The following is a 72089-nucleotide window of genomic DNA, read 5'->3' as shown; positions in this document are numbered from 1 at the left end:
TGGGGACTGGGGACACTGCTAGCTAGCCAGCTAGCCCCAGAATAGCAGCACTGTAGAAACTATCACACTCAACGGAACGACTTGATTAGTGTAGTGTCAACAACGCAGCCACTGCCAGCTAGCCTACAAAGTCAACAACGCAGCCACTGCCAGCTAGCCTACTTCAGCAGTACTGTATCATTTTAATCATTTTAGTCAATAAGATTCTTGCTACGTAAGCCTAACTTTCTGAACATTCGAGACGTGTAGTCCACTTGTCATTCCAATCTCCTTTGCATTAGCGTAGCCTCTTCTGTAGCCTGTCAACTATGTGTCTGTCTATCCCTGTTCTCTCCTCTCTGCACAGACCATACAAACGCTCCACACCGCGTGGCCGCGGCCACCCTAATCTGGTGGTCCCAGCGCGCACGACCCACGTGGAGTTCCAGGTCTCCGGTAGCCTCTGGAACTGCCGATCTGCGGCCAACAAGGCAGAGTTCATCTCAGCCTATGCCTCCTCCAGTCCCTCGACTTCTTGGCACTGACGGAAACATGGATCACCACAGATAACACTGCTACTCCTACTGCTCTCTCTTCGTCCGCCCACGTGTTCTCGCACACCCCGAGAGCTTCTGGTCAGCGGGGTGGTGGCACCGGGATCCTCATCTCTCCCAAGTGGTCATTCTCTCTTCTCCCTTACCCATCTGTCTATCGCCTCCTTTGAATTCCATGCTGTCACAGTTACCAGCCCTTTCAAGCTTAACATCCTTATCATTTATCGCCCTCCAGGTTCCTCGGAGAGTTCATCAATGAGCTTGATGCCTTGATAAGCTCCTTTCCTGAGGACGGCTCACCTCTCACAGTTCTGGGCGACTTTAACCTCCCCACGTCTACCTTTGACTCATTCCTCTCTGCCTCCTTCTTTCCACTCCTCTCCTCTTTTGACCTCACCCTCTCACCTCTCCCCCTACTCACAAGGCAGGCAATACGCCGACCTCATCTTTACTAGATGCTGTTCTTCCACTAACCTCATTGCAACTCCCCTCCAAGTCTCCGACCACTACCTTGTATCCTTTTCCCTCTCGCTCTCATCCAACACTTCCCACACTGCCCCTACTGGATGGTATCGCGCCGTCCCAACCTTCGCTCTCTCTCCCCCCGCTACTCTCTCCTCTTCCATCCTATCATCTCTTCCCTCTGCTCAAACCTTCTCCAACCTATCTCCTGATTCTGCCTCCTCAACCCTCCTCTCCTCCCTTTCTGCATCCTTTGACTCTCTATGTCCCCTATCCTCCAGGCCGGCTCGGTCCTCCCCTCCCGCTCCGTGGCTCGACGACTCATTGCGAGCTCACAGAACAGGGCTCCGGGCAGCCGAGCAGAAATGGAGGAAAACTCGCCTCCCTGCGGACCTGGCATCCTTTCACTCCCTCCTCTCTACATTTTCCTCTTCTGTCTCTGCTGCTAAAGCCACTTTCTACCACTCTAAATTCCAAGCATCTGCCTCTAACCCTAGGAAGCTCTTTGCCACCTTCTCCTCCCTCCTGAATCCTCCTCCCCTCCCCCCTCCTCCCTCTCTGCAGATGACTTCGTCAACCATTTTGAAAAGAAGGTCGACGACATCCGATCCTCGTTTGCTAAGTCAAACGACACCGCTGGTTCTGCTCACACTGCCCTACCCTGTGCTCTGACCTCTTTCTCCCTCTCTCCAGATGAAATCTCGCGTCTTGTGACGGCCGGCCGCCCAACAACCTGCCCGCTTGACCCTATCCCCTCCTCTCTTCTCCAGACCATTTCCGGAGACCTTCTCCCTTACCTCACCTCGCTCATCAACTCATCCCTGACCGCTGGCTACGTCCCTTCCGTCTTCAAGAGTGCGAGAGTTGCACCCTTCTGAAAAACCTACACTCGATCCCTCCGATGTCAACAACTACAGACCAGTATCCCTTCTTTCTTTTCTCTCCAAAACTCTTGAACGTGCCGTCCTTGGCCAGCTCTCCCGCTATCTCTCTCAGAATGACCTTCTTGATCCAAATCAGTCAGGTTTCAAGACTAGTCATTCAACTGAGACTGCTCTTCTCTGTATCACGGAGGCGCTCCGCACTGCTAAAGCTAACTCTCTCTCCTCTGCTCTCATCCTTCTAGACCTATCGACTGCCTTCGATACTGTGAACCATCAGATCCTCCTCTCCACCCTCTCCGAGTTGGGCATCTCGGCGCGGCCCACGCTTGGATTGCGTCCTACCTGACAGGTCGCTCCTACCAGGTGGCGTGGCGAGAATCTGTCTCCTCACCACGTGCTCTCACCACTGGTGTCCCCAGGGCTCTGTTCTAGGCCCTCTCCTATTCTCGCTATACACCAAGTCACTTGGCTCTGTCATAACCTCACATGGTCTCTCCTATCATTGCTATGCAGACGACACACAATTAATCTTCTCCTTTCCCCCTTCTGATGACCAGGTGGCGAATCGCATCTCTGCATGTCTGGCAGACATATCAGTGTGGATGACGGATCACCACCTCAAGCTGAACCTCGGCAAGACGGAGCTGCTCTTCCTCCCGGGGAAGGACTGCCCGTTCCATGATCTCGCCATCACTGTTGACAACTCCATTGTGTCCTCCTCCCAGAGCGCTAAGAACCTTGGCGTGATCCTGGACAACACCCTGTCGTTCTAAAAAAACATCAAGGCGGTGGCCCGTTCCTGTAGGTTCATGCTCTACAACATCCGCAGAGTACGACCCTGCCTCACACAGGAAGCGGCGCAGGTCCTAATCCAGGCACTTGTCATCTCCCGTCTGGATTACTGCAACTCGCTGTTGGCTGGGCTCCCTGCCTGTGCCATTAAACCCCTACAACTCATCCAGAACGCCGCAGCCCGTCTGGTGTTCAACCTTCCCAAGTTCTCTCACGTCACCCCGCTCCTCCGCTCTCTCCACTGGCTTCCAGTTGAAGCTCGCATCCGCTACAAGACCATGGTGCTTGCCTACGGAGCTGTGAGGGGAACGGCACCTCAGTACCTCCAGGCTCTGATCAGGCCCTACACCCAAACAAGGGCACTGCGTTCATCCACCTCTGGCCTGCTCGCCTCCCTACCACTGAGGAAGTACAGTTCCCGCTCAGCCCAGTCAAAACTGTTCGCTGCTCTGGCCCCCCAATGGTGGAACAAACTCCCTCACGACGCCAGGACAGCGGAGTCAATCACCACCTTCCGGAGACACCTGAAACCCCACCTCTTTAACCTCTTGCGTCTAGTTGGGACGCTTGCGTCCCAACTAGAGCTCTGGAAATGCAAATGTGCTACGCTAAATGCTAATAGTATTAGTTAAAACTCAAAAGTTCATTAAAATACACATGCAGGGTATCAAATTAAAGCTACACTCGTTGTGAATCCAGGCAACAAGTCAGATTTTTAAAATGCTTTTCGGCGACAGCATGAGAAGCTATTATCTGATAGCATGCACCAATACACTACAACAGAAAAGCACAGCAGGGGACGTAAACAAAATAATTAGCATTTCGGCGTTACACAAACCGCACAATAAAATAGAAAACAGTCATTACCTTTCACCATCTTCTTTGTTGGCACTCCTAGATGTCCCATAAACACTATTGGGTCTTTATTTCGATTAAATCGGGCCATATAAAGCCAAGATATCGTTATATGTAGACTGTGTGATAAACGAAAAAAACAGCGATTTCACAACGTAACGTCATTTTTTAAAATTCAAAAAGTAGATAAAGTAGTAGATAAACTTTCACAAAACACTTCGAAATACGTTTGTAATGCTACTTTAGGTATTAGTAAACGTTAATAAGCGATAAAAATCATCCGTAGGCGATGTACATATCATTAGCTGTCGTCTTGGAAAAAATTTCAGGAGAGAGCTCTTCCGGAATGATCTGGGCGGAGACCGGAGGTAAGTCGTGCCCCTCTTTCGGTTCAACCAAGAATCAAAGAGGATTCAATTCACAAGACTCTAGACAACATGGGGATGCTGTGGGAGTTGAATGCTCGGTCTTATCTAATTCGGCTCACTGTTAACAATTGCTTGAAGTGGCGCAAGGATATTTATTTCCATTTTCTGTGATCAGGTTTTCCTGCGCTTTCCGATGTAACGCACGTTATGTAATAGCCACAGTCGTGATTTAACCAGTTTTAAAAACGTCCGAGGGTTTCCTATCCACACATTCTAACCATATGAAGGTACTATATTCCTGGCATGAGTAGCAGGGCGCTGAAATGTTGCGCGATTTTTAACAAAATGTTCAAAAAAGTAGAGGGTCGACTGAAGAGGTTAAGGAATACCTAGGATAGGATAAAGTAATCCTTCTCACCCCCCCCCCCCTTAAAAGGTTTAGATGCACTATTGTAAGTGGCTGTTCCACTGGATGTCATAAGGTGAATGCACCAATTTGTTTGTCGCTCTGGATAAGAGCATCTGCTAAATGACTTAAATGTAAATGTAAATGTTAAATGGGACAGCAAGGAGTCATCATGTCAGGTAGTCCTGGGGCATGGTCCTAGGGCTCAGGTCCTCCGAGAGAGAGAAAGAAAGAGAGAAGGAGAGAATTAGAGAACGCACACTTAGATTCACACAGGACACCGAATAGGACAGGAGAAGTACTCCAGATATAACAAACTGACCCTAGCCCCCGACACATAAACTACTGCAGGATAAATACTGGAGGCTGAGACAGGAGGGATGCCCTGTGTTGAGGTTCAGCTTCCTGTGGCAACAGGACGTGGCTTATGACCTCATCATGGTCCTTCATTCTCTTCCTGCGGGTACACGAAAAAACTGTCCGTGTCCTACTTGAATTTGGAGTTCAGAAATTCAAGTAGTGTAACGTGTGCACTGGGAGTCGGGAAGCAAGTTTAGAGAGTAAATATATTTAATGAATGAACGAAACATAATGCAAAACAACACGAACATCGCACAGACATGAAACTGAAACAGAAACAATAACGCCTGGGGAAGGAACCAAAGAGTGACATAAATAGGGCAGGTTATCAAGGAGTTGATGGAGTCCAGGTGAGTGTCATGAGGCACTGATGCGCGTAACGATGGTGACAGGTGTGCGCAATAATCAGCAGCCTGGTGACCTAAAGGCCGGCGAGGGAGCGCCCGTGAGAGTACCCCCTCCCTGATGCAGGGCTACAGCCGTAGGACGCCGACCAAAATGACGATCCCTGTGATCAGGAGTGGACCGGTCACCTCTGCTGAGGTGTGGGAACCTGTCGATCCGGCTGAGGCGTGGGAGCATGGCGACCTAGAGCGGCAGAGAGAGAGCAAACATGGTAGTACCCCCTCCCTGGTGCGCGGGTCCAGCTGCAGGACGCCAACCAAAAGGACGATCCCGGTGATCAGGAGCGAACCAGTCGCCTCCGATGAGGCTCAGAAACCTGATGAACCGGCTGAGGCGTGAGAGCCTGACGAGCCAGCTGAAACTCCCCGGTTGCTTCGGCCGAGGCACGGGAACCTGTTTACCCAGCTGATGCATGGGAGCCTGTCGAGCCAGCTGAGACATGGGAGTCCGACGAACCGGTAGCTGGTTAAATAAAGGTATAAACTTACACAAATGCTTGTCTAGCTTTGGCTGTAAAAGCATATTTTGAAAATCTGAGATGACATGGTGATTAACAAAAGGCTAAGCTGTGCCTCAATATATTTCACTTGTGATTTTCATGAATAGGAATATTTTCTAGGAATATTTATGTCCGTTGCGTTATGCTAATTCGTGTCAGTCGATGATTACGCTCCCGCACCCAGGATGAGGTTAAATAAATGTGAAATAAAATACAAAATAAAAACTTTTTTTTTAGAATGTAATAATAATTTGAATATCAATGCATTGGCAAGGCCTAAAATATTCATTATTCTTAAAGAGGTAATGGCCTACTTTTTTGTTGTACTTTTACCCCTTTTTTGTGACATCCAATTGGTAGTTACAGTCTTGTCGCATCGCTGCAACTCCCCTACGGACTCGGGAGAGGCGAAGGTCGAGAGCCATGCATCCTCTGAAACATGACCCTGCCAAACCGCACTGCTTCTTGACACACTGCTCACTTAACCCGGAAGCCGGCCGCACCAATGTGTCAGAGGAAACACCGTCCAGCTGGTGACAGAAGTCAACTTGCAGGTGCCCGGCCCTCCACAAGGAGTCGCTAGAGCATTATGGGACAAGGAAATCCCGGCCGGGTTAACCCTTACCTAACCCGGACGATGCTGGACCAATTGTGAGCCGCCTCATGGGTCTCCCGGTCACAGCTGGCTGTGACACAGCCTGGGATTGATCCCAGGTCTGTAGTGATGCCTCAAGCACCTTGGCATTCCAATTTGACAAAGTATGTGGCAGTCTAGCTATCTACATAAAGTTCACACTACTGTACTTTACTCATGTTTTGGTTAATGTTGTTCTTCATCTTATGCATTTTCAGGATCTACGTAAAGGATTGTAAGCTGGAGGGGCAGCTGTCACCTGCATGGGTGAGAAAGAAGTGGAAAACCATAAGCAAAAGTACACGGTACGCTACTGTATGTTATCTTCACATTTAATGCTGTACTGTGCTTGGTTAACCTCTTAAGTCGACCCTCTACTTTTTTGAACATTCTGTTAAAAATCGCGCAACATTTCAGCGCCCTGCTACTCATGCCAGGAATATAGTATATGCATTTGCTTAGTCTGTGTGGATAGAAAACACTCAGACGTTTAAAAAACTGGTTAAATCACTGCTGTGGCTTTACCAGACCGGCATTTACATCGAAAAGCACAGGAAAAACTGATCACTGAAAATGGGAAAATATATCCATGCGCTACTTGAACCCATTGATAAAGGTGAACCACAATTAATTGACTGAGGTTGCAGTACCTACAGCTTCCACACGGTGTCTAGAGTCTTGTCATTTCCCTTCGAGTTTTTTCTTGGTCAGACACATGCAGGGCACCGTATCTCCTTTGGTCTAGGACCGGATATTTTCGTTGAGTTTCTAGCCGGACATTTTTCCAGACGGACAGCTAATGATCTTTACATCGCCTCCTGATGAATTTTATCGCTTATTAACGTTTACTAATACCTAAAGTTGCATTACAAACGTATTTCGAAGTGTTTTGTGAAAGTTTATCGTCGACTTTTTGAATTTTAAAAAATGACGTTACGTTTTGAAACAATGTTTTTTTCGTTTATCACACAGTCTACATATAACGATATCTAGGCTTTATATGGACCGATTTAATCGAAATAAAGACCCAAATAGTGTTTATGGGACATCTAGGAGTGCCAACAAAGAAGATGGTGAAAGGTAATGAATGTTTTCTATTTTATTGTGCGGTTTGTGTTATGCCGAAATGCTAATTATTTTGTTTACGTCCCCTGTGGGTCTTTTGGGGTGTTGCATGCTATCAGATAATAGCTTCTCATGCTTTCGCCGAAAAGCATTTTAACCTGTTGCTTCTATCCGGGACGCTTGCGTCCCAACTAGAGCTCTGGAAATGCAAATGCGCTACGCTAAATGCTAATAGTATTAGTTAAAACTCAAAAGTTCATTAAAATACACATGCAGGGTATCGAATTAAAGCTACACTCGTTGTGAATCCAGGCAACAAGTCAGATTTTTAAAATGCTTTTCGGCGAAAGCATGAGAAGCTATTATCTGATAGCATGCAACACCCCAAAAGGCCCACAGGGGACGTAAACAAAATAATTAGCATTTCGGCGTTACACAAACCGCACAATAAAATAGAAAACATTCATTACCTTTCACCATCTTCTTTGTTGGCACTCCTAGATGTCCCATAAACACTATTTGGGTCTTTATTTCGATTAAATCGGTCCATATAAAGCCTAGATATCGTTATATGTAGACTGTGTGATAAACGAAAAAAACATTGTTTCAAAACGTAACGTCATTTTTTTCAATTCAAAAAGTCGACGATAAACTTTCACAAAACACTTCGAAATACGTTTGTAATGCAACTTTAGGTATTAGTAAACGTTAATAAGCGATAAAATTCATCAGGAGGCGATGTAAAGATCATTAGCTGTCCGTCTGGAAAAATGTCCGGCTAGAAACTCAACGAAAATATCCGGTCCTAGACCGGATTAGATACGGTGTCCTGTATGTGTTTGACCAAGAAAAAACTCGAAGGGAAATGACAAGACTCTAGACACCCTGTGGAAGCTGTAGGTACTGCAACCTCAGTCAATTAATTGTGGTTCACGTTTATCAATGGGTTCAAGTAGTGCATGGATATATTTTCCCCATTTTCAGTGATCAGTTTTTCCTGTGCTTTTCGATGTAAATGCCGTTCTGGTAAAGCCACAGCAGTGATTTAACCAGTTTTTTAAACGTCTGAGTGTTTTCTATCCACACAGACTAAGCAAATGCATATACTATATTCCTGGCATGAGTAGCAGGGCGCTGAAATGTTGCGCGATTTTTAACAGAATGTTCAAAAAAGTAGAGGGTCGACTGAAGAGGTTAAAAATCTGACTTGTTGCCTGGATTCACAACGAGTGTAGCTTTAATTCGATACCCTGCATGTGTATTTTAATGAACTTTTGAGTTTTAACTAATACTATTAGCATTTAGCGTAGCGCATTTGCATTTCCAGAGCTCTAGGTGGGACGCAAGCGTCCCGAGTAGAAGCAACAGGTTAATAAAGTTCCCCTTTTCTCAAAGAGCAACAACACTTTCCCATCTATTTCCTATGCTTCACCAGCATATTCATGTGAGTGTGAAGATTTACATGTTAAAAAGGTAAATATTCCAGAGAAATGTACCGCATAAAATAATTTACATGGCTTTACATGTAGTATGTTTGATGCTGAAATTCATCCTTTTCCATAATTTTCAGGAATTGAAAGCTCCCCCCATTGGAGTCAGCACAGAGGGAGGGGAGGCCACAGCCGCATCATGGAAGCGATATGCTGTGATGGATGAGGCGCTGGGGGGGGGGGCTGCCACTCCATCATCCCACTGATCATCATCTCCTCATCATCTCTGTGGGCTGAAAGCTCCTCTAGATAAGGAGCGGGAGAAGGAGGTAACTGCCAGGGATGCACACCTTATTGCCCTTTTAGAGGCCATGACTAAACATTAGTTTTATGTATTTTGTATTCATTTATTTATAGCTATTAATATATTCATATTGTACTGTTTTTGGTGATGTCCTTTTTTTTATACCCAACGTGGATTTCTGTTCTCATTAGAAAGTGCTTCCTGTTAGTAATAAAATATATCTTACAAATACAATCAAATCTAATATATTTCACAAGACATTCGTCTTGCGCTGTTGGCAGGAAGTGCACTTGATTCTCTGGTCATAGGGAAAAACATGAATTTGTGCATGAGGCAGAAGTAACGTAATTTTCGCCATCAGGTGGAAGACGGTGTCCCCTCTCTCTGGTCAGTCTCACCAGAGGAAAGGAGAGAGCAGGGGCCGTGAGAGGAGGACCTTCTACTGCTCACTCCCTTTGCTGAGACTGACCATCAGATGCAGGTACCATCAGTTCAGTAAAACTAAAAAGCAAATGATTTCAATTTATGCTCAGCTGTGTCTCACAAGTGACACAACAACTGATCTATTTTGTTATCAAAGCTTGAGTTTAGAAATTTTATCTGGTCAGAGTTTTGGTAAAAAGTGATGGGGCTAGAGAAATGTAACCACTCTCAAATTCTTGCTAGGACTGACCATCCATGATATAGAAAGTATAGTTTTAACCATGTTTAACAGCTATACATGTTAACATGTACTTTGTTTACAAACATTGGAATAAAACAAGCTTAGATTTTGGGTTATGCTAGGTTACGACAGTTGAATTTAGCTCATAAGGCATTGAAAAGTAATATTCTTCAAAAATCAATGGGTATATTATTAATATAGAAGTAAAAAATGGATCTAGCAACTGCAGATTGGCCCTTTAAAAAATGTCAAATGCAGCCATTTTGATCTCAATATCAAATCATTTCTGGGTAACAATAAGTATCTTATGTCAAAAATAGCTTGTTAGCAAAGTTTCATGATCCTCTTCCTGTAAATGACCGGACCAAAGCCCAGTACGTGTTCATGATATTTTATTAAATCAGAACACTTGAACCAAAAATAACAAAGAGGAAAACAAACAGTTCTGTAAGGGCCGTAAACTAAACTATATAGAAAACAACTACCCCACAAACCCAGGTGGGGAAAAGGCTACCTAAGTATGATTCTCAATCAGAGACAACGATAGACAGCTGCCTCTGATTGAGAACCACACCCGGCCAAACACAAAGAAATAGAAATAAAAAAACTAGAATGCCCACCCTAGTCACACCCTGGCCTAACCAAAATAGAGAATAAAAGCCTCTCTATGGCCAGGGCGTGACACAAAGAGTCATTCTTCAATCAAGACTGTCTGGGAGTGGTCTGAGTCGGGAGGGGAAAACTGAAAATTCATTGTTACGCCCAATTTGTCAGTTTTTGATTTGTTAAAAAAGTTTCAAATATCCAATAAATGTCGTTCCACTTCATGATTGTGTCCCACTTGTTGTTGATTCTTCACAAAAAAATACAGTTTTATATCTTTATGTTTGAAGCCTGAAATGTGGCAAAAGGTCGCAAAGTTCAAGGGGGCCGAATACTTTCGCAAGGCACTGTATATAAAACACAGGAAAAAATCATGTTTGTTGACTGCACTGGGTCTTGGAATATGAAAACCAATTTCCAATGTTTAATTCACCCAATAATAACATCACGAAGGGTGCTGCAAAATGTTATATGACACAGGCAGGAGAGTATCAGTAAAGACTGGTTTAGCCCTGAAACTGGGAACTATACCATGACTCTTTGACAGATGGTTAAATAGACAGCAATCATATTTTCACAATAATAAAGGATCAATTCAAGGAGCTAAAGTAGAACACTAGTTTGTAAATCCCCAAGATGAAAGGCAGATGGTACAGGCCTAAGAAGTAGAGAGACAACAGGCAGAAGACTATATCAGACAGTTAATTAAAGAAAGACATACGGAATTTATGTTCCTTCGATGTAAAGAAAATAATTTGTTACAGTTCAAGGCAACTGGCCCAAGAAGACTAGTGCCAGTGTTCAGCGCCTGGCCATGTACAAATGGGTCAAGTGCCACTGAGTGACGATGGCCAGGCATTCGCAGCGCCAGGCCCAGGGCAGATGACAGTGCCAGCAAGGGGATGCAGACTCTCTCTCTTTCGCTCTCTCTCCCCACACACACACACACACACACACACACACACACACACACACACACACACACACACACACACACACACACACACACACACAAATTATCAGTAGTTCAGTGCTGCTACGGTGGGTGGCTGGCTGCCCATGGTGATGCCACCTGTACCAGAATGCTGCATGATTAAACCTTGAGAAACCCTTGGCTCAAACTCCGCAATGACTCACTTTCCTGTACAGAGTTAGTGGATATAAGTTGTCAATCGTGGGAGGACTGGGGAGAGTTGGGCTGAGGGCTGGAGTAAACATGGAGAAGGACTTGGATAATTGTTGGGGTAGAGGACAGCATAGATAAGGATGGATAGGTACAAATAGAGGAAAGCATATATAAAGGGGTGCGAAGCGGAGGAGAAAACAGAAGGCAGTCAGTGGCACTGTACATTGCCTTGATGTAGCTGTCCAGCTGGTGTTAGACTCTCGATACCCCGATGAAGATTGACAGGGATGTCCTGTGGGGAAGGAGGCGCTAACCACCTGAGTGACCTCTTGGAAGCTGAAGACCCGGAAACCAAACTTCTCACAGAGCTGTAGGAGCTCCTCACTGGGCCTGGCGTCGCCCTCACTCAGGATACAGCCCACCGCATAGCAACACATAATATCATTGAAAGAATATAGTTTCTATAAAAAAATAAAAGGAACAAACAATTAAAATCAGCAACAATAGCAAGGCTATATACAGGGGGTATCAGTACAGAGTCAATGTGCGGGAGCACCGGTTAATCAAGGTAATTGAGGTAATATGTACATGTAGGTTGAGTTATTAAAGTTACTATGCATAGATAATAAACAGAGACAGCAGCAGCAGAAAAGAGAGAGGCAATGCAAATAGTCTGGGTAGTCATTTGATTTGATGTTCAGGAGTCTTGTGGCTTGAAGGTTGAAGCTGTTTAGAAGCTTCTTGGACCTAGACATGGCACTTTAAAGCTTGGTCTCAAATGGGTCTTCCAAATGGACAATGACCCCAAGCATACTTCCAAAGTTGTGGCAAAATGGCTTAAGGACAACAAAGTCAAGGTATTGGGAGTGGCCATCACAAATCCCTGACCTCAATCTCATAGAATAATTGTTGGCAGAACTGAAAAAGCGCGTGCGAGCAAGGAGGACTAAGAACCTGATTCATTTACACCAGCTCTGTCAGGAGGAATTGGCCAAAATTCACCCAACTTATTGTGGGAAGCTTGTGGAAGGCTACCCAAAACATTTGTCCCAAGATTAACAATTTAAAGCCAATACTACCAAATGCTAATTGAGTGCATGTAAACTTCTGACGCACTGGGAATGTGATGAAAGAAATCAAATCTGAAATAAATGATTCTCTCTACTACTATTCTGACATTTCACATTCTTAAAATAATGTGGTGATCCTAACTGACCCAAGACAGGGAATTTTTAAACTGAGTTTAAATGTATTTGTTAAGGAGTATGTAAAGGGGAAAGCTTTAGCTCAGTGTGAATGCTGCCTGTAATCCATGGCTTCTGGTTGGGGTATGTGCGTGCAGTCACTGTGGGGATGACGTCATCGATGCACTTTTTGATGAAGCCAGTGACTGATGTGGTGTACCCCTCAATGCCATCGGAAGAATCCCGGAACACATTCCAGTCTGTGATAGCAAAACAGTCCTGTAGTTTAGCATCCACTTCATCTGACCACTTTTTATTGGCTGAGTCACTGGTGCTTCCTGCTTTAGTTTCGGCTTTTGAGCAGGAATCAGGAGGATAGAACTATGGTCAGATTTCACAATCGGAGGGCGAGGGAGAGTTTTGTAAGCGTTTCTATGTGTGGAGTAAAGGTGGACTACAGGTTTTTCCCTCTCGTTGCAGATTTAACATGTTGGTAGAAAGGAGGTCAAATGGATTTATGTTTCTCTGCATTAAAGTACCCGGCCACTAGGAGCGCCACCTCTGGTTGAGCGTTTTCCTGTTTACTTGTCCGTATTCAGCTCATTGAGTGCGGTCTTAGTGCCAGCATCCGTTTGTGGTGATAAATAGACAGCGACGAAGAATATAGATGAAAACTCTTTTGGTAGATAGTGTGGTCTACAGCTTATCATGAGATACTTTACCTCAGGTGAGCAAAACCTCGAGACTTCGTGAGATATCGTGCACCAGCTGTTGTTTACAAATATAAATAGACATCGTCATTCAGCCACGACTCGGTAAAACATAAGATATTACAGTTTTATGTCCCGTTGGTAGGATATACGTGCTTGTAGTTCGTCCACTTTAATATCCAGCATTGTACATTGGCCAAAAGTACCGATGGCAAAGGCAGATTAGCCACTCGTCGCCGAATCTTTACAAGGCACGCTGATCTCCTTCAGCAATATCTCCATCTTTCTCTCCTGTGAATGACGGGGATAAGGGCCTCGTCTGGTGTCTGGAGTAAATCCCACTCATCCGACTCATTAACTTCTTGCGTCGAGCCAACCCGGATCCGGGATCATGACTACAGCCTAAAGCCCATTACCATAACGCAACGTTAACTAGTCATGAAAATCGCAAATGAAATGAAATCAATATGCTAGCTCTCAAGCTTAGCCTTTTGTTAACAACACTGTCATCTCAGATTTTCAAAAATATGCTTCTCAACCATAGCAAACTAGCATTTAGCATTTAGCATTTAGCGTTAGCATTTAGCATTAGCATTTAGCATTAGCATTAGCAGGCAACATTTTCACAAAAACCAGCAAAAACATTCAATAAATCATTTACCTTTGAAGAACTTCGGATGTTTTCAATGAGGAGACTCTCAGTTAGATAGCAAATGTTCCGTTTTCCTGAAAGATTATTTGTGCAGGAGAAATCGGTCCGTTTTCTGCGTCATATTTGGCTACCAAAAAAAATAAAATATTAATTCATCCAAATGCCAAACTTTCTTCCACATTAACTCCATAATATCGACTGGAACATGGTAAACGTTGTTTAGAATCAACCCTCAAGGTGTTTTTCACATATCTCTTCATAATATATCATTCCTGGAAGTCTCCTCTCTGTCTCAATCACATGGATGAATGCGAGCAGCTTGGAGATTACGCAACAATTTCAACAAAGGACACCGGGCGGACCCCTGGTAAATGTAGTCTCTTATGGCCAATCTTCCAATGATATGCCTACAAATATGTCACAATGCTGCAGACAACTTGGAGAAACGATAGAAAGGGCAGGCTAATTCGTGGCGCTTTCACAGCCATATAAGGAGACAATGAAAAACAGAGCGTCAAAAATCCTGCTCATTTCCTGTTTGAAGTTTCATCTTGGTTTCGCCTGTAGCATCAGTTCTGGGGCACTCACAGATAATATCTTTGCAGTTTTGGAAACGTCAGAGTGTTTTCTTTCCAAAACTGCCAATTATATGCATAGTCGAGCATCTTTTCGTGACAAAATATTGCGCTTAAAACGGGCACGTTTTTTTTATCCAACAATGACATAGCGCCCCCATAGGTTGAAGAGGTTAAAGAAAATGTTTTCGTCCAGTTCAAGGTGAATAACCGCTGTTCTGATGTCCAGAAGTTATTTTCGGTCATAAGAGACGGTAGGAGCAACATTATGTACAAAATAAGTTACAAACAATGCGTAAAAACAAACAAAATAGCACGGTTGGTGAAGAACCCATAAAACGGCAGCCGTCCCCACCGGCGCCATTATGTAGGGACAGAATGAATGCTAACATCATGAAACAGTAATCATGTTGTTTCATGGGCTTAGAAGTCCTTCACATCAGCTTATTCTGAAAACAATCAGAAAATGTGTCAATATCGTTGTCCTCCTCAACCTCAACCGTGGAACAATGAAAACAAATATTTCTCTCACTCTTCACTGGGCACAGACATCAAGACTGGGCACAGACATCAATTCAACATCTATTGAACGTTAGTTCAAAGCAGTTTAATTGACATGTCGTGGAAACAACATTGATTCAACCAGTGTGTGGCCAGTGGGCTTTAATACATGCAAAGCTCTACCATCATTCTCTCTTCTGTCTGTCCCCCTCTCACAACACACCCTTGAAGCCTGCTGCAGCAATTAAGGACTGCAAAAACACTATCCTTGTGTACACTGCCTTTACTTACGTCCAGATTTTTTTATTTTTTATAAATAAAAATAATAGAAGATCGGCTGGCTTAACCTTTTCACACGTACCAACAAACGGGTGTGATCATTCTACAGTGGTCCTTGCAGTGTACGCTCAAACTGATTAAATTGATTAGAATGCTTATTTAGAACATCTAGTTTCGATTGACGCAACAGTCAGCACTTGAGCTAGCCATTTTGCACAAACACAGTCCTACAAAGTTATGTCCTGAATATGACAAGTTTATTTTTGTATGCAATGTTCAGACATTCACAGAAGTAGCAACAGCATACACAATCATCCAAACTGGAAAATGTAAGCTACATTAGTCATAGTGCTAACTGAAGAAAGATTTCTAAAACATAATCGGCCATATTTAGATTACTCTTGGCTGACAGAAACCACAATATGAATTAGCTAATAGCAATTGCTATTTATAATTCATCACATCACGGGTAAGCTCAACATTGATTGAAATAATTGAGTAAAACACTTTCTAGAAATCTAAAGTAATCCAATGATGGGTAGATTGTGCATGCCGCCATGTTTGTTTTTTCGCGTCTACCAAAGATAGTAAGAGGAGACAAGATGAGTTTTGTCTGTTTACAGTATGCATGTTGAAGGGGGTGTGTTGTCTACAAACATTCACTTCCTTCATTCACTTCCGGAAGTTTTACCCGAAAGATGAGCGAACCATTCCTTCACCACATTACAACATCTGTCACGCCCTGGTCAAAGTATTTTGTGTTTATCTTCATTTATTTGGTCAGGCCAGGGTGTGACATGGGTTTTTGTATGTGGTGTGTATGTATTGGGATTGTAGCTTAGTGGGGTGTTCTAGTTAAGTCTATGGCTGTCTGAAGTGGTTCTCAATCAGAGGCAGGTGTTTATCGTTGTCTCTGATTGGGAACCATATTTAGGCAGCCATATTCTTTGTGTGTTTCGTGGGTGATTGTCCTTAGTGTCCTTGTTCCTGTCGCTGTGTTAGTTTACACAAGTATAGGCTGTTTCGGTTTTCGGTACGTTCTTTTCGGTATGTTCATGGATCGCAATCTACACGCTGCATTTTGGTCCGACTCTCCTTCACCACAAGAGAACCGTTACAACATCTTTGATCTGACAGACATTTACGTGACACCCATGGCTACTAGCTTAGCATTAGCTTATTATAATCAGTGCAACCGTCAAAAAAGTATTTTACACACATCATAGATGTCCATTACAATCTATGAAATAATTGGAATACATTATTTGTCACCAGAACTTGAAAACATGTGACTAAAACAGTAAACACATTATGCTCCATACATAAATACATACATCATGCTATAGTAGAAACAACAACACGATATACAGAAAATAAGGCACTAACTGTGATGGGAACGCACACATGTCCAAAGCTATTATTTGTAAGGAAAATAACAATGGAGGCAATGCAAGCACCAGGCAGAAAATGTGACAGTTTGTGCAAGACTGCACAAATGTCTGCATACCTGATGTGCGGATAAAACGGTGAAGGGCTCTCCTCGAAGAGGGAAGTTTGTCCGGCTCAGTAAAGCCTCAAACACAACACTGAAATGGGCTACTTCTATGTGAAATAATGAGGAGGAAGAACACACCTCAATTCAAACTGCTGTTAGAAAACAAAACTTGTTAGAAAATCATTTGAAATTGACAAGTTGAAACATAGCCTATAATTAGCAGGCAGCGAGTGTTAACTGTCCTGTTGCGTAACAATCACACAGTGCATTCTGACATCACGTGCATAAAACAACTCACACTGGGCGACCATTAGAGATATTTGGAAATCACGTATGAAAAGGTTAAAAAAAAATTTTGGTGAACTGCTACTAAGAAACAAAAAATACATTTATAATAATAGATTAAAAAGAAGCAACGCTCTCGTTAGGCTCTAAGACACTAATTGCTATGGTTGGCTGCTCAGTTGCTCCTGCTGGTTCTCTCTCCATCCTGGGGACCAAATCAATCATCCATTAAATGGTATGAGAGGAATCACTTAATACAAATGAAGAGTCATGGAACATTCAAGATGGCCTCCAGATTGTGTGTAGAAACACATTTCCATATCCTATGTCCCAGGTGTACAGAGAAGATAGGGGTTATATCCAGAATGGGTGATTCTCCACACAGAACCTTATTAATGTATTTATATATTTCTTAATTCCATAATTATTTGTGTGTATTGTTAGATACTACTGCACTGTTGGAGCTAGGAAGACAAGCATTTCGCTACACCTGCAAAATATATATATTTTTTTAACTAGGCAAGTCAGTTCAGAACAAATTGTTATTTACAATGACAGCCCACCAGGGAACAGTGGTAGAACGACAGATATTTACCTTTTTAGCTCAGGGATTTGATCCAGCAACCTTTCGGTTACTGGTCCAACACTCAAACCACTAGGCTACCTGCCGCTGAATAACTATGTGTATGTGACCAATAAAATTGGATTTGATTAGATTTTGTTTTGTTGTTCCTCTGTTTGACAAAGAAGGGCTGATGCAGGAAAGAGGCCAGGTCAGTCCAGTGTGGTGCTTACTAATTAAGACACACGTAGGGAGGAGGACTCTCTTTCTCTCTCTGTCTTGCTCTCTCTTCGTACATATCCTATCAACACTCTACGTTGCAGCTAGAAAGAGCAAAGGCCTCTGGGAATTCAATGTCTCCTTGTGATCCCCATTGTTCAAGGCCTACCAACAGACCACTACGCGAAGCAGGAGGAAGGTTGACGGTTGCAATACACAGTCATTTTTTTGTAGCTGAAATCCACCACACAAATACACAAACACACATGCGGACACACAGACAAAGATACACATTTGGTTTACTATCCTTGTGTGGACCAAACAAATGATTCCCATTCAAAATCCTATTTCCCTAGTTGTAACCCTAACCCTTAAGCCTAAAATAGCCTTTTTTTTCATGGGCGATTTTAGCATGTAATTCTTTTTTTTTTAGATGCATGCCAGCAATGCCACAACACAACACGAAACAATACATTAATTGCACTATAATGGTGACAAACAGTGCCCACAAATGTAATTTATGAATCAGCATAAGACATTTTTGGACTCCCGGTTGTTGTGATGTGTTTGAACAGGAAAGCGGCTCGGCGGTCCATTGTGGGCAAATTTTGTCATCAAAGAGAAAGATGCCGGATTTACAATTCCAAGATGAGAAACTGTTCAAAACGTATGTGCAATGCCAGTTGCAATGCTTGCAGTTAGCCACTGTCACCGATTCCTTACAAACCACTCATTGTTGAATTTGTGATCTCCAAATTGTTTATGTCCAGTGGCCGATGAGCACCATAGCGTTTAATCTATATTTTCTCTTCATTATTTCTCTTCATATGACAAGAATTAAAAAGGATTTGCCAGTAGACTTGATTCATGAATCATGATGATGACTGCTAGCTAAGATTGTGAAAGTAAGATTTTGACATGATCAGTCCAATCAAAGCTACTGTACATATAACGTGATTTGACGTCATTTCTGTGGCCAATGACCTTGAGCCTTCTTGGAAGGGAACTTCTAATCTAAGTCTATGGCAGGACACAGGAGGGCTCATTGATGTCTCCCCTTACTAAAGGTTGGTGACATAGTGTCCCATAAGTGACAGAACACTGAGCCAATCACGGTGCAATGCTGAGCCAATCATGGTGCAATGCTCCTATTTTCTGCTGGCCTGCCACAACACCACAGGAAGCACTGAGCTAGTCTGAAACACCTGCATTTTGGAGCTGCCTGATTTTATGTAACTTTATTAACTCAATGATACATATAATTTTTACATTGTTTTCACACTGATATGTGACACGTATTAATGCCAAAATAACATGCAAAACAGGCAATCCCCCCCCCCAAAAAGAAATATCCACCTGCCCTGAATGACGGTCGCCACTGAGCCTTTTCCCTTGTGGGGATCGAAATATCTCCAGTTATTCTCCACTGTGTGCCCTCTTATCCAGAATGTGTTGCCAAGTATATGTTTTTGTACTTCCCCATCTATCATGGCTGGGGGAAGCACTGGTGGTTCCTGAGGAAGACAAGCTACCTTATCGTGGCGCATAACTGGTTTGAGACCGTCATCATCTTCATCATCCTTCTCAGTAGCAGGGCATTGGTAAGAAGGTTAAGGCATACACACACACGTTTTACTATCCTTGTGGGGACCAAACAATTGATTTCCATTCAAAATCCTATTTTCCCTAAACCCTAACCCTAAACCTAATCTTAACATTAACCCTAACCCCAAATCCCTAACCCTCTTAACCAAATCCCTAACCCTAACCCCAACCCATAAACCTAACCCTAAACCAAACCGCTTAGCCTAAAATAGCTAGGGGGGGGCTGCAAAATGTTTCTACTTCCCCACTTCTGGTCCTCACAAGGATAGTGAAAATGAATGTGGGCACTCGGGTGACTGGTTAGGCCAGGAGGATGACTCAGTGAACAGGTGAACCATAGTTAGATTGTTTGGTGAAATGGAATGAAAGGACACTGAGAATTGCATATTCCTTAGTCTCATTCTTGTTTAAGTTATTCAGCGTGTGTGTTGGAAATCAGGAGTAAAAACAATAATATGCCATAATGCATAAGCCAAATTATCCTAAACATTTTCACATTTCAATAATGGAAAATAAATATTCACACATTTACGAGTAACAATAATTTCTAGAACCAGATGATAATAACAGGAATTCATAAAATCACTCATTTCAGCACTAATATAAGTTAAATCATTTCGAATATAACAATCAGAATTCATCTGAGTAATTTCATAACTCAGACTGGCAATATAAAGTACTAATTAACAGTCATTAATGAAAGTGCTACCAAAAGAGAGCACAGACTCTACGCATCATAGAATACTACAAACAAATTTACCTCCAAAAATGACAAAGGGAAATGTGGTCCGGGAGCTGCATTTATAAACAAACGTGAGTCAACTTAAACAATCACCCGCATCATGGAAAACAGTCAAACCAAAATACATTTATATTTCCTCACATTATGTCTTGGACACACACACAGGAATCTAAAGGATTAGGTTGCTGGAGAAAATGGCAGAGATTAAACAACAGTGAAGGTAGAGTATAATGCCAGCCTTTCCTGACAAACTTTTTTTTCCCAATGTCTTGACTCGACATTCCACTCCAGGTATGTACTTGGTCACTTACCAACAGGCCACAAGGCACAAGGTGATTGAGGGTCAACCACCATGACTACTTGTCCAACATTCATGTTTTCCACTTCGCCCTGCCATTTCCCACATTGTTGCAGGCCCAGCAGGTAGATAAAACTGGCCCAGAAATGATCCGTCAGGATCTGGCTATGGCGCCAACTGCATCTGCAGATAAGGTTATTGTTGGCAAACATGGCCTGGGGGAGAGAAGAGTCTTGCAGCCCCATCAGGAAAATGATAGGGGCGATACGATCCGGGTCTGCGACATCTGCAGAGATGTAGCCAAGGATCTTGAAGTTCAGCATCCCGTCCACTTCAATTAATACAGTGCGAAATACGCTTCAGATACTGTTCGGCTCTCCAGGACCACCCGGAGAGTGGTTTTGATGGACTTGCTGCAAAAATGAAGAGCATTAGGGGTGTTAAACTTGAAAATCGCCTGTTGGTCAGCCAGCAGTTACTTGAGAGAAGGCTCCATAGCTTAGTATGTACCCTGCAGCTCAGCATCTTCTCTCTGAAATTTGTCCTCCTGTCTGACAGAACCTAAAATGGTTTTCCTTGGCAGGAAATGAAGCAATGGAGTGACATGAGGAATGCATCAGTGTCAAGTAAATCCAGGTGGACACATCGGGTGGTAAGACATTTGAAAATTATGCCCCAATGCTTCTCCACTCGGATGCCTATCTTGATGGAGAAAGGGTCAAAGCAATCAACATCCGTGGACCAGAAAGGTGGCTTGAACAAGCGTAGGCGAGCAGAGGGCAAATCTGTAATTTTGAAAACCTTTTGACTTCTCACCATTTGTGGCAGTCTGTGCAGGAGAACTGATGCTTCTGAATGTCCCATTGGCTCCTCAACACCCAATAATTCCACCTCATCTCACCCTAGATCCTCTCCGGGCCAGGATATAGTAGGGTTTCATCTCAACGCTTAATGATGAGCTTGGTGAGAGGATGGTTGGCATCCAGAACTATAATGTGGATTGTGCCAAGTCCTAAGTCCTATGTTTGAACATTGGAGGGAGGGCATGGAGATGAGTGCTCTTCGGTATGCTCTTAACGATCAACTGAGTGGTTGCAGCCAGCAGGTCTTGGAGCGTTAGATAATGAGAGGGGTCTGAAAGTGTTCGACTTTGCCCTACTGAGACGCTGTAACGCTGTAAATTGGGCAGTTTTCTTCTGTGCATTAATCTCTGCCGGTTGATGAAGAGGAACAGGAGGTATTGGCATGTGTCTGGCACCGCCTCCTATCTTAACTTAAAGAACATATTCTGGGCGATCTGCCAGATGGTCTTTAGGAGGGGGTCAAGTCATCCCCCTTATATCTTTACCAAGCACAGGCAGGAAGCAAGGATTATTTATGACACTAAATCAAGATTAACATTATCAAGGCCGTCTCTTCACAAGATATCATTTTTCATCACATTCCATCTTCTTATCAATTGTGTGATTAAAAATCATGACATTTTAAAGGTAAGGATTAGATTTTGGCTTCTATATCAAAATACATCTATATCAAAATATATCACAATATCACAAGACCCCCTCTCACCCACATCACGCCCTGTTGTAAATCAAGGAGAGAAGATTCAGGTCTCCCTCTCAAATGTTCACCAGAGGTAATGTGCCTTTGTTTCGAAGACTTTTCCAGACGAAACACTAACATGTACTAAAGCGAACTACTCAGAGGTGATCTAAAGAACACTACTGACATTTCAGTTGTTATTTTGTGATGTCATTAAGTGTGTAGTATACAGTATGTCAGTATGGGTATTCAAACACAGCTATGGTCTTCATGTGTTTGATGCCATTCCATTAGATCCGTTCAAGACATTATTATTAGCCGTCCTCCCCTCAGCAGCCTCCACTGGCTCCTTCTCCACTCCGGAAGGGATTGACCCTATTCCTGGAGGTGTAGGTGCGCCCCTGTACCGGGTTGAGGGCGAAATTGTGAAGAAGATGACAATTGGGAGGACCGTGGTGGGAATCTGGCACAGAATGGGAGTCACTAAGTGGACTGGCAGGAATGTGTGTCAGGATGTGAGTTTGGCACCTGCTGTGGGTTAGACGCAGGTGTGATAGATGGAATAGGAGTAGCGGCCATATCACTGTCTTGCCCATTCTATCTTTCGTTCAGGTAAAGCTGCATGTGACTGTTCATCCATCTGCTAACAGATATCATCAGCTTCCTTTTCATCCTCAATTTGATGCTGTATCTCTTCCAAATCCATCCGTTTTATCTTCTCCTTTAAAGCAGCTGTCTGAGAGTCACCGAGGGCCACTGAATGCTGCTAGCTGGCAACGCTCTCAGAGGTGCCACTACAATATGTGGAATCAGAAGTGGAGCTCCCACTCTTGAAGTGTCTGGATTTGGACTTGGAGCCCTGACCTGTGTGTCTAGATCCTGAGTGTTCTGTGGAACTGGACCTAAAGGAGAGCGGTCTTGAGCTTGAGACTACTCCTTGTGGTGTGGTATTGGCCTTTGATACCAGTGGCTACACTTCAATGGAATTGGATAAAGGACTAATTGACTGGGGTTGGACAAGGGCAAGGGAACTCGCCTTCCCATGACCCTGTGCGGGTTCCCCATAACCCGTCCTGCGATGTGAGCCACTGTCACATCCACTTGTCCTTGTGTGTCCTCCTCAAATTTTCCTGAGAGGTGGGTTAGTGGTGATGGGAGGGTTAAAGGTGAGATCAGCAGTCAGAGGATATACTGCCTCATATCCATAGCCTGGGATGTCTAGGCCTCTGCCAGCTCTTGGCAATGTTGCTCCAAAATGATTTGGTAAGGGGGAGGGAGGCGTTTCTCACGTTGGAGCCTTGATAGTCCTCCTGGAAATGGACATGGACACATCCTTGGTTCTAGCCCCCAGGGAATGGGTAGTGTTGTCCTCGAGTTGGTATTGTGGCTATGTTTCCATTCCACCATCTGCCATATTATCTTCCTCCATCTGGTTCGAAGGACCATTGAAAATGAGTGTGGGCACTCGGGTGACTGGTTAGGCCAGGAGGAGGACTCAGTGAACAGGTGAACCACGGTTAGATGGTTTGGTGGAAGGGAATGAAAGGACACTGAGAATCGGATATTCCTTTGTCTCACTCTTCAGCGTGTGGACTTGAAATCAGAAGCTAAAACAATCATTAATCCTATACTATAATTTATAAAGGAAATCATCATAAAAGTATTCACATTCCAATAACGGCAAATAAATATTCACACATTTTTGAATAACATTTACATAACCAGATGATAATAACAGGAATTCATATTCAGTCATTTCAGTACTGATATAAGTTCAAGAATTTTAAATATAACAATCAGAATTAATCTGTTATTTCATACCTCAGACCGACAATATCAAGTATTTGTTAAGGCCAGGCACCACACCCTCATCTGGTAATTTATCCCCCTTTGTAACGGTTTTCTTGAGTTGAAGGAGAGGCGGACCAAAATGCAGCGTGGTTACTTGTACACATCTTTAATAAAGATGATCAGTATACAAAAACAATAAACGTGAAAAAACCTAAACAGCCTATCTGGTGCAAACAAACACAGAGACAGGAACAGGAGGTGCTGAAGGAGGGGGTGCTGGAGATGAGGTGGGAAGGCCACTCCTCTCCCATCGATCCATCCTCTCCATCATTTGGTCCATGGCCGAACCAACCCTATGAAGAACGCTGGTATGATGGAGGACCCTCTCCTCCATCGATGGGAGAGGAGATGCGGCTGCTCCTGCTGATTCCATGTATTTTTTTTGGTGCGGGATTTCTGTCACGGGATACTAGGAGTGGTGGGTTGGAATCAGGCGCAGAGAGCAGGGTTCAGTATATCGTGATTTATTCTCCTCCACAAAAACGGTCGTGCCAATATACACGGCGCATAGACCAGCCCAAACACAGGACCAAACAGTCCGGAGAATACACACATGGAAACCACAATCCAACAGAGTAACAAAAACAATCCCGCACAAAACAAGGGCGGGACAACCTACTACATATAGGGAAGCTAATTAAACTAAAATACACACAGGTGAAACTAATAAGACAAAAACAACAGACAAACGAAAAAGGGATCGGTAGCGGCTAGTAGGACGGTGACGATGACCGCCGAGCACCGCCCGAACAGGCAGGGGAGCCAACTTTGGCGGAAGTCGTGACACCCTTAATCATGTCACAATCAACTTTTACCAGTTGAATGTACACACAAATATAACACTTTTATGTAATACAATTTTTCTGAAATATTTTATTAAAATATACAAATGAGTAGATATCTCATTAAATATGCACATATTTGTATATCACTGTATGTCAATACATTTTTTGGGACACTGGATGAAGTCAGCCTAAATATTTTGGTTTCATTTTCTTAAGACACTCCAGGACCGATCAGATTGTGGATGAATACTTTTCTCATCCTTCTATCTGTAAAATACTATTTTTGGCATGTATCTAAAATAAATATTTTAAAACATATCAACATTTCCCTCTGGGAAAGTCTGGGGAATATTTCTAAGGATAACCACACAACGTTTGGTGCTTTTGAAGCTGAGAAAAATGTGTTGGTAGCCCTTTTCTGCAGTCAAATGACCAAATCCCCCTCTAGTAGCCTCATGGTTGGAATGCTATTCCTATTTTTCATAACGGTTTTGTTATATTTCAGTCTTCTGTGATGTAAAATGCCTTCGGAAAGTATTTGGACCGCTTGACTTATTCCACATTTTACTACATTACAGCCGTATTCTAATCTGGATTAAATAAATACAAATCCTCAGCAATCTACACACAATAACCCATAATGACAAAGTGAAAACAGGTTTTTAGAAATTGTGGCAAATTTATTACAAACAAAAAACTGAAATACCTTATTTACATAAGTATTCAGACCCTTTGCTATGAGACTCAAAATTGAGCTCAGGCGCATCATGTTTCCAATGAACATCCTTGAGATGTTTCTACAACTTGATTGGAGTAGACCTGTGGTAAATTCAATTGATTGAACAGGATTAGGAAAGGCACACAACTGTCTATATAAGGTCCCACAGTTGACAGTGCATGTCAGAGCAAAAACCAAGCCATGAGGTCGAGGGATTGTCCGTAATGCACTGAGACAGGATTTTGTCGAGGCACAGATTTTTGGGAGGGTACCAAAACATTTCTGCAGCATTGAAGGTCACCAAGAATACAGTGACTTCCATCATTCATAAATGGAAGAAGTTTGGAACCACCAAAACTCTTCCTAGAGCTGGCCACCTGGCCAAACTGAGCAATTGAGGAGAAGGGCCTTGGTCAGGGAGATGACCAAGAACGTGATGGTCACTCTGACAGAGCTCCAGAGTTCCTCTGTGGAGATGGGAGAACCACCCAGAAAGACAACCATCTCTGCAGCACTCCACCAATCAGGCCTTTATGGTAGAGTGGCCCGACGGAAGCCACGCCACAGTAAAAGGCACATGACTGCCCGTTTAGCGTTTTCCAAAAGGCACCTAAAGACTCTCAGATACTATAAATAAATTGTAAGGTAATGAAGCACAAGCCATTTCCTGGACATTGTAAAACTGAGTACACGAAGCCCTCTTTAGATTCTGGGTAGAGAGCGCACTCTAGTATTCTCAAAATGGTGTAGGACTGAGGAAATATCCTGTAAAGATTGGAAAAACAAACTTTAGTGTTGCCTGGACATTTAATGGGATTTTTGTAGCAATTTAGTTTTTGTTTGCAAATGGAGGCCCCTGTGGAGTGGATCTTTTAGCCGTTTCAAGGTTCACAGCGGGGCATGCCGGACAAAGAGACACAACTACAAATCCAGGCCACTCTGCCCTCCGGGAGATCGATGGACTTCAAAAACAACTTTGAACGCGATCCCATTTATTAATAATTTCACATCTACTTAAGATGCACCTCACACTTTCTCCTCTTCTCCCCCTCTTTTCTCTCCTTTCCTCTTTCCCTCTCCACTACCGTCTTCCCCTCTCTCCTCCCTCTCCTCTTCCTCTGTTCTGTTCTCTCCCACTCTCCCACTCTCTCCTCTCCCCTTCTCTTCCCCTTTCATCTCCTCTCTGCTTCTTCTCCAGCCCACCCCTAATGGTGAGATAGCCTTTTCATCTTCGGTCCATGCTCAGACATCAAGTCTGGTGCTAAAATACTAATAAATTGGTCTCACGGAGCCAATAGGGATTGTGTTCTGTGAGGGCTGTTGTTGAATTGTGGCATCAGGATGCATGGGGACATTCTGAGACTGACGAGTGAGAGTGGGGTGATCGAGGAGTGGGAGTAGGGTGGGTAGTGGAGTAGGGTTGTTGGGGGATGGGACTGGGGCATTCTCATCCTACAGTAATAAAAACAAGCATATTGAATCCCACCAAGAAGGTCCTTGAAGATAAGGCTGAATATTTCACATGATATGCCTCTTAGAGGGTCACCTCCACCAGTGTTTCACTCTAGCCCCCTCTCTAGAGGTTTTGGCACAATGAGAAACAATCAATCATACCCACAATCACAATCATACCCACATCCTGTAGTGTACTGAAAACCTGTTGTTAATGGGCGACTTTGAGGACCATAATATGCACATCACTCACAAATGAAGAGATATATTTGTAATCTCTAGTGCAGGCACAATTACTGTCCAATCGTCTTATCCGACAATTATGGATGAAGACCGTCATGAAAATAAAATAACCATAACCGTTTTTAAAAAGCTGTTCATTTTGTAGAATGAACAGCTGACTGAAGACTGGAAGGCCGGACATTTGTGCAGTTGAGTCCGTTGTCGCGGTAACATGGACTCTTTACAAAGTGATGAAACTTTGTTGCTCCTTGCTGAAAAAACCAAGGTATTATAGCGAACAAGTCTTTGGTTGCCAAGGCAACACCCCCCTCCCTGTAGTTAGAAGCGGAGGAGAGGAGAAAATGTGCATCTTTCAAACGATTATAACGATGACCATGATCATTTTTCTGACCAATAACCATCATCCAAAATTCCATGACCATCACAGCCCTAGTCATCTCCCTCAGAGTTCACCCCACTTGAAAATCCCCTGGGTGGAGGAATAGTGGTGGGCAGACTGGGACAAAGAGGGAAATCCCCAGCCTTTGTCCTACAATGAGATGTTCAGGTTGTGGAGGAGAGGAGAGGGATGAGAGGGGCTTTACACCTGGTGGTGTCAGCTGTTTGAAGGGAGGGAGGGAGGAAACAGAACAGTTGCTCCACCACCGTGTATCTATAGCAACCAGGAGCACCCTTTAACTCTAATTATTTTCTTTCCACATAGGAAGTGATTAAAAGGAGAATCCAAGTATAAACGATGGAGAAAAGAAGATTCTTCACTGAACTGAAAACCAACCTTTAGTTTATCCTCTCCTCTGAAAGGTGTGCTTTTGAAAATGTAAAATTCCCCTTCCATACAAAATCAACGGATGTTCTCTGAGTTTCAAACACTATTCCAACTCTGGCTGTGTCTGAAATGGCACCCTCTTCCTTATATATTGTATTTCTTTTGACCAGAGCCCTATGAGCCCTGGTTAAAAGTAGTGTGCTACATAGGGAGCCATTTTGGATGCAGGCACTTTTCTTCTGTCTGCCCCCCACCCTTACTCCAGGGGGCCCAAAGATTTCTCTGGGGGCTTCTGACCTTGGGAACGGGTCAAATCCTAGGGTTTTAAAACTAACAACCTGAGATCAAATAGCAGTCCTAGAACAAATATGGTGAACAATTGAATTATATCATCTGAAAGTAGTTTGGATGGACAGAAGAACAGTAAGCTGAGCAATAGGGGGCTACGATTGCCACTCTACTGTGGACTCTAGAGCAGAGGAACTTTACCAATCTCCCTCCATACCAGTCAACTGAAAACAGAGGCAGCACATCTGTCTCAAGTGGCCTTTCCCTGTTCCACTCCTCATCTCTTTCAGGCGGAGCCAAGATAACCAGAAAAAACAACAACTCCAAGCCACGGAGTCCCCTCTTTATGGGGATTGAAATCAACGTCACTGCATGTCCTGGGAGACACCTGAGAGGGTAGGTGCTAGGTAGGAGGATTGGGTATCAGGAAACAGGACTGATCAAACAGGGAGTTTGAGGACCCTGTGCTGCTAACAGATAGATGACAAGAATTTGGAAGGAGAGAGGGGGGGGGGGGTTAACAGAGGTTCGCAGTCTTCACACAGGGAACAGTAGGAGGCTGGAGAAAGAGACACAGAGACACCCAGCAGGTTAGTGGATGGTGTTGACACTGCAGCTGGGTGGGAAGAGGAGGAATGGAGAGGGGGCAGCGGGGTGGACCGAGGAGTAACAAGCAGGACTACAATGGGCTTCCCTCATCACATGACCAGAGAGTAGAAACCATATTTACATGTGATACAATGCATCACTCAAAATCGTAGGGGACAGAAGCTGTGTTAACATAGCCATTGATTTAAAAATAAAGGAGAGCCGCACACTCTAGGTGCTCAGATGCAAAAAAAACTTTTTTATTTAATTTTTAATTTTTAATTTACCAACATTTCGACAGCCAAGCTGTCTTCATCAGGGTATAATCAAAAACATGGCGGGATGGCCCGTTTATATAGTGTCAAGACACACAGGTGTCTGTAATCATGGCCAAGAGTGGCCTAATATTTCTCAAATATAATTTATAATTTCTCAAATATTAAAATGGCATAGAAAGTGCAGCATACAAAAAAATACAAATGGATAGCATACGATCGTAGATTCATTTTTTTTCTTTAACATAGACATTGATACCTCCTGACAGAAACACACATTACCACAACATCCCTTTCCAGACGTTCTCTGGTATTATTGAGCTTCGTGTGAGACTGACATATCATCACACTTAATGGCTGAGCCCATATGAGACATTTAAAAGGGTAAAAAAGCTCAAATTATGATCATCTATATGTGCAAAGGTGAAATCACTTCAAATGACCAACACCACCAACTTCTGAGTCTGAGTACAACCTGCACATTAACACAATAGGCTGGTATTTGGTTCAAGGTAGGAGACCTATAGTCCATATTTCTGGCTTTGCTCAGAATGCTTGGGTATGGAATGGATACCCTGGGAAATTGACCATATGCATCTTTTGTAACTCAAGAATAGCTGATTATATGCAAAAAAATAAGAAACAATATCAGATGTGGTAATTCCTCCTGGAAGTTATGTTCATGCTAACATATTCCACCCACTCATTTCCAAAGAGGTCTGTGTTCTTTCTTGATGGACCAGAGCCATACTAGCTTTATGGCACTGTGATGCAGGCCTTAGCTTTACATACCATTATCGCCATCTAGTGGATAATGAAGTAAATTACAAATCCAATCTGGAAATACACCCTGGTAGCAAAGCTTCGTACTTATAACTAACCCAAGATAGGTCATCTGCGTTGTTTACAATGGGAGAAAATTAACACAGTGGGCAGAACCAGCAATGATGTGAGCAAGTACAGTGAGCTCCAAAAGTATTGGGACAGTGACAAATGTGTTGTTTTTCTGGCTCTGTACTCCAGCACTTTGGATTTCGATTGATAGAATGACTATGAGGTCAAAGTGCAGATTGTCAGCTTAAAGAGGGTATTTTCTTCCATGTAGGGAGAACCGTTTAGAAGTTACAGCTTAGTTCCCCCATTTCCCCTAGTTCCCCCACTTAGGTCCCTGGTCATTTGCGTGAACGTACTTTAGGCATGCTGCAAGGAGGAATGAGGACTGCAGATGTGGCCAAGGCAATAAATTGCAATGTCCGTACTGTGAGAAACCCAAGATAGGCGCTACAGGGAGACAGGACGGACAGCTGATTGTCCTCGCAGTGGCAGACCACGTGTAACAACACCTGCACAGGATCAGTACATCCAAACATCACACCTGAGGGACAGGTACAGGATGGCAACAACAACTGCCCGAGTTACACCAGGAACGCACAATCCCTCCACCAGTGCTCAGACTGTCCGCAAAAGGCTGAGTGAGGCTGGACTGAGGGCTTGTAGGCCTGTTGTAAGGCAGGTCCTCACCAGACATCACCGGCAACAACATTGCTATGAGCACAAACCCACCGTCGATGGACCAGACAAGACTGGCAAAAAGTGCTCTTCACTGACGAGTAGCGGTTTTGTCTCACCAGGGGTGATGGTCGGATTCGTGTTTATTGTTGAAGGAATGAGCATTACACCGAGGCCTGTACTCTGGAGCGGGATCGATTTGGAGGAGGAGGGTCCGTCATGGTCTGGGGCGGTGTGTCACAGCATCATCGAACTGAGCTTGTTGTCATTGCATGCAATCTCAACGCTCGTTCTGTGCATGATTTTCTGGAAGACAAGAATGTCAGTGTTCTGCCATGGCCAGTGAAGAGCCCGGATCTCAATCCCATTGAGAACGTCTGGGACCTGTTGGATCAGAGGGTGAGGGCTGTGGCCATTCCCCCCAGAAATGTCCAGGAACTTGCAGGTGCCTTAGTGGAAGAGTGGGGTAACATCTCACAGCAAGAACTGGCAAATCTGGAGCAGTATATGAGGAGGGAATGCACTGCAGTACTTAATGCAGCTGGTGGCCACACCAGATACTGACTGTTACTTTGGATTTTGACTCCCCCTTTGTTCAGGGACACATTAGTCCATTCCTGTTAGTCACATGTCTGTGGAACTTGTTCAGTTTATGTCTCAGTTGTTGAATCTTGTTATGTTCATACAAATATTTACACATGTTAAGTTTGCTGAAAATAAATGCAGTTGACAGTGACAGGAAGTTGATTATTATTTACTATATAAGTGACTGCAAAAATACATTATTTCCAATTCATTTCTTTTGGGCACAAAAAAATCTGAAACTCAACCAAAACTAATTTCAAATGCATCCAACAAATTTGTAGAGTCATAAAGCTTAATGTAGTCAATGCTTGCTATGAATTTGGGACCAGGTACATAAAGGGAAACCACTAGACACTATTTTGGTGTTTCTCCAGTTACACTACATCATTTTGAGTGATGAGGGTGTTTCAGACATCATTATGCACTATAGCTGGGAGAGTTAAGCCTGCTGTCAAGCTAAAAATGAATGGAGTCATGTTTTGTTGCAATTATGGCTTTTGCATTTCGCCGATTGCATGATCACGCTATCACACGAGTAGATATGGTTATCCTTGTTCAATAGAGCCATTGGACTTCTGCCAGGATCTGCCAGGATATTGCAACATATCTAGGTTGACTCATTTCCCCGGGCTTTGTAAAGAGTACATGCAACCTGACGGGGGCCATACTTTCTTGTATCACCCTAGAAGGCAGACTTTTCAAAACAAGGGGGTGGTGCAAGTTTACAGATTCACAGGATCTATGTTCCCGTGCATTGTCTATCCGAGACTGCTATATAATGAGGTACAATCGCTGCTTCTAATTATTCCTCTTTCCAAGAAGAGCTGGATGACTAAACATTTGTTTTATGTTCATTTACATTGGAACATACAGCCCTATTTATTTGAGCCTGAATACACTGAATAGGTGTTGAGACAACGAGAAAATAATTGTGAGACCAGCAAGAAGCGGCGGCAGCCTAGACCAGCTGGACCAGGACTCAGAAAGGTAAATGACAAACGAGTAAGTTGTTTTGCTGTAAGTAGCTAGATCGATTCGGCCATAACAGGGCTTACTAGAACCACTACAAGCCAAGCTAGCCAAGTTTAGCTAGCTATCTAGCTGTTTTGTTTGCTATACCTAAAATGTACTGCAGTCTAATTGTTATAGCTAGCTAGCTAGCTAGCTAGCCTCAGCGCCTCTCATTATGAGCAAATCTGGAGAAATGTATTGATGTGGACGGCCGAGAGTAAAGGAATGACTTTGGCTTGATGACTCACATAAATCTTGGAGTAACTATACCTGTGTGTTGTAATGAACTATCTAACATATGTCTCATATTTTACACTATGCTGCTACAGTAGGAATACAGACAGTACACAATGATTGCCCATGAATGTGTAATAGCGTTTTCGTCTTCCTCTCACAGACAATACCGCTTGCATACAAAGAAGTTGATTACTCTCAAAAGGAGATGTGGAAGGTACCATAATAACTCCAAAGTGACTCGGAACACCTCCCTGCACCACCCAAACACACCATATGCATGTATTCCCTTTGAAGAACTGTAGAACTTATTATAAACATTCATAGTATATTTTTATTGTCGTTTTTATATCTCATACATTGCCATGACTGTTCCTGCACACTGCTATGTAAACTCACCTCGGTCTCCAGAGCAAATAAATGCTGTCTTGAATACAAGCCATGTCTACTTACTTTCCATATTGACAGATTCTTCTATTGTTTTATTAATACATGTTTACTTGCCAACAAATTAGTTTAAATGATACACATGCAGAGAAAAGAAACATGCATCTTTCTGGTAAGAAGGGGGGCGGGGGGGGGGGGTATGTCTTATTTTTAACGAGATGTGGTGTGATCATAACAACATACAGGAACTCAAGTCCTTCTGTTCACCTGACTTCCCAATTAAATGTCGACCGCATTATCTACCAAGAGAATTCTCTTCGATTATAATAACAGTATATATTCCCCCCTAAGTAGACATATCGTTGGCCCTGAACAAACTTTATTTGACTCTATGCAAACTGGACACCACATATCCTGAGGCAGAATTGATTGTAGCTGGGGATTTTAACAAGGCTAATCTGAAAACAAGACTCCCTAAATTCTATCAGCATATCGATTGTGCAACCAGGGCTGGTAAAACCCTGGATCATTGTTATTATAACTTCCGCGACCCATATAAGGCCCTCCCCCCCGCCCTCCTTTCGGAAAAGCCGACACGACTCCATTTTGTTGCTTCCAGCCTACAGACAGAAACTAAAACAGGAAGCTCCCACACTCAGGTCTGTTCAACGCTGGTCCGACCAATCTGATTCCACGCTTCAAGACTGCTTTGATCACGTGGATTGGGATATGTTCAACATTGCATCCAACAACAACATTGATGAACACGCTGATTCGGTGAGCGAGTTCATTAGAAAGTGCATCGGCGATGTCGTACCCATAGCAACTATTAAAACATTCCCAAACCAGAAACAGTGGATTGATGGCAGCATTCGCACGAAACTGAAAGTGCGAACCACTGCTTTTAACCAGGGCAAGGTGACCGGAAACATGACCGAATACAAACAGTGTAGCTATTCCCTCCGCAAGGCAGTCAAACAAGCTAAGCGTCAGTATAGAGACACAGTAGAGTTGCAATTCAACGGTTCAGACACAAAAGGTATGTGGCAGGGTCTACAGTCAATCACGGATTACAAAAAGAAAACCAGCCCCGTTGCGGACCAGGATGTCCTGCTCCCAGACAGACTAAATAACTTATTTTCTCGCTTTGAGGACAATACAGTGCCACTGATACGGCCCGCTACCAAAACCTGCGGACTCTCCTTCACTGCAGCCGACGTGAGTAAAACATTTAAACGTGTTAACCCTCGCAAGGCTGCAGGCCCAGACGGCATCCCCAGCCGCGTCCTCAGAGCATGCACAGACCAGCTGGCTGGTGTGTTTACGGACATATTCAATCAATTCTTATCCCAGTCTGCTGTCCCCACATGCTTCAAGAGGGCAACAATTGTTCCTTGCGTGGTAATTTCCTATATTACTAAGTGAAAGGAGAGTTTACAAACCACACACAAGTCAGAGTTATACTTTAACCTCTTGCTCCTACTGAGACGCTTGCGTCCCATTTAGAGCTCTGGAAATGCAAATGCGCTACGCTAAATGCTAATAGTATTAGTTAAAACTCAAACGTTCATTAAAATACACATGCAGGGTATTGAATTAAAGCTACACTCGTTGTGAATCCAGGCAACAAGTCAGATTTTTAAAATGCTTTTCGGCAAAAGCATGAGAAGCTATTATCTGATAGCATGTAACACCACAAAAGACCCGCAGGGGACGTAAACAAAATAATTAGCATATTCGGCGCTACACAAACCGCACAATAAAATAGAAAACATTAATTACCTTTGACCATCTTCTTTGTTGGCACTCCTAGATGTCCCATAATCACTATTGGGTCTTTTTTTCGATTAAATCGGTCCATATATAGCCTAGATATCGTTATATGTAGACTGTGTGATAAACAAAAAAACAGCGTTTCAAAACGTAACGTCATTTTTTAAAATTCAAAAAGTCGACGATAAACTTTCACAAAACACTTCGAAATACTTTTGTAATGCAACTTTAGGTATTAGTACATGTTAATAAGCGATAAAATTCATCAGGAAGGCGATGTAAAATCCTTAGCTGTCGTCAGGAAAAAAAAGTCAGGAGAGAGCTAGACTAAAATAGCTGGGCGGAGACTGGAGGGAAGTGGTTCCCTTGATTCGGTTCAACCAAGAATCAAAGCTGAATCAAATGACAAGACTCTAGACAACGTGTGGAAGCTGTAGGCGTTGAAATCTCGGTCTTATGTAATTCGGTTCACTTTGAACAATTGCTGGAAGTGGCGCAAGGATATTTATTTCCATTTTCTGTGATCAGGTTTTCCTGCGCTTTTCGATGAAACTGCCGTTCTGGTAAAGCCACAGCAGTGATTTAACCAGTTTTATAAACATCTGAGTGTTTTCTATCCACACATACTAATCATATGCATATACTATATTCCTGGCATGAGTAGCAGGGCGCTGAAATGTTGCGCGATTTTTAACAGAATGTTCGAAAAAGTAGAGGGTAGGAGGAAGAGGTTAAACTCCATATTTTAATAATATGAGCTTCACCATAGCCCTTTGACTCTCAGATCAATTCAGTGTCTATAAATGAATTCTGAGAGTGTCAAAATAATGGCAACTGAGATCTTTTATAGCAAAGATCCACCCCTCCCAACTCACAATGACGAACCACAGGTCTTAGGAAAACTGCACAAAGGAAGTCTTATACTTGAAAGAGGAGTATTCCATAGCCAGACAGCATTAGCTATACATTATTGTTCAGTTTGCTCTCCTAAACTAAGTTCTATCTCATTATTGGTACAACATAGTACCAAAACATTACCTCATCCAATGGCATATATCAATTGTCATTTATAGATAGTCCCATCTCAAATACCTCCCTCCTGGATAAACTCAAGGAGAGTAGTGAGCCTCTAGGTCATATACTAAATCAAGATAGGTTTTGACATCAGAGGGGACATACAATGGTTCCAGACACTGCCATACCCCCCCCCCCCCCCCAATGGAAAAAGTAGGGTGTGACTGGTGACTGGTGTACAGACATTGTGGTTTAACAGATACCCTCACATATGAAGACAATCCTGACCTCTCCCCTCTCTGGGCCCCAAGTGACCTTTCCCTGGAGAAGAAAGCGGAAAATGCAACTGCCAACAGTATTATCCAAAAGAAGACATTCTAATGACAAATATCTCACATAAGCATTATTATGTAAATAAAACATCTTATTTATCAATGTTACCTAACTAATTCTGATTCTGCTTTGACATCCTGTTCCCAAGAAGCTAAAGTAACTGAGCTAAACGACTCAGCACTCACTTCCGTCATCATGAAGTGCTTTGAGAGACTAGTCAAGGACCATATCACCTCCACCCTACCTGACACCCTAGACACACTCCAATTTTCTTATGTCCCAAATAGGTCCACAGACGACGCAATCACAACCACACTGCACACTGCCCTAACCCATATGGACAAGAGGAATACCTATGTGAGAATGTTGTTAATCGACTAGGGCTCAGCATTTAACACCATATTACCCTCCAAACTCGTCATCAAGCTTGAGACCCTGGTTCTCGACCCCACCCTGTGCAACTGGGTACTGGCCGCCCTCAGGTGGTGAGGGTAGGTAACAACATCTCCACCCCGCTGATCCTCAACACTGGGGTCCCACAAGGGTGCGTTCTGAGCCCTCTCCTGTACTCCCTGTTCACCCACGACTGCGTGGTCATGCACGCCTCTAACTCAATCATCACGTTTGCGGACGACACTACAGTGGTAGGCTTGACTACCAACAACGACGAGACGGCCTACAGGGAGGAGGTGAGGGCCCTCAGAGTGTGGTGTCAGGAAAATAACCTCACACTCAACGTCAACAAAACAAAGGAGATGATTGTGGACTTCAGGAAACAGCAGAGGGAGCACCCCCCTATCCACATCGACGGGACAGTAGTGGAGAGGGTAGTACGTTTTAAGTTCCTCGGCGTACACATCACGGACAAACTGAATTGGTCCACCCACACAGACAGCATTGTGAAGAAGGTGCAGCAGCGCCTCTTCAACCTCAGCTGCCAGGAATAGAATCCCTGCCAGGAACAGAAGACTGTTGCGAGCATTTCTTTTTTACACTGAACAATAGTGGGCAAGTATCTGCTCTTGTGTGTAGTGTGAGAAGTGACTAGAGGAAGCACAACCCTCTGGCTGATGTTTTCCTGTGAATTAATAGATGGATGGATGGATGAGCCACGAGTGTCTCATTCCAATGCTTATATGCTCTTAAGGCACTATTTATAGCTGTTCAATTGACTTAGATTTTTTTTAATGTAGTTGTGCCTGCAGGACATTATGTGGCTCGTTTGCCTTTTGTTCAACTACTGAAGTGCATTCTGGTACGCTTTCATTCTATCACAACAATGTATTTTAAATACAAATGTTACATTTTGGGGATTTTGAAAAGTGCTTTATGAATGGAATACAGTTATTAAATAATGAGTCTTTAGTCCGTCTCTTTCAAATGAGTGATCTACAAATGTCATATTTTACACTTGTTCTGTGTTAAAACATTGTTAAAACACCACAAACAATGTTTTAACCCAAATGTAAACCATTACTATATGGCAAAAGAGCATGGTGTATGTGTGCCGAAGTGTGTCAGTGAATGTGAATATCTATTGATTAGCTCTGGCACGGTCTGATAGACAGATCTGTGTTAATACCACTTAAGTGGTTTCTTTAACACTTTTTTGGTTACTACATGATTCCAAATGTTTTAGCGCATACTGTTGTTGTCTTCACTATTATTCTACAATGTAGAAAATAGTAAAAATAAAGAAAAACCCTTGAATGAGTAGGTCTGTCCAAACTTTTGACTGGTACTGTATGTATGGAGCTTAATGTATTTACACATGTTTTCAAGTACTGGTGACAAATATTTTTGTCAAATTATTGCATAGATTGTAATGGCCACCTATGATGTGTGTAAAATACTTTTTTGTTGTTTTGTTACACTGATTAAAATGATTATAATTGTACTGATTATAATGAGATAAAGCTATTTGCCAGCTATGTGTGGCGCCGTGTTTGTTGACATTATACAAAGCATTATGGGTGTCACGTAAACATCTGTCAGACCAAAGATGTAATGAGGTGAATGAATGGTTCACTTATCTTTCAAGTAATCCTACGGAAGTGAATGAAGGGAAGTGAATGATCGTAGACGACACACCCTCTTCAACGTGCGTACTGCAAACAGACTAAACTCCTATTGTCTCCTCTTATTGTCTTTGGTAGACGCGAAAAAACAAACATGGCGGTGTGCACAAACTACCCATCGTTGGATTACTTTTGATTTATAGAAAGTTTTTGACTCAATTATTTCGATCAATTTTGAGCTCACCCACGATGTGATGAATTATAAACAGTAATTGCTATTAGCTAACTCATATTGTGGTGTCTGTCAGCCGAAAACAGTGTGCCTAGCTCAAGTGCTGACTGTTGAGTAAATCGAAACGGGATGTTCTAAATAAGCATTCTAATCACACCGGTTTGAGCGTAAGCTGCAGGGACCACTGTAGAATGATCTCACCCATTTGTAGGTACGTGTGAGAAGGTTAAAAGTAGGTGTCGCTGCACTCCACTTCGTAATTCCATGATCAGAACTCTATGATCAGAATACGAAAGCTGCATGAACTATCAAGTCTAGGCACGTTTTGTTTATGCATGTGATGTCAGAATGTACTCACTGTTCCAAGATATAATAGTTACGCAGCAGGACAGTTAACCTGTGCTGCCTGCTAATTATCTAAAGGATTTGTTTCAATTTGTCAATGTCAAATTATTTTCTGGCAAGTTTTATTTGATGTTTTCATGTTTTCAAGTATTGGTGACAAACCATGCATTCTGCTTCTTGCATAGATTGTAATGGACACATGATGTGTGTAAAATACTTTTTCAAAAGGTTGTACTGATTAAGATGAGCTGATGATAAGCTAAATGCCACCTATGTGTGGCGCCATGTTTGTTGACATAATACAATGCATTCTGGTTGTCACGTAAATGTCACGTACCACATGTGATGGTACAGTCGACTGATTTAGAGTGCAACTATCGTTTCTCAGGTTTGTCAGCTCAGACCCCCCCCCCCCTTTCCAGGGGTTTAATTTGTATTTAGCTTACAAACTGTGTTTGTCCCCAAATTATTGATAAATTCAACATCATAGTAAAGTTTCCTGCATCATATCCCTCCATGATACCTTCCCCCATTTCGACCCCCCATGGACTCAAAATGAAATTCCTCCCACAAATTGGTTAAAATGGTTTCACCCATATCTGGCAACCCTGTTTAGCTTTTGCACAAGGGTTAGACTAGGCAGTAGGCTTTTATTTGAAGTGTTAACATTTTTGTGCATTGTGATTTGTCAAAAACTGTAAACGACTTGTCAAGTCATGTGCTCCGGTTCCTGTTTACACTGTTACAAGTACATCGAAGATTTGCAATATGCTGAAAGTGGCCAAACTAAGTATACATTTTCAGGAAATGGGCGGAGCCATCTTTGACTTTGTTTATTTGCGTTGTATAGTGAATGGCATTCTGGGATTAGGACATTTTCGCTTGTCAAATATAAACAAACATGGCTCCCATCATAAAGAATGTAGCTGCTGTTAGCTTAGCTGACACACATCTCTTTTCGAAACAAAATGACATTTCTCCCTGATTCTCACCAGAGATGTGGTATGTTGTAAACAAGTCTAGCTGTTAGGTCGCTAACTTATATTTTGTTTATTTGTCAGCGCAACCTGATATTTAGACTGGTTTATGGAATGAGTTTGGCTTTGCAATAAAAAAAAAGAAAGTCGCACACTCATCTCTTACTTTGTGGATTTATTACCAACGGTTCGGCTCAATAGCCTCCATCCCTTTGTAAATCCACAAGCAAGGAGAGAAGAGAATGCAACTCCCTTTTTCATTGCACAGTTGTTCTTCCATCAGTAAGTACCTCCCTTTGAGGGTGTGCGGGTCTTTCAATTATTTTTCAGTGATGTAATACATGTCCTAACCACAAGAGGTCAGCATTACAGTGTTTATTTGAGCGAGTTTTGGTCCCCCTGGATAAAAGGTCCTAGGCCCCACCGTGTACATGTATCCCATTGCAGCTGGGAGAGATTGAAATCTTCTGATTAGAACTCTCTCGGTCAGTTTTGCAGAACCCAGATTGATTCAGACTCCTGGACTATAAAAGCACGTTGGTTACACTGTATTTGACAGTGTCACTGCAACATGGAAACGAAGGTGCACGTCTTAGTGACACCGTCAAATGAAGTGTAACCACAACACTTTCATGCATTTACCGTAATGTCTCCCTCTAACTCAACAAGTCTTCCTCTCAGAACCATTTTCCCGCTGTAGACTGTTTAAGCCCTAAGTTTCCTGGAGTGAACGAAATGTTTACAGTAACGTTTGCTGAACATGTTATTTCCAGGACTCCTGCTGGATCATCTAGCATTTCTTGACATTTAATAGAATGTTATATAACTTGGCAAAATATTATGGCAATGACACAACAAGAGAGAAGAAAAGTAGTCTCTTACTTCTGACTGTTGAGTAAAAAAATGGTGTGAGTTCATTTCATTTTCGCTGGCGTGTCTTAAGGAATGTCATCTATTGCATACATTATGTGGATCGGTGTGTGTCTATGCTTACCGTTTGTGAAAGGTGTTTGTGGTGGTTTACATTTGCAAACTTATAGAAATGATATTTTTTCTCCTTTCCTTGTAATGTAGTCTGACCTACGTTTCAGGTAAGCAGGGATGGGCATGAAGCCCTCAATTTCGGCAGTCATTTTGACTGCACCCTTTTCAGCACAATGAATGGTCCGGTATGAATGTACAACTTTTATGATACACATATGCATCGTCAACAAGGACTCACCCTTCCTTCCAATGTTTATTTGCTGATGTAAACTGAACCTCTCATGACTGCGTATGCGTGTTCTTCTCAAAATAGCTCTTTCTAAAAGATCAACTGTGTCATCGTCTTGTGTATGTGTGTGTGCGTGCGCGCCTGTATGTTTACATATTCTGTACATACCGTATGGTTCGACAGACAGACAGGCGGATATGGAGATAATAATCTACTTCATATGGCAGGAATGGGTCTGCTAGGAACAGGGATCACAGGGATTATAGCAGGGGTGTCCAATTTTGCACACCTGATTCTACTTTTTAGCTGCTCACCAAGACCTTAACTAGCAGAACCAGGAACTCAGATGGATAAGAAGGACGTGGATAGGAAAGGATGCATGATTCAACTAGCTGAACCAGGAACTCAGATGGATAGGAAGGATGTGCATAGGAAAGGATGCATGATTTAACTGAATCAGGAACTCATAAGGATAGGAATGATGTGGATAGGAAAGGATACATGATATGGCAAAGAGCAGATTTGATTTATTTTATTTGTACACAACTGCTTTATACAAGAAACAAGGATATAATTTTATATATTTTTTTATAAACAAAGTACCTCAAAAACACAGATTCCCCAAGGGCATTTTAAACTACATGGTAGTAACTGCAGATACATCCATGCTTCAAAGATGTAGTCAATGCGACGGCTTGGTTCTTAGTTTTATAAATATTTGTTTAGACGAGTGAAATATTCCTGAAGTTGTCAAAGCCGTACAGCTAGCATTTCACTCAGGTTATTTGGCACCATTTCACCCATCTGAAATAGTCGTGTGTGTGTGTGTGAGTGTATGTGCGTGTGACTGCGTATGGGCAAGCATGTCTGTTTGTGTCCGAGGCAGCGTGTGTGTTCTGTCCGTGCGTGGCCTTGCGTACATCTGCGTAGGTTTGCTGCCGTTTGCTGACTGTGTCTGAGTGCGCGTGTGTGCATGTGTTTGTGTATGTGTATGCGTCCTGAAGCAGCCCCTGACTCCAGGCCTGGTTCTAGACAACGATGGACTTGAGGTGTCTGAAACACATGATGACATCTAGAGGGACAGGAGGACTCAGGTGGTTCCCATCCAGACGCAGGTACCTGGTGGGTGTCAATTAATCAATTAATCAATCAATCAAGCAAGCAAACAATCAAGCAATGAATTGATCGATCAATCATTCAATCAAAAAATCTAAGACACAATTAATCAATCAATCAATCAACCATGCCTATTGTGTTATGTACTGTATATGAAGTTGTATTACCTGAGCCTGGGCATCATAGCTTCATCAGTCAGACTCTCAGAGGACAGACTAAATGGACACAGCTGGGTCCCATTAATACCTGACACACGCACACACATACACAAACAAGTTACTCACTCTCAATGCTGCTGTGGTTACGTTAGCTACTTGTGGTTGTACTGCCATTGTGTGTTACTCACTCGCGATGCTGTTCTGATTGTGATGTGTTTGGAGTCATGATATGTGTCGTGTTACTCACTCTCTGAGGTGTTGATGTCATGTTACGGACCTATTACAGTCTTATATTAGGCTACTCACTCTCGATGCTGTTGTGGTTGAGGTGCAAGTGCTCCAGCTGGGGGTTGAACAGGGGGACGGAGGTGAGCTGGTTGTGGGCCAGGTGAAGGTCTAGCAGAGTGGATACGTTGAACACAGCCTTAGGGACTCCCTTATCACTCAGCTGGTTGTAGTTGAGCCTCACAAACGCCAGGTTGGAGAAGCCTTGGAAGTAGTCCCTGTATGGAGAAGACAAGCGGGTTTATTAGAGGGTTCTTACTTTAGCACGCTCATGTATTATCCACATTGTTGAAAACAACATTTGTATTCCAGGTGCATCGGGGATAGAGAGTTGAGCACAATGTCATTGATGATTTGTTGTATCTCACACCAATGTTCTCGGTCAATAGATCATGCGTGTGTGCGTATGTGTGAGCGTGTGTGTGTGTGTGTGTGCATACGCGCTTGCATGTTTGCCTCGTGCTCCCGTGCCTGAGTGTGCTTACTTAGGGATGTTGTCAATGTTGTTCCTGTCCAGGAATAGCTGTGCGATGCCGTTGGGGATGTTAGCTGGCATCTTCTTCAGGATGTTGTGGGCCAAGTTCAGCTGAACCAGGTTCTTCAGGTCTTTAAAGGTGTTCTTCCCCATGTCACTGTCACTCAACTAAACACAACAGAGAATACACAAAGTGTGGGAGTGTGTGTTTATATGATTTATGTGTGTATGTTTCTACGTGCATGCACTCGCGTGTGTGTTTTTGCACATTTGTGAGTGTGATTAATTGATTGCACATGTGTGCTTGTGCTTGCTTGCATGGATGTGTGTGTGTACCTTGTTGTGGTGCAGGTCGAGCAGAGCGAGGTGCTCCATCTTGCCGAAGGCTCCAGATGGGATCTTGGAGATCTGGTTGTGGCTGAGTCTGAGCTGCTCCAACCCAGCTGGCAGGTCATCAGGAACCTCCTTCAGTTGGTTCCTCTCCATGTAGAGAAACAACAGACCAGGTACCTTCTCAAACACCTGAGAAAGACAGACGGACGGACAGACATATAGCGCAAAAAAATATATGAATGAATATAACTGAATACATGACTAAATTAATCAAATACTAAAGAAATAAATCAAATAAAGCTCTCACCTGCTTGTCCACTTTTTTGATGCGGTTGTTGGCCATGTTGACCCATCTCAGCTCTGTGGCATTGTTGAAGGGTTCCGCCGTTACCTCGGAGATGTAGTTGTTCTGCAGGTACAGGTATTGTACTCTGGACGGGATCACAGGGACCGTACGGAGGTTCCGGTTCTCGCAATAGAGGGCATTGGGGAAGGAAGGGGGGCAGAAACACTCCCGGGGACAGTCAGGGAACATGGAAGGGGGGCCAACAACGGGAGGGGGAAATCTGTGGGCTCCTGGGGTTCTGGTTCCTTAGGTGGCGGGGCAGGCTTGAAGGAGGGGCGCTTGCTGGGCTTTGGAGGCTTAGGAGGTTTCTTAGGCCGTGGTCTCTGTAAAAACACTGTCCCCATCAGGAGACAGAGCACCAGGGCCGTGTAGAGTCCCACACCTGTCTTCATTGTCCTGGATGGAAAGAGCGGATGAGGAGGAGAGAAAGAGGGGATGGAGGAGATATATATACTGTATGTAAGAAAATGTAAAACTAAAGGGGTAAGAAAAGAGTTATACCACATTTGACATTTGGTAAAGCACCAGATTTCAGGAGACAATCCTTTATGCAGTATGACTGTGCTTTTAAATGATTTGTGATGCATCTACCGGTAGGTCTTCTAAGTTACGAAGGCATCATTATGCCCTAAATGTTATCAAGTGGTGGATTGCTTGCTAGCAACCACTACAGTCATATTTTCCTCTAGCCTTTTGCAGGGACTTTGTAAGCAGCTTATATAAAGGTTGAGTTGAGTGAAGTGACCTGTGCAGGCGAAGGACACAGACATGGTTCTCATTCATGTCTGGGTAAAGCATTAGCTTTTCCTTTACGGCTGTTCAAAATAAGAGGGAGAAGGAGAGAGAGGATGGGTGAGAGAAAGAGAGAAAGGTGGGGATAGCGAGAGGTATAGAGAGGAGAGAGAGGAGTTAAAGAGGGATGGAAGGGAAAGGAGAGTGGATGAGAGAAGGAGAGAGAGGGGTACAGAGAGAGAAGTTGGAGAGGGAGGGGGGAGAGGGAGAGAGGGATAAGGGAGTGAGAGGGCGAGAGAGAATGGGGAGGGAGAGAGGATGAGATGGGGGTAAGTTAGAGAGTGGGAGTGACAGAGGGAGGTATCGAGGGAGCTGAAGGATAAAGCCTCCATTGTGTGTGTTGGTCCAGAGAGAGTTTCTTCCTAACGAGGGGGAACAGAGAGGGCTGTATGGGAAGGGCTGTAGCTCCAGAGCGGCTGGAGTTCTGAGACGGGCGGAGGGTTGGTTGTCTAACAGCATAGAGAGACCCTCACTAGGAATCTCCATATACATCTCTTTCTCTCTCTCTCTTTCTTTCTCTCCCCCCTCTGTCTTTTTCTTACTTCTCTCTAGCAGTCGAACACCTAGAAGCCCACTGCAGATCAGAGGAAAACAGTCGTGGGTAATTCGTTTGTAGCTATTGACCGAGTCCTCAGGATAAATATGGTTACTGTGACTCTGATCCAGGCATTTTTATGTCAAGCTTTCTATTGCCTACTGGCAAAAAGACAAGGTGTTGTGGGTCAGCATCTTACAACAGTGTGGGATTGACTGTGTGTTTCTATGCTTTGTTTATCGTGAGAAAGCCTTCTGGCCAGTTCGATAAATATATGAGAATATCATGAGTCATTAGACAACTATTCCCCCAGCCTAAGTATGTCCAGGCCAGGATAAACATCTCTGAACTTCCCTTCCTTTCAAACTAATCGTGCTCACTCGCAAGGCCACTCAGGCCAGAGTGGGATTTCACTTTTCTTCTGTCAGTAGTCCAGAACCCCAACAGCCGTCATCAAGATGTCAGGACTTCAGTATAGAGTTAGGGCTGTTGTTCGACAACGAGAGAGAGGACAGTCTATACCATAGTCACAGCTAAGCTGCGAGTGAGGGTTGTAAAATCAACAAGAGATATATGTTGAGACAACACTCCAACACTCAGGGATCAGCACACCTGGGTCACAAACTGTGTTAGAGTTATCCACTTGCTCCTTGTTCATCCAGGAAAGATTATAAGAATCCTTCAACTTATATGAACTTTTCCACTGTTGATTTAATTGAGTCACTATGAAATATCTCGGAAACACTTCACTGCTCTCCCGGACAGCAGGGTTGGAAACTCTATGGACACGAGATCTAAAGACGAGTCAGAAATGGGACTGGTAAACACGTCAACGTTGCTGGGCTTTGACTCGCCTAAAGCGTTTTAAAGTTTTGTTTTCTGACCACAACAACCCTGTAGGATTTATCTCCATGCCAAGGCTGTGATACCCCATTTGGAAAATACTGAGAAAGACAGAGCAGGGTCTGCAGACAAGCAAGGAACAACATTGGACTGCCTGCACTGTTAAAACCACATGAGACGGCAGGCAGATGTATAGCCCGGCTGTCTAAACTTCTGGGTGACCCATATTTTTCAGGAAATCTTGCCAACTGTCAAATAAAAAACGGTCAGTTCTTTTGGCAGAATGATGTAGATGCTTTATAGAAAGTATTAGACAAGCAAATATATGTTGTTCGAACCACAATGATCCATTTTCACAATGTTCCCCATGCAGCCTGGATTCTTGTCAATAATGAATTCCTTTGACAGAGTTTTTTTGCTGTGTAAAAAAAACAGAGATCCAATCCAACCAAACCAGACCAGACCACAGCCCATTATGAAGGAATAAATGTTCCTGAGAATGTTTCTGGAGATTTCAGAAAGCTTCTTCTCTGTTTTCGAAGACTTTGATGAACAAAACTCTGCATATAATTGTGACCTGCCAATCCTAGAAGCTACATGCATACTTTGTCTAGACATGTGACATGTGGCAGAACAGACAGTTGCACAGAGAGACAGACATATGTCTTGACAGACACCAGGACAGTTGTCAAGCCCTTATGTAAAGCATAGAGTTGTAGAGGATAGAGTGATACAGTCTCGCCTGCCCCGGCCAAACACAGCACAGCAGTGTTTTCATAAGCCAGACTGTGAAAAAGATTAACTCTGCTTTCTGTTCATTAGCCACCCAGTACAACGCTTCCATCAACTTGAAATAGGAAATCAACATGATTAGCTGAACAAAGGTGAAATGGATAGGTGTGCTTTGTGAGAGAACTTTAGCCGAAGCAACAAGCATTTCAGAAGCAACAAGCGTTCTACAACAAGCTCTCTCTCTGGGAAGAGTTTTCAGTACCGCTCTCATTCTGCACCTCTATAGAAACACACACTGCCAGGCTCTGTTCACGTCCGCCTCTCTGCCAAGACATGCACGCACGTACACACGTACACACACACTCCTCGTCCCCACATACACCTCACATATTCTGAGAGACACACACTCTCTCCTGGCCTCACTTTGTTTACATTCTGTTATCAACCGTGTCACATCTATAAGCGCCCCCCCTGGAGAAAAGAAACAACAAACATTGTCTTACCTGCCAATGGTACCTGCCCTCTTTTATCAAATCGAGTTTTCTGTCTCTCTGCTTTTTGTCTCTCCCACCCTTCTCTTACGCCTCCCTCTCTATCCCCCTCTCTCCCTCCTCTCCTTCTCAGTGGACAAGCCTCCTATTGGGTTGGTTCCCTGGCTATCGTTCCCTCTGAAGGTCATAGTGTTTCCCCCTCTCCTCCACTCCCTCCCTCTCTCCAATCCTCTCGTCTACTCTCTCTCTCTCCTTCCCTCTCTCTCTGACCCTCCACAGCACATTTAATCTCAGCTCCTATCCTGTTGAAGGAGGATGTATTCTCACCAGACTCACCAGACTGTGTGTGTGTGTGTGTGTGTGTAAGTGTACTTGTGACCTGTGCATATGGGTGGGTGGGGGAGTGGACAGGTGTCTGTGATAATATAAAGATTAGTTCTGACTCCCATAAAAGCCCTCTCCCATTTGGTCTCTCTCCCAGTATCCTAGTCTCCCTCCCACCCACTCTCTCTATTGTTTGTTTATATAATGTATCAGCATACTGCTTTCTCATGTGTCTTCCATTAGAGTTCTCTCTGCTGATTGTGGTATGTTCCTATGTACTTGTGTAGCGTTCTGGATCATTCCCAAATGGCACACACACACACACACAAACACACACACGGGGTGGCAGGTAGCCTAGTGGTTAGAGCATTGGGCCAGTAACAAAAGGTTTCTAGATTGAATCCCTGAGCTGTCAAGGTAAAAATCTGCTGTTCTGCCTCCAAACAAGGCAGTTAAACTCACTGTTTCTAAACAGTGTTCTTAACTGACTTGCCTAATATTTTGTCCAGGATTTTTTTTACTCTGTGTCCAGGAAACCGCCCCACCGAGTCCTGTGATTCTGCAACAACACACAGGAAGACAGAAGCAGCACGTGTATTACTTATTGAGTGCTGTCTGTTATGCTGAGTACTGTTAAGCTTTGTATTATGTGAGGTAGTTTATTGCACAGAGCAGCTGTGTGGTTAGTGCAATGGGGAGTCGTATTAAGTGTGTGTGTGTTCATGTGCGTGCAGTCATGCGTATATGTGTATCAGGCTGAGGTTATAGACACGTTAACAGTACATTCCTGCAGAATGAGCAGCACGCAGCTCAGGGTAATGAGGAGAACATATGTGGAGAACTGTTTCACACACCCCTTCCTCTCCCTCACTGTCTCACTCCCAGGCTCCCTTGCTCAATCCATCTCACCCCTTCCTCTCCCTCACACTCTTATCCCTCAGCTTCTCCCTCTCTCTTACTCCCTCCCTTTTCCTCCTTTCTTTCACCCCTCCATTTCAAATCAAATGTATTTATATAGCCCTTCGTACATCAGCTGATGTCTCAAAGTGCTGTGCAGAAACGCAGCCTAAAACCCCAAACATCATGCAATGCAGGTGTAGAAGCACGGTGGCTAGGAAAAACTCCCTACAAAGGCCAAAACCTAGGAAGAAACCTAGAGAGGAACCAGGCTATGAGGGGTGGCCAGTCCTCTTCTGGCTGTGCCGGGTGGAGATTTTAACAGAACATGGACAAGATGTTCAAATATTCATAAATGACCACCAGGGTCAAATAATAATAATCACAGTGGTTGTAGAGGGTGCAACAGGTCAGCACCTCAGGAGTAAATGTCAGTTGGCTTTTCATAGCTGATCATTAAGAGTATCTCTACCGCTCCTGCTGTCTCTAGAGAGTTGAAAACAGCAGGTCCGGGACAAGGTAGCACGTCCGGTAAACAGGTCAGGGTTCCATAGCCGCAGGCAGAACAGTTGAAACTGGAGCAGCAGCACGGCCAGGTGGACTGGGGACAGCAAGGAGATATCATGCCAGGTAGTCCTGAGTTATGGTCCTAGGGCTGAGGTCCTCCGAGAGAGAGAAAGAAAGAAAGAAAGAGAGAAAGAAAGAGAGAGAGAATTAGAGAGAGCATACTTGAATTCACAAAGGACACCGGATAAGACAGGAGAAGTACTCCAGATATAACACACTGACCCTAGCCCCCCGACACATAAACTACTGCAGCATAAATACTGGAGGATGAGACAGGAGGGGTCAGGAGACACTGTGGCCCCATACGATGATACCCCCGGACAGGGCCAAACAGGCAGGCTATAACCCCACCCACTTTGCCAAAGCACAGCCCCCACACCACTAGAGGGATATCTTCAAACAACAACTTACCATCCTGAGACAAGGCCGAGTATAGCCCACAAAGATCTCCGCCACTGCACAACCCAAGGGGGGGCGCCAACCCAGACAGGAAGATCACGTCAGTGACTCAACCCACTCAAGTGACGCACCCCTCCTAGGAACGGCATGAAAGAGCACCAGTAAGCCAGTGACTCAGCCCCTGTAATAGGGTTAGAGGCAGAGAATCCCAGTGGAGAGAGGGCAAACGGCCAGGCAGAGACAGCAAGGGCAGTTCGTTGCTCCAGAGCCTTTCCCGTTCACCTTCACACTCCTGGGCCAGACTACACTCAATCACATGACCCACTGAAGAGATGAGTCTTCAGTAAAGACTTAAAGGTTGAGACCGAGTTTGCGTCACCATTCCATAAAAATGGAGCTCTATAGGAGAAAGCCCTGCCTCCAGCTGTTTGCTTAGAAATTCTTGGGACAATTAGGAGGCCTGCGTCTTGTGATTGTAGCGTACTTGTAGGTATGTACGGCAGGACCAAATCGGAAAGATAGGTAGGAGCAAGCCCATGTAATGCCTCTTCCTTCCCTCTCTTCATCACCCCTTAATTTCCCCATACTTACTTTTACTGTACCCTACACCCATATTCCAACTGCAACCACCACTGTTACTGTTTCTGCATTCTATACCCACTCTATCCCCACTATTAGAGTGGTGACAGTACAGCAGCTGTTTTCCAACCATAGGCCAGTCATAATCAGGCCAGGCAGGAGGGGTAGTCTGGGTAAACGTGCTGCAGGAACGTCCTGTTCCATCATTTAGAAGATGACTGGGATGATTCCACTGTTTAGACCGCGGAGCTCAGAGCTGAAGAACTTAGGCTTCTTCAGTCCCAAATGGCACCCTATTCCTTATATAGTGCACTACTTTTGACCAGGGCCCGTAGGATCATTTGGGACTCAGACCTTCGAGTCTGGTGGGTTAGAGCCAGAGACCTTAGAGATGCTTGTCTATGGAAAAACACACTGACTGACCTACAGCCAACACCACAATATTCCCACTGTAACTGCAGTACACAGCAATGTGCCTGCACACTGGATACAGCTTTAAAAGAACATAGGCGCGTGCTTAATGTTTATTACCAAAGTATCATCAATTGTGTTCATGGTAAATATATGTTAATAAAGCATAAACACTCCCCATCATCACTCCCAAAGACACAGAACTGACATCTTTAAAGGGCTATGAAATTAAAGTTGACAGTCTAAGTCAGAACAGTCATCAGATTTACTGCTGAACAGGTAAGTACGCATGCTGTTGGCATTTCTACATCACAACGTTTTACAAAGTTATCTATCATTTAATGTTCATCAAAACCCTGGACCTGAATCAGCAAAATATATACTGAAAAAAAACAACTTGAAAGGCTCCCAAGAGTGGGAGTGATGCCAGGCACGTGCACAGATAGAGGTCTAAGCTTGCCTGAGCTCCTGCCCAATTGACCTCCTATAAGAGAAGTGCCCTTTCAGGTAGGTGGCATTTTAAAAAAAAACTTTTTTTTCTCCACTTTTTGTCTATTTTCTCTGTTGTTGTTTCAATGAATTGCCCATAAAACTAGATAATTTCTCATTGTTTTATCTTGGAACATTCCCCCTCGCCTGCCCCTCTGCCCCCATGTGAGCGTGCATTGCACTCGTCCTGCAGGCAGAAGCTACCATCACCAAACAGCAGTGTCGTAGTTGCTACCTTTTGAGTTGAATCTGTCATCTTACTGTCAGGAACATGGTAGGCTTCAATTCAATGTTTTGTTAGTAGGCCTAAGAGGCAGAGGTCAGCAGCAGAACAAACTATATTCACAGGTAAAGACTAGATAGATAGTTTCAACAGAATAGCTAATTAGCTAGCAGTGGTGGAGAAAGTACTCAATTGTCATACTTGAGTAAAAGTAAAGATACCTTTAATTAATAGAAAATTAAAAGTAAAACTGAAAGTCACCCAGTAAAATACCTCCTGAGTGAAAGTCTAAAAGTATTTGGTTTCACATATACTTAATAAGAATCAAAAGTAAAAGTGTAAACCATTTCAAATTCCTTATAGTAAGCAAACCAGATTGTGCAATTTATTTTTTATTGAACGATAGCCAGGGGCACACTCCAACACTCAGACATAATTTACAAATGAAGCATTTGTGTTTAGTGAGTCTGCCAGGTCAGAGGCACTAGGGAGGAGCAGGGATGTTCTCTTGATAAGTTTGTGAATTTGGAACATTTCCCTGTCAAAATGATGTACTTTTGGGTGTCAGGGAAAATGTATGGAGTAAAAAGCACATTATTGTCTTTAGGAATGTAAAGAAGTAGAAGTAAAAGTTTCCAAAAATATAAATAGTAAAGTACAGATACCCCCCAAAAACAACTTAAGTAGTACTTTCAAGAATTTTTACTTTACACCGCTGCTAGCTAGCTAGCTAATTAGCTGATTCTGTATTCGCTATGATCAACTGATAGCCCATCCCTCTTTGCCCTCTCTTTGAGCAGTAGGCTTTAAGCCTACAAATTTGGCAACAAGAACATTAGATAATATGTTATGAATCTAAGAAATGAAAGTCAACGTTTTTTGGGGGAGAGGGAACCCTTTTTTTTTGTGCACAGACCCCTCGAAGTAAATCCATTCAAAAGCAGTCAATGCATGGTAAAGGGTATCCAAAAGTTTGGAACCAACATCAAAGTCCATACGCATGCAAGATGGGTGATTCTTTGCTGAGCCTGCTGATGGACCTCCCACTGCAGCTCATCCATCTATACCACAGCCAGACAGAGGGGCGAGCCAGCCACGTAGGAGGACAGCTAAAGACGTTAACTGACTGACTTACTCACTTAATTCACTTCATTTATGGAGGAACATGGGGCTTGTACTAATGTTTCCCAACTCTGCTTCTGGCTGCTTCCTTTGCTTCTGGCCATGACAAGTGGATCTTCTTGAGTTCTACATTCAGCCATCTGGGCCAGGTCTTCTGCTTCTGCTGAAGGCTGTAAGACAGAAGAGAACTAATCATGTGCTTCAAGTGTCAGGAGCTCACCACAGCCAATCAATCATCCCTCATATTAGACACAACCAGACCATGACCCAGAGCCGTAACACGAGATAAAAGATCAGACACATAGACAGACAGACCTAGAGCAGTAACACAAGATAAAAGATCAGACACATAGACAGACAGACCTAGAGCAGTAACACAAGATAATAGGTCAGACAGATAGACAGACAGAACTAGAACAGCAACATGATAATACAGGTAACTGCTAAAATAAAGCAGTCAGAACAGCTTCAATGTGTATTGGCATATATTCTACAAGTGTTTGTAACTCTATTGGAAGGATGCAACACCATTCTTCCACGAGAAATTCCATAATTTGGTGCTTTCCCAGCTAGCACAGTGGATCTGGGCCGATTCTGGCTGAGAGTCTGGGCACCTGGCTGAGAGTCCGACTCGGCATACGTCATGTGGCCCAAGTCTGGGACACCTTCGGCAGGATTACTTATGGCTAGGATGTGGGGATTGAGCTCGGGCTGATTCCAGTGTGAATTATCTGGCCCATATGTATTAATTGAGGCTTGGGCCGAGTAGTGTCTACTTTCTGGCAGATGATTACATGGGCTGCTTTATATAATTAACATTTCACTATTTATTTTTCCATATTTTCTCATTGTTTCTGTGATCAAAAAATACAATTAACATTTCAATTAAATTCTTGAAGAGTCATGTATGGTACTTTGATATATTTCCTCCGACACAAAATGCTTTTTTGTTGCTGAGAATAATTTGTATGTATAAAATGTATAATAGTCATATTTCAAATTACTAAATCGGGGTAATTTTGTATACGTTTATTTAAATTTGCATCAGGCCACTTCTGGGGGGATTCTGGTAAGATGCGGGCGAAGTCGACTGAATTCCGGAAGACGGAAACGGCCCGATGTACTTGGGTCGATTCTGGGCAGTCATTCAATTTGACTCCGGGCCGAGTCCGACACCCGAGTCCGACACCCGATCCCGTGCCGATTCAATCAATTCCGGCCCCCCAGAAGAGGGCCGTTTCTGGGCCGATTCCTCATTGCTAGCTGGGTTGTTGATGGTGGTGGGAAACACTGTATCAGGGGTGCTTCAGAATCTCCCATAAGTGTTCAATTGGGTTGAGATCTGGTGACTGAGACGCACACACACACCCTTTCAACCCCCTATGATCCTTTGAGATCTCTCTTGATAGTCACTGAGATCGCATCTTCTAGCCATGGTACTCAAAATAATGGGCAACTGGGCACTAAACAACATGACACTAAGCATGATGGTATATTAATTGCTTAATTAACTCAGGAGACACACCTGCTTTCAATATACTTTGCATCCCTCATTTATTTCCTTTATTTTGGAAGTTACCTGTAGATCATACAGATAGATGGACAGACTTAGAGCAGTGACACACGATAGTAGATACATTTTCATGAAAGTGTTTCATTCAAATTGAATGTTTTTTTTTTTTAAATAATTTTATTTCACCTTTATTTAAACCAGGTAGGCAAGTTGAGAACAAGTTCTCATTTACAATTGCGACCTGGCCAAGATAAAGCAAAGCAGTTCGACGCATACAACAACACAGAGTTACACATGGAGTAAAACAAACATACAGTCCATAAAACAGTAGAAAAATAAGTCTATATACAATGTGAGCAAGTGAGGTTAGATAAGGGAGGTAAAGGCAAAAAAAAGGCCATGGTGGCAAAGTAAATACAATATAGAAAGTAAAACACTGGAATGGTTGATTTGCAATGTAAGAATGTGCAAAGTAGAGATAGAAATAATGGGGTGCAAATAAGCTAAATAAATAAATAAATACAGTAGGGAAAGAAAGAGGTAGTTGTTTGGGCTAAATTATAGATGGGCTATGTACAGGTGCAGTAATCTGGTGCTTAAAGCTAGTGAGGGAGATAAGTGTTTCCAGTTTCAGAGATTTTTGTAGTTCATTCCAGTCATTGGCAGCAGAGAACTGGAAGGAGAGGCGAGAACTGGAAGAATTGGTTTTGGGGGTGACCAGAGCGATATACCTGCTGGAGCACGTGTTACAGGTGGGTGATGCTATGGTGACCAGCGAGCTGAGATAAGGGGGGACTTTACCTAGCAGGGTCTTGTAGATGACCTGGAGCCAGTGGGTTTGACGACGAGTATGAAGCGAGGGCCAGCCAACGAGAGCATACAGGTCGCAGTAGTGGGTAGTATATGGGGCTTTGGTGACAAAACAGATGGCACTGTGATAGACTGCATACAATTTATTGAGTAGGATATTGGAGGCTATTTTGTAAATGACATCACCAAAGTCAAGGATTGGTAGGATGGTCAGTTTTTTATTTTTTATTTTATTTTACCTTTATTTAACTAGGCAAGTCAGTTAAGAACAAATTCTTATTTTCAATGACAGCCTAGGAACAGTGGGTTAACTGCCTGTTCAGGGGCAGAACGACAGATTTGTACCTTGTCAGCTCGGGGATTTGAACTTGCAACCTTTCGGTTACTAGTCCAACGCTCTAACCACTAGGCTACCCTGCCGCCCCAATAGAGTACAGTGTGTCAAATCGGAGGGTCTGTTGTCCGGGCCTCTGGCAGTCTCTATGAGGGTGCCACAGGGTTCAATTCTTGGACCGACTCTCTTCTCTGTATACATCAATGATGTCGCTCTTGCTGATCTGTCGTTCTGCCCCTGAACAGGCAGTTAACCCACTGTTCCTAGGCCGTCATTGAAAATAAGAATTTGTTCTTAACTGACTTGCCTAGTAAAATAAAGGTAAAAATAAAAATCAGAGAAGTAGTTGGTGAACCAGGCTAGACAATCATTTGAGAAACCAAGGCTGTCGTGTCTGCCGATGAGGATGTGGTGATTGACAGAGTCGAAATCCTTGGCCAGGTCAATGAATACGACTGCACAGTATTGTTTCTTTTCGATGGCGTTTACGACCTTGAGCATGGCTGAGGTGCACCCATGGCCAGCTCTGAAACCAGATTGCATAGCGGAGTAGGTATGGTGGGATTCGAAATGGTCGGTAATCTGTTTGTTATTTTTAGATATAGGTCTGTAGCAGTTTGGGTCAAGAGTGTTCCCCCATTTGAAGAGGGGGATGACCGCAGCTGCTTCCAAATGTTTTGGGAATCTCAGACGACATGAAAGCGAGGTTGAACAGGCTAGTAATAGGGGTGGCAACAATTTCGGACAGATCAATTTAGAAACAAAGGGTCCAGATTGTCTAGCCCGGCTGATTTGTACGGGTCCAGATTTTGCCACACTTTCAGAACATCAGCTGACTGGATTTGGGAGAAGGAGAAATGGGGAAGGCTTGGGCGAGTTGCTGTGGGGGGTGCAGTGCTGTTGACTGGGGTAGGGGTAGCCAGGTGGAAAGCATTTTTTTTATTTTTTTATATTTTTATTTCACCTTTATTTAACCAGGTAGGCTAGTTGAGAACAAGTTCTCATTTGCAACTGCGACCTGGCCAAGATAAAGCATAGCAGTGTGAACAGACAACACAGAGTTACACATGGAGTAAACAATTAACAAGTCAATAACACAGTAGAAAAAAATGGGCAGTCTATATACAATGTGTGCAAAAGGCATGAGGAGGTAGGCAAATAATACAATTTTGCAGATTAACACTGGAGTGATAAATGATCAGATGGTCATGTACAGGTAGAGATATTGGTGTGCAAAAGAGCAGAAAAGTAAATAAAAAAAATAAAAAAAACAGTATAAAAACAGTATGGGAATGAGGTAGGTGAAAATGGGTGGGCTATTTACCAATAGACTATGTACAGCTGCAGCGATCGGTTAGCTGCTCGGATAGCTGATGTTTGAAGTTGGTGAGGGAGATAAAAGTCTCCAACTTCAGCGATTTTTGCAGTTCGTTCCAGTCACAGGCAGCAGAGTACTGGAACGAAAGGCGGCCAAATGAGGTGTTGGCTTTAGGGATGATCAGTGAGATACACCTGCTGGAGCGCGTGCTACGGATGGGTGTTGCCATCGTGACCAGTGAACTGAGATAAGGCGGAGCTTTACCTAGCATGGACTTGTAGATGACCTGGAGCCAGTGGGTCTGGCGACGAATATGTAGCGAGGGCCAGCCGACTAGAGCATACAAGTCGCAGTGGTGGGTGGTATAAGGTGCTTTGGTGACAAAACGGATGGCACTGTGATAGACTGCATCCAGTTTGCTGAGTAGAGTGTTGGAAGCCATTTTGTAGATGACATCACCGAAGTCGAGGATCGGTAGGATAGTCAGTTTTACTAGGGTAAGCTTGGCGGCGTGGGTGAAGGAGGCTTTGTTGCGGAATAGAAAGCCGACTCTTGATTTGATTTTCGATTGGAGATGTTTGATGTGAGTCTGGAAGGAGAGTTTGCAGTCTAGCCAGACACCTAGGTACTTATAGATGTCCACATATTCAAGGTCGGAACCATCCAGGGTGGTGATGCTAGTCGGGCATGCGGGTGCAGGCAGCGATCGGTTGAAAAGCATGCATTTGGTTTTACTCGCGTTTAAGAGCAGTTGGAGGCCACGGAAGGAGTGCTGTATGGCATTGAAGCTCGTTTGGAGGTTAGATAGCACAGTGTCCAATGACGGGCCGAAAGTATATAGAATGGTGTCGTCTGCGTAGAGGTGGATCAGGGAATCGCCCGCAGCAAGAGCAACATCATTGATATATACAGAGAAAAGAGTCGGCCCGAGAATTGAACCCTGTGGCACCCCATAGAGACTGCCAGAGGACCGGACAGCATGCCCTCCGATTTGACACACTGAACTCTGTCTGCAAAGTAATTGGTGAACCAGGCAAGGCAGTCATCCGAGAAACCGAGGCTATTGAGTCTGCCGATAAGAATATGGTGATTGACAGAGTCGAAAGCCTTGGCGAGGTCGATGAAGACGGCTGCACAGTACTGTCTTTTATCGATGGCGGTTATGATATCGTTTAGTACCTTGAGCATGGCTGAGGTGCACCCGTGACCGGCTCGGAAACCAGATTGCACAGCGGAGAAGGTACGATGGGATTCGAGATGGTCAGTGACCTGTTTGTTGACTTGGCTTTCGAAGACCTTAGATAGGCAGGGCAGGATGGATATAGGTCTATAGCAGTTTGGGTCCAGGGTGTCTCCCCCTTTGAAGAGGGGATGACTGCGGCAGCTTTCAATCCTTGGGGATCTCAGACGATATGAAAGAGAGGTTGAACAGGCTGGTAATAGGGGTTGCGACAATGGCGGCAGATAGTTTCAGAAATAGAGGGTCCAGATTGTCAAGCCCAGCTGATTTGTACGGGTCTAGGTTTTGCAGCTCTTTCAGAACATCTATCTGGATTTGGGTAAAGGAGAACCTGGAGAGGCTTGGGCGAGGAGCTGCGGGGGGGGCGGAGCTGTTGGCCGAGGTTGGAGTAGCCAGGCGGAAGGCATGGCCAGCCGTTGAGAAGTGCTTATTGAAGCTTTCGATAATCGTGGATTTATCGGTGGAGACCGTGTTACCTAGCCTCAGTGCAGTGGGCAGCTGGGAGGAGGTGCTCTTGTTCTCCATGGACTTCACAGTGTCCCAGAACTTTTTGGAGTTGGAGCTACAGGATGCAAACTTCTGCCTGAAGAAGCTGGCCTTAGCTTTCCGTGGATTTATCGGTGGAGACCGTGTTACCTAGCCTCAGTGCAGTGGGCAGCTGGGAGGAGGTGCTCTTGTTCTCCATGGACTTCACAGTGTCCCAGAACTTTTTGGAGTTGGAGCTACAGGATGCAAACTTCTGCCTGAAGAAGCTGGCCTTAGCTTTCCTGACTGACTGCGTGTATTGGTTCCTGACTTCCCTGAACAGTTGCATATCACGGGGGCTATTCGATGCTATTGCAGTCCGCCACAGGATGTTTTTGTGCTGGTCGAGGGCAGTCAGGTCTGGAGTGAACCAAGGGCTGTATCTGTTCTTGGTTCTGCATTTTTTGAACGGAGCATGCTTATCTAAAATGGTGAGGAAGTTACTTTTAAAGAATGACCAGGCATCCTCAACTGACGGGATGAGGTCAATGTCCTTCCAGGATACCCGGGCCAGGTCGATTAGAAAGGCCTGCTCACAGAAGTGTTTTAGGGAGCGTTTGACAGTGATGAGGGTGGTCGTTTGACTGCGGCTCCGTGGCGGATACAGGCAATGAGGCAGTGATCGCTGAGATCCTGGTTGAAGACAGCGGAGGTGTATTTGGAGGGCCAGTTGGTCAGGATGACGTCTATGAGGGTGCCCTTGTTTACAGAGTTAGGGTTGTACCTGGTGGGTTCCTTGATGATTTGAGTGAGATTGAGGGCATCTAGCTTACATTGTAGGACTGCCGGGGTGTTAAGCATATCCCAGTTTAGGTCACCTAACAGAACAAACTCTGAAGCTAGATGGGGGGCGATCAATTCACAAATGGTGTCCAGGGCACAGCTGGGAGCTGAGGGTGGTCGGTAGCAGGTGGCAACAGTGAGAGACTTATTTCTGGAGAGGGTAATTTTCAAAATTAGTAGTTCGAACTGATTGGGTATGGACCTGGAAAGTATGATATTACTTTGCAGGCTATCTCTGCAGTAGACTGCAACTCCGCCCCCTTTGGCAGTTCTATCTTGACGGAAGATGTTATAGTTGGGTATGGAAATCTCTGAATTTTTGGTGTCCTTCCTGAGCCAGGATTCAGACACGGCAAGGACATCAGGGTTAGCAGAGTGTGCTAAAGCAGTGAGTAAAACAAACTTGGGGAGGAGGCTTCTGATGTTGACATGCATAAAACCAAGGCTTTTTCGATCACAGAAGTCAACAAATGAGGGTACCTGGGGACATGCAGGGCCTGGGTTTACCTCCACATCACCCGCGGAACAGAGAAGGAGTAGTATGAGGGTGCGGCTAAAGGCTATCAAAACTGGTCGCCTAGAGCGTTGGGGGCAGAGGATAAGAGGAGCAGGTTTCTGGGCATGGTAGAATATATTCAGGGCATAATGCGCAGACAGGGGTATGGTGGGGTGCGGGTACAGCGGAGGTAGGCCCAGGCACTGGGTGATGATGAGAGAGGTTGTATCTCTGGACATGCTGGTTGTAATGGGTGAGGTCACCGCATGTGTGGGAGGTGGGACAAAGGAGGTAACAGGGGTATGCAGAGTGGGTCTAGGGGCTCCATTGTGAACTAAAACAATGATAACTAACCTGAACAACAGTATACAAGGCATATTGACATCTGAGAGAGACATACAGCGAGGCATACAGTAATCACAGGTGTTGAATTTGGAAATCTAGCTAAAAACAGTAGGCGAGGCTAATCCGCTAGCACAACAAACAGCAGGTAAAATGGCGTTGACTAGGCAACGGGGCCGACAGGTAAGACAAACAAGCAGAAAGGAGTACCGTGATTAATGGACAGTCCAGCGTGCGTCAGCTATGTAGCCAAGAGATCAGTGTCCAGGGGGCAGCGGTGGATGGGCAGGGAGGCTGGGCTGGCGAGTGTTATCCAGGTTTTTAAAAAACTAACAATGACTAAATAGCTTGTAGCTAGTTAGCTGGTTAGCGTCTGGAGGTTCTTGAGTGTGTCATAAAAATTTAAATAAGAGTAAAAGTAATAGCGATTCCGTATCACATTGGGTGAGGCAGGTTTCCGGAAGGTATAAACAAATAAAAAATCAAAAAGAGAAAGTAAATGGGGTCAGAGAGTGATTGGGACGCGGTGGTTCAGACGGTTAGCAGGCCTGTGCTAACAAGCTAACAGTTCGTAGGCCCGAGCTAGACAAGGTAGCAGTTAGCGGACCGGAGCTTGACAAGCTAGCCGTTAGCAGGCCGAATTAGCAAGCAGGGAGATAGCGAGGGCTAGAGAGTTAACCTTTGGGGGACGTCGCGATGGGGTGAGTCTGTTTATTCCTCTTCATGCGGTGAGCTGGAGATACAGCGATTCAGAAAGCTCGCGGGCCTTGGCCAGCAGATGGATCTTTGGCGATGTCGCAGCGGAAAAGCCTGTTGAAACCCCTCGGACGATTATGTCGGCGGACCAGTCGTGATGGATCGGCGGGGCTCCGTGTCGGCAGTAGAGGGTCAGGCCAATTGGCAAAATAGGTATTGTTGGACCTCTTCGGTTAGTCGGGAGATGGGCTTAGCTCGAGGCTAGCTCCAGGCTAACTGGTGCTTGCTCTGGGACAGAGACGTTAGCCAGGAGTAGCCACTCGGATTGCAGCTAGCTAGTTGCGATGATCCGGTGTAAAGGTTCAGAGCTTGCGGTAGGAATCCGGAGATGTGGTAGAGAAAAAGCCGTCTGATATGCTTTGGGTAGATGTCGCGCTGGTGTCCTAGTTAGCGTTGAAGACCGCTAGCAGTGGCTAGCTACTAGCTAGTAGCTAGTTAGCTGGCTAGCTTCTGATGAGGGTTCCGATTCTAAAGTATAGAAAAAGCAGATCCGTACCACATTGGGTGATGCGGGTTGCAGGAGAGTATATTCAGCCTGTAGTTGGAAAGTGAGATTAAAATATGTACGAAATATATACAGAAAAAAAAAAAAACGAGGAAAAACTATATTTACACTATACAAGACGGGACAAGACAAAACACACGTCCGATTGCTACGCCATCTTGGAACATGTAGCCAGGTGGAAAGCATGGCCAGCCATAGAAAAATGCTTGTAGAAATTCTCAATTATAGTGGATTTATCGGTGGTGACAGTGTTTCCTATCTTCAGTGCAGTGGGCAGCAGTGTTTCAGGGAGCGTTTGACAGTGATGAGTGGAGGTCGTTTGACCGCTGACCCATTACGGATGCAGGCAATGAGGCAGTAATCGCTGAGATCTTGGTTGAAAACAGCAGAGGTGTATTTAGAGGGCAAGTTGGTTAGGATGATATCTATGAGGGTGCCCGTGTTTACGGCTTTGGGGTGGTACCTGGTAGGTTCATTGATAATTTGTGTGAGATTGAGGGCATCAAGCTTAGATTGTAGGATGGCTGGGGTGTTAAGCATGTTCCAGTTTAGGTCGCCTAGCAGCACGAGCTCTGAAGATAGATGGGGGGCAATCAGTTCACATATGGTGTCCAGAGCACAGCTGGGGGCAGAGGGTGGTCTATAGCAGGCGGCAACAGTGAGACTTATTTTTAGAGAGGTGGATTTTTAAAAGTAGAAGTTCAAATTGGACCTGGAAAGTAGGACAGAACTCTTCAGGCTATCTTTGCAGTAGATTGCAACACCTCCCCCTTTGGCCATTTCTATCTTGTCTGAAAATGTTGTAGTAAGGGAGGAAAATTTCAGAATTTTTGGTGGTCTTCCTAAGCCAGGATTCAGACACGGCTAGAACATCGGGGTTGGCAGAGTATGCTAAAGCAGTGAATGAAACAAACTTAGGGAGGAGGCTTCTAATGTTAACATGCATGAAACCAAGGCTATTACGGTTACAGAAGTCATCAAAAGAGAGCACCTGGGGAATAGGAGTTGAGCTAGGCATTGCAGGGCCTGGATCCACCTCTACATCACCAGAGGAACAGAGGAGGAGTAGGATAAGGGTACGGCTAAAAGCTATTAAAATTGGTCGTCTAGAACGTCTGGAACAGAGAGTAAAAGTAGGTTTCTGGGGGCGATAAAATAGCTTCAAGGTATAATGTACAGACAAAGGTATGGTAGGATGTGAATACAGTGGAGGTAAACCTAGGTCTTGAGTGATGATGAGAGAGATATTGTCTCTAGAAACATCATTGAAACCAGGTGATGTCATCGCATGTGTGGGAGGTGGAACTAAAAGTTTGTATAAGGTATAGTGAGCAGGGCTGGAGGTCCCTAGAGGATGAAACAGATATGACGGCTGGTTACACAAAAAAGGGGGTTGGGTTTGAATGAAAGCGCGGGAAGACTGAGGAACAAAAGGATTGGGTTTCTATCGGCCCTTAAGAAGCTATGTTACTGTAAATACAGAATCTTATGCATTCTGATAACCGCCCATTCGGAAAAGGAAAATGCAAAATAATATTTACTCTGAGCTGAGCTTCGATAGATGGGTCGAAAATGGAAGACAGGTTTGCCCAGAAGAGATCGATATTGTCCTCTGAAGAATATTTTTGGTCTTACTGTTGTGGCGTGGATACATTGAAATACCCTGTCATTCTTAGGAGATTGTCTGTCCTTTCCTAGGCCATGTACGTTTACAGCTGCAGCTGAAAGTCTAGGATGTATCTCTTCTTTAGTGAATAACAGTTCAAAGTTCATACCAAGTTGCCATAATTAGTTTGTGCTGTATTCTGGCTGGTCTAGTCAAAAGTGACCATTCCAGCGTGGTGATCATCATCTCCACGTGATCTGGTCTCATGTAAATTTTGGTAGATAGAGTAGTCGTTCAACCATTCGCAACCACAGCCCACGGGGGCTTTTGTACTGGGAAAGAGAAGGGCATGTTTCATCCCTCTCCAACCAATTTCTGTTCACTTGGGCTTGGCCACTGAATGAGCATAAGTTTATTTATGAAAACAATTCTTGCATTTAGAAGCTAAAATCAAATTTTATCTTCTCACAAACAATGGTATATTTAAACATTTAAATTGCACAGCAATTCCATATGAATCTGATCATCAGATATAATGTCCCAAACAACAACTGGCCTGACATCCTATTCTTTAGGTACAAACGAACACTTTCAACTGGTTGAGAAAGGGACATATTGTTCCATTCCCCAACCTTTTGATGTTACCATACTTTCTCTGTGGTAACACAGGGCTTTCCAAGAGTCCATTCTGCAGAGTGGAGAGAAAAGGGGGAAAAGTATTTATGGGGGTGGCATAAACCTCACCCAACAGGGCAACGTCATGACAGTCCCCCTTTGTTGGGTCCGATCTTGCAATAATCCTGCATGTTGCAAACCAACATACAAATGACCGTGGTTTGTCTTGGTTGTGGACCATTGTTGTGGTCCCCCTCTGGTGGTTGACCCGGGTAGGGTTTCTGCGAAAGAAGCAAACCGCTCCAAGGCTGGGCAGCGAATGTCCTGTTGGTGATCGCTGTTTTTATTTTTTTATTTGACCTTTATTTAACTAGGCAAGTCAGTTAAGAACAGATTCTTATTTTCAATGACGGCCTAGGAACAGTGAGTTAACTGCCTGTTCAGGAAGATCTGATCTTAGGCAGATGTTAACAACGCGCACACACTCATGAAATATATAACTACGTTTCCTCCCAAATGAGCGGCGTTGTGGAACTAACTGATGTTTGTCTGGGGAAGTTGTTTATGGCTCTCACTTCCTAAGTGTCAAAGAAAATTAAACAAAATGAATAAAAGCCTAAACAAAAGATAAATAAAAAATATAGTCCTCACCTCTTAATCATCTCATATTCTATATACGTCCAAGGTCTTGGCAAAATGACTCTTTCATGGCATTGTCTCTAGTGTCATGTCTAGGGTGTTCCAAATTTGTGGTGTGTTGCTTAGGGCTCTATATTAAATTAAAAACGACATGATTAATCTACATCTGTAAGGCACTCGTTTTGGGCAGTCTGCAAGAACGATCTATGGACTTCTGGGGGTAAACTGGTGAGTACGGTAGCTGTAGGGTCAAAGGCCTCAGGGTAGATTTTCAATTTTACCCATGCTGGCGTTTTGCTCAACCCTTCAGTGATCCAAGCATAAATCCTTATTGGATGTTCCATTGTACATGTGTGTTTATGCTTACACAAGCCAGCCTGTCAAGGGCAGAAAACCAAGTATCCTGGTAGACTACAACTTCTTCAGAATGAGTCTGACGTAATCAGATAATTTTCAGGTCAATGCCTGGAGGTCAGTCAGAATTGGTGTCGAGGGAGTCTGTAGTGGTTTTTACTACAAGTCACTGTGTCTTCCACTATTAAAGTGGCGATAGGTATAAAAAAGTATATTTCATAGCTATGTTATCCACGGAGGAGATAACCCCACAATGGAAGTATGCGGTGTGATCATGGTTCATGACTTCTAATAACTTTCCTCCTGAATGGAGGGTTTGATACTGTTGTTGAAAGGAGAGGACCAAGGTGCAGCGTGGTGAGTGTACATTTTCTTTTTATTTATAAAAATGACTCCGAACAAAACAGTAAACACTACAAAAACAAACCGTGAAGCTTAAGGCCAAGTGCCATCAAACAAAGTCAACTTCCCACAAAGAAAGGAGGGAAAAAGGGCTACCTAAGTATGGTTCCCAATCAGAGACAACGATAGACAGCTGTACCTGATTGAGAACCATACCCGGCCAAAACATAGAAATACAAAATCATAGATAACAAAACAAAGAATGCCCACCCCAAATCACACCCTGACCAAACCAAATAGAGACATTAAAAGGCTCTCTAAGGTCAGGGCATGAAAGGGTTCTATTTATTAGTGGCATGTGTGTTGACCATCAGAAGAGTGTTCTGGAGATCTCCTTACATGTGTTGCAATCTGTGTGACTACTAACTACCCTGTCACTATTATCAAAAGCAATTTAACTTGGGAGGTCTCTAATCCTCCTACTGAATGTTGCTGGACTGACTGTGGTATTGGTACTGGTACTCAAGGGGACCAGTTGTCCTACCGATTTATTCTGAAATGTTATCCTAAAGGAACACAAGCAATTTACTATTTGTATTGTAGTTGAACCTACACATGGCAAGACATGACAATTTTTGCCATTTGTTTTGGAGGTGTAAGTCCACTGGACTTATTTTACGACCAGTGTGGTTAAGTTCTAAGATAATCCCTATCTTGTGGCCTGTCTGATCCTCACTGTTCTCATAGCGGAGAACCGGCCTCATCATGGGTCTGGGCTATTATTCCCCCCTTTGTGTCTCTGGACCTCCCCACCAGCGGGAAAAGGTCAGACCCTATGTACAAGTTATCAGCGACTGCGTTATGAGAATGGCTGTAACCTTTCAACCAAATCTCCTGGTGTTTGTGCTTCAAAATGCTCAGTGGCTGTTGAGGCCTGTCAGTCACCACATCATCCACGTGTGGCAACCTCTGCAGTTTCTGCGAACTGAGACAAGGATATCTGTCTGTGATATCACAAAGTGTTTGGTCTTTGGGTCAGTTGCGGGACTGACGCCAATAGTGTCATTGAAAGGGGTGACAGTCCCACACAAAGCGGAAGATGTATCATCGGAAGCAAAGTGCCCTCTACACATCACTTCTTTTCTTGCTGAGAAGGCTGCAGTGCTTGCGGAAGTGTGCAAAGAGCAAGAGAAGTTCATCTCAACTACAGTATTGCACGACTTCAAGGAAGAGAAAGGTTGCTCATTCACAGAGACTGCTGGCTCGAAATCATGAAAAGAATGGTCAATCAGGTTGGCTGATGGGATGTGTCGAGATATTGTAATAACTCCTTGGATCGGATTCTGCACCAAGAGGTTTCGAAATGTCTTTTTCCCCAAGTGGTGCTTTCGACAGATACCCCTCCTGGATGACTACATTGCAGCTAGCGTTAGGGGAAGACAGTGTGGTCAGTGGAGGAGGCACTGTGACCTGTGACCTGTGACCATACACGGTTGGTTTTCCAATCCATCAGTGGGAGTAACCAATCCATCAAGTCTGCTCCGAGTAGCAGGGGTTCCGATTCAAGGCTGGTAACATACACAGGGTGAACGATCGATACGTCTGGGAAGTGTAGTTTCATCATGACTCTTAATGTGAGAGGCAAGGTAGTCAGAGTGAAACCTCAAAGTGTAGTGTCGCATCATTCCACTTTTAACCAATGTTTATTTGGCTTCAAAGCCCTTTTGAGATCATTGAACAATGTTTGAGAGATGAGCGATATTGTCGCGCCCGAATCAATTAGCACATGACAAGTTAGTAATCCCCTAGGAATGTTTCTAGGTATGGCCGTTTAGAGTCGCGTTTAGTGGACATATTCCTCACAAAGTGGAGTGGTCATTCACAACGACGTGATGTGCCATTTCTGTTCAAGGTGAAAGCAGATCGACTTTTCGGACTTTGAGTGGGCTTGGCTTTAATGAAGCTTTTGACCTTTATCATCGCAACCTTTGTATCAGAGTCTACAGACAAAGCCTGTGAGCTTGTTTCTTGGTCATGCCGGCCCTGGATAGGGTCTCGAGTGAGAACGGAAGAAATTGCATTTTTAACATCCTTGATAAGGTTGTTAATTCCTGCGGATCTAGGCCTTCTGACTTATCATTGACCCTTTTCTCAACATGTTTTCACTTTTAGGTCTTCACGTAGTGGAACTTCTAGAGAACATTGGTCTACGTTTTGATAATCTTTTAACCCTTTGTTACCTTTGTGCTCTGACACTTGGTGTGAGTTGGGTGCAGGAACGTAGGGAACCGGTCGATTGTAGCGGTAGTCGTTTCGGTGGCGACATACTTGAGTTATTTTGGCCACGGTGGTTATGGGATTTGTGGTTTCGTGGTAGAAACCGTTGTTGTGCGTAATCTCTCAATGCTACAATACCTTAAGATACTGTTCTAACTTTAAACATCATCCTAAAAAGGTTCTCAGAAGGTTTTTCCTAACATACAGTGCCTTCAGAAAGTATGCATGCCCCTTGACTTATTTTGTTGTGTTACAGTCTGAATCCAAAATGGATCATATGCATGTTTTTCTCACCCATCTACACACAATTGCCCATAATGACAAAGTGAAAACATGTTTTTAATTATTTTAGCAAATATGTTGCAAATGACATACAGAAATATCTCATTTACATTCGTGTTCACACCACTTAGTCAATATGCTCTAGAATCACCGATGGCAGCGATTAAGCTGTGGGTCTTTCTGGGAAAGTCTCTGAGATATTTGCACACCTGGATTGTGCAATATTTACATTTTCCTTTTCAAACTCTGTCAAATGTATTGTTGATTATTGCTAGACAGACATTTTCAAGTCTTGCCATAGATTTTCAAGCCAATTTAAGCCAAAAATGTAACTAGGTCACTCAGGAACATTCAATGTCGTCTTGGTAAGCAACTCCAGTGTATATTTGGCCTTGTGTTTTAGGTTATTGTCCTGCTGAAAGGTGAATTTGTCTACCAGTGTCTGTTGAAAAGCAAGCTGAACCAGGTTGTCCTCTAGGATATTGCCTCTGCTTAGCTCCATTCCGCTTTTTTATCCAGTCCAGCCACCACCATGCTTGAAAATATGGAGAGTGGTACTCAGTGATGTGTTGTGTTGGAATTAATCCAAACATAACACTTTGTATTCAGGACAAAAAAGTTAATTTCTTTGCCACATTCTTTGCAGTTGAACTTTAGTGCCTTATTGCAAACAAGATGCAAGATTCATATTTTTAAATCTGTACAGACTTCCTTCTTTTCACTCTGTCTATTAAGTTAGTATTGTGGAGTAACTACATTGTTGTTGATCCATCCTCAATTTTCTCCTATCAATGTCATTAAACTCTGTAACTGTTTTATAGTCACCATTGGCCTCAGGGTGAAATCCTTGAGCGGTATCCTTCCTTTCCGGCAAATCTTAGGAAGGACACCTGTATCTTTGCAGTGACTGGTTGTATTGATATACCATCCAAAGTGTAATTAATAATTACACCATGCTCAAATGGATTTATTTGTTTTTACCCATCTACCAATAGGTGCCCTTCTTTGTGAGGCATTGGAAAACTCCTTGGTCTTTGTGACTGAATGTGTGTTTGAAATTCACTGCTTGATTGAGGGACCTGACAGATAATTGTATGTGTGGGGTACAGAGATGGGGTAGTCATTCAAAATGAAATTTTAATACTATTATTGATCACAGAGTGAGTCCATGCAACTTATTATTTGACTTGTTTAGCACATTTTACTCTTGAGCTTAGGTAGGCATTGCCATTACAAAGGGGTTGAATACTTAATGACTCAAGACATTTCAGCTTTTCATTTTGTATTAATATGAGAACATTTCTTAAAACACAATTCCACTTTAACATTATGTGGTATTGTGTGTGAAGGCCAGTGACACAAACTCTGAATTTAATCAATTGAGCACAACAAGATGTAGAAAAAGTCATGTTCTGAGGGCATGTTCTCCTAGAATGTTCCCCTAACTGAGGGAAAACTGTACAACATTAGGGGAACATTACAAAAATCTTCTCTCTCCCTAGAGTTGTTAGCTGGGACACCATACACAGATGTTTTGTTTTATTTAACCTTTATTTTAGATGCACACATGCATGGTCGACACAAAAACACACATGCATGGTCGACACAAAAACACACATGCATGGTCGACACAAAAACACACATGCATGGTCGACACAAAAACACACATGCATGGTCGACACAAAAACACACATGCATGGTCGACACAAAAACACACATGCATGGACGCATGTACATACTGGAAGGTAGTTGTGCGCTGAGCTGTCTCTTTGCCAGCATGAACTGTCTCCGTGTGTGTGTGTGTGTGTGTGTGTGTGTGTGTGTGTGTGTGTGTGTGTGTGTGTGTGTGTGTGTGTGTGTGTGTGTGTGTGTGTGTGTGTGTGTGTGTGTGTGTGTGTGTGTGTGTGTGTGTGTGTGTGTGTGTGTGCATGGGTGTGTTACTGTAAGCCACATGTGGTCAACGTATGAGATTGTGTGGGTAGATGAGATCATTTTAGACCATCAATACATTGAGAGAAAAAAAGAAAGAAGCAAACAAATGAAGTTGCGCAGGACACAGAGAGCTCAGCAGAAATAGAGAAACAAAGAAATCCTTTGACTCCAGTAGGGCGAGGAAGGAAAGGAAAATGAAAAGATCAGTTGATAATGAATCCAAGATGATTTGAGTGTTTATTCTCAGTCAGAGAGACTCCTATGAGGCTCCAGCTGAAACTAGTGATTTAAATCTACTTTCCTTCCTCACATGCCTCACTCCCAATGTAGTATACCAATGTTGTGAATTAATTTAATTTAATTTTCGTTTAATTTATTAGACTTGTTTTATGTTGATATAATTATGATATATTATAAATACAACAATATTTTATATTATAACTATTAAAGGCCCAGTGCTGTCAAAAACATGATTTCCTGTCATTCATATATATTTCTACACTATGAAGTTGGAAAGATATTGTAAAATTGTGATAATTATGCTAATGACTTTTTAGTGTAAGAGTTGTTTGTACACTGCCTGAAATCTCAGCCTGTTTCAAGTTTGAATGTCAAGTGCACAAGTACAGTGAAATACCTTTCTTGCAAGCTCTTAAACACAACAGTGCAGTAACCAATATCAATGTAGTGCTAAAAAACATAAGGTAGAACAAAATAGATGGGATATACAAATATGAAATAAGAACACGAGAAAGTAAGTCAGCTACAGTTTAAACCGGGTCAGCTCCAATACCATATTTACAATGTGCAGGTATACTGGCCTTCCATGATGACATCACCATGCGGTAAATTAGTTAACTGACCAATAAGAACGAGAGTTCCAAAGCTCCTCCCCACTCAGACCACTCCCAGAAAGTCCCAGCAAAAATCTTGCTTGAGATATTGCTAAGCTTCCTTTGCTAAGGAGCTATTTTGTATCTTATTGACCATTTGAATTCAAAACAATCACAGTAAGGTACTTAATTGTTACCCAGAAATGATTTGATATTGAAATAAAAACAGCTGCGTTGGCTAAGGGTCCCCTGTGGGGCAGTTGAGCTAACGTAGGCTAATGCGATTAGCCTGAGGTTGTAAGTAACAACAACATTTCCCAGGACATGGACATATCTGATATTGGCAGAAATATAAAATTCTTGTTAATCTAACTACACTGTCTAATTTATAGCAGCTATTACAGTGAAATAATACCATGCTATTGTTTGAGGAGAGTGCACAGTTTTAAACAAGAAAAGTTATTAACCTCATAGTCCGCCCCATCCCGCATGCGGTATCGTTACTACAGCCTCAAGCTCATTACCATAACGCAACGTTAGCGATTTCTAAAAATCGCAAATGAAATGAAATAAATATGCCTGCTCTCAAGCTTATCCTTTTCTTAACAATCCTGTCGTCTCAGATTTTCAAAATATGCTTTAGAACCAGAGAAAATCAATAATTTGTGTAAGAGTGGTGATAGCTAGCTTAGCATTTAGCGTTAGCATTTAGCACGCAACATATTCACAAAAACCAGCCAAGGAATCAAATAAAATAATTTACCTTTGAAGAACTTCAGATGTTTCAATGAGGAGACTCTCAGTTACATAGCAGATGTCCAGTTTTTCCTGAAAGATTCTTGTGTAGGACACATCGTTCCCTTTTGTTACTATGCATTTGGCTACCGAAACTAACCGAAAATTCAGTCACCTACACGTCGAACTTTTTTCCGAGTTAACTCCATAATATCGACTGAAACATGGAAAACGTTGTTTGAATCAATCCTGAAGGTGGTTTCTCATATATCTCTCCATTGAAAGCACCGTCCTTGAAGCCTGCTTTGTTGTCTGATTCGAATGGAAAAACACTGGGAGCTGACTTTTGCGCACCAAATGCCACGCAGACACCAAGAGGGACACTTGGCAATTGTAGTCTCTTATGGTCAATCTTCCAATAATATGCCTACAAATACGTCACAATGCTGCAGAGACCTTGGGGAAACAAGATAAAGTGTCCGTTGATTCCTGTCGCATTCACAGCCATATAAGGCGATCATGGAAAACGTAGCCTCAAAAATCCTGTTCATTTCCTGGTCGGTCATACATCTTGGTTTTGCCCGAAGCATTTGTTCTAAGGGACTCACAGTGAAAATCTTTGCAGTTCTGGAAACGTAAGACTCTCTTCTTTCCAAAACTATCAATTCCAAGCATATTCGAGCATCTTTTCGTGACAAAATATTGCGCTTAAAACGGGCACGTCTTTTTATCCAAAAATGAAATACTGCCCCTAGAGTACTAACAGGTTAATAAACAAATTAGTCACACTTGGGTAGTCTTGATACTTCATTTTGAACAGAAATGCAATGGTTCATTGGATCAGACTAAAACTTTGCACATATACTGCTGCCATCTAGTGGCCAATATCTAAATTGCACCTGGGCTGGAATAATACATTATGGCCTTTCTCTTTCATTTCGAAGGTGATGGTACACAATCATTTTTAAATGATCTTTTACCAGATCTAATGTGTTATATTCTCCAACATTCCTTTCGCATTTCCATAAACTTCAAAGTGTTCCCTTTCAAATGGTACTAAGGAAGTGCATGTCCTTGCTTCAGGGCCTGAGCTACAGGCAGTTAGATTTGGGTGTCATTGTAGGCGATACTTTTTAAAAAAGGGTCCGATCGAGGTTAATATATTTTATCTTGACATAATTCTCCAGATGGTGTGGGTTTTCAATTACACAACATTGTTTTTGTTGAACTAGCGACATTTTGATAGATGTCCCTGCTCTTGTGTTGACAGCCAGAATGTTTTCCCTTACCACTCAGACTTTATGATAGTGTTATGATATAAACACTTCCGGTGTCATGAAGTGTTGTGTGCTGTTGAGGACAATCTGATTAACTGGTATGTTGTCCATGCTGTGAAGTAGCAATGAAAGTCCATCAAGTCAATCAAAGGAAGCAGATGTTTGGGGTGCTGTAAACCCAAATAATGTCCATATAATCGTCAAAAGCACACATTAAAGGAACCCTGAGATCCGAGTCAGCATTCCTCTGTCTTACAAATGAGATGAGATCCCAGCCTTGTAAAACAAGCCTATAAATCTGTATACACGCACACAGCAGTGTCTAGCAGGGAGGCCTGAAACATGAGCAGACAGTATCATTAAGAGCTCATTAAGTGGAAAAAAAAGCTCACATCCCGCCCAGTGTAAAGCAGGGTGTTAACAGGTACAGTGTGTTAAAACCAGTGGTAAAATAAAGCAGGTCAGCATTGAACATTGGTCGCAAATTACAGGTGGCGAGTGGCATAAATGCTAACGTTTATGCGTGTTGGCTTTCCACTACATCGCCGAGTTCACTTTTCGAAAATGTTCAACACTGGGGAACTGGTTTATTGAGAGGCGAGTCAGAGCTGAGTGTCTTACTTTTCCAAAGCTGAATATGGGAACGGTAGAGCTGTGTTTGGTTCTGAAGAGTAACTGCATAACTGTAATTGATTCTAAAGTTATTTGCTTTCTCCATCCCCACTCCCCCCTCCTCCTCCCGCTGGTTCATTAATTTCCTCTTGGTTCACTCTTTCCCCTGTCTTAAGTGTCCACAAGGGAGCCGCCTGCTGCCTTAAGGGC

General features: G+C 43.5%; 1 protein-coding gene and 1 long non-coding RNA gene across 2 annotated transcripts; one reads left to right on the top strand and one right to left on the bottom strand.

Moving 5' to 3' along the window:
- Window positions 1-31783: 31783 nt before the first annotated feature.
- Window positions 31784-32782, top strand: LOC115143665 (uncharacterized). The gene is made up of 2 exons (XR_003865690.1): window positions 31784-32086; window positions 32508-32782. It is a non-coding gene; the product is annotated as an uncharacterized LOC115143665 (long non-coding RNA).
- An 8371-nt stretch (window positions 32783-41153) lies between these two features.
- Window positions 41154-46871, bottom strand: LOC115142950 (prolargin-like). The gene is given in 8 exon segments (XM_029682844.2): window positions 41154-41755; window positions 41920-41998; window positions 42217-42413; window positions 42681-42838; window positions 43007-43192; window positions 43311-43552; window positions 43555-43745; window positions 46755-46871. Coding segments are annotated over 7 exon segments (1140 nt in total). The 5' UTR covers window positions 43742-43745; window positions 46755-46871; the 3' UTR covers window positions 41154-41664.
- Window positions 46872-72089: the final 25218 nt, after the last annotated feature.

The sequence above is a fragment of the Oncorhynchus nerka genome, linkage group LG15 (genome assembly GCF_034236695.1).
Source record: "Oncorhynchus nerka isolate Pitt River linkage group LG15, Oner_Uvic_2.0, whole genome shotgun sequence".
Taxonomy (NCBI): domain Eukaryota; kingdom Metazoa; phylum Chordata; class Actinopteri; order Salmoniformes; family Salmonidae; genus Oncorhynchus; species Oncorhynchus nerka.
Note: the sequence above shows the minus strand (reverse complement) of the source record. Positions and strands in the feature narration are given on the sequence as shown.